The following is a 72,089-nucleotide window of genomic DNA, read 5'->3' on the forward strand; positions in this document are numbered from 1 at the left end:
ACTGTGCGTTCGCGCAGTGAGACGAGCTGGGGAGGGACGCGCGCGCGCGCTATGCGCGTGCGCGCCCATGAGCTTGGGCTGGGGGCACAAGGGAGGCACAGGGTTGGCACAACTCTCTGATATATGTACCAGAAGTTGCTGCAGGAGCTTCGGCGCGCGCGCGCACAGTGCGCGTCAGAGTGGTTGTGCCCCAGGCATGGTAGGGGCCTGGAGGGGGCTCAACTCTCTGTGAAATGGCCCAGAGAAGAGTGCAGGACGGAAGGGCGCGTACGCGGCTATGGGGCGCGCGCGCACTCTGTGCTTGCAGTGTAAGGACGCGTGCGCGCCAAGTGCGCGTACGCGGCGGATGTCTTGGGCCTGTGGCGTGGTGTTGGCCTGCGAGAGGCCTAACTCTCGGGAGCATGTACCAAGAGTGCAGCCGGGCAATCGGCGCGGACGCGCATAGCATGCTTGCGCGTCAAGTGGCAGACTTTTGCTCAGGGGCGCGGACGCGCCATATGCGCGTGCGCGCGAGATTCTTGTGCTTCAGGCATGGTCGTAGCATGGTGTGGGCATAACTCTCGGGTAAATGTATGGGGGCTATGTTTTGCGATCCACGCGTCCGCGCACGGTGCGCGTCTGCGTGGTTGACCTTCGGGTGCCTTAGGGGCGCGCACGCGCCAGGTGCGCGCACGCGCAGAGGGGGTTGTTTTTTCTTAATTATGCATATGTCTATACCACTTTTGACATTACAACCTCCTCCCCTTTCCACACAGCTGCCTAAGCACTATATCAGGGCATTTGACTTGGCACATCAGCAATGAATTTAACAAATGATGGAGAATTGACAATAAAATCTATCTGTCAAACATAAAGTCAAGTGTCTATGTACAAAGCTCAAAGGAAGATCTTACCATGGTGGGGTGTCTCCCACCTAGCACTTTTGTTTAACGTCCTTAAGTTGGACTTTCGGTATCTCATTGTGCTTGTTGAAGGGTTGCATCCCTCAAGAGGAACACTTCAATCTCCTTGGAGTTCTTTCTTTGCTCACCATGATACAATTTGAGACGGTGTCCGTTTACCTTGAAGATGTCCGGGCTTGTTGGGTGGCGCAAGTGGTAGACCCCATAAGGTTCTACCTTCTCCACTTGGTATGGTCCGTCCCACCTTGATCTTAGCTTTCCGGGTAGTAGTCTCAACCTTGAATTGTAGAGAAGCACTAAGTCACCGGGTTGGAACTCCTTTCTTCTAATGTGTTTGTCATGGATGGCTTTCAATTTTTCCTTGTAGAGCCTAGCATTGTCGTAAGCTTCTTGTCTCAAACATTCCAATTCCGCCAATTGAAGCTTTCTTTCTATGCCGGCCCCACCCATGTTCATATTACACTCCTTTACCGCCCAATACGCTTTGTGCTCAATCTCCACCGGTAAGTGGCATGCTTTACCATATACAAGCCGGAAGGGGCTCATGCCGATCGGTGTCTTGTAGGCCGTCCGATACGCCCAAAGTGCATCGGAGAGTTTGGTGCTCCAATCTTTCCTATTTGGCCTCACAACCCTTTCCAAAACATGCTTAATTTCCCGATTTGAGACTTCGGCTTGGCCGTTTGTTTGAGGGTGGTAGGCCGTGGCGACTTTGTGGATGATGCCATATTTCCTCATGAGGCCGTCTATTTTCTTGTTGCAAAAGTGTGACCCTTGGTCACTTATGATTGCTCTTGGGGCTCCAAAACGGCAAATGATATTATTCCTCACAAAAGAATACACCACATTAGCGTCATCCGTTCGGGTGGGGATTGCCTCCACCCATTTTGACACATAATCGACGGCTAACAAGATGTAAAGAAAGCCATTGGAGTTTGGAAATGGTCCCATGAAGTCGATTCCCCATACATCAAAGATTTCACAAAAAAGCATATTTTGTTGGGGGATTTCGTCCTTCTTGGAAATGTCTCCAAACCTCATGCATTGAGGGCAAGATTTGCAATAGAGAGAAGCATCCTTAAGAAGGGTTGGCCACCAAAATCCGCAATCAAGGACTTTTCTTGCCGTTCTTTGGGGTCCATAGTGGCCACCCCCTTCGGAAGCATGGCAAGCGTCCAAGATTGCTTGGAATTCGGTTTGGGGTATGCACCGTCGCACTATTTGGTCCGCTCCACATCTCCACAAGTAGGGATCATCCCAAATATAGTATTTGGATTCGCTTTTTAGCTTCTCCTTTTTGTGTTTGTCAAGATTAGGAGGGAAGGTGCGTGAAACCAAATAGTTTGCGATTGGGGCATACCAAGGAACCACTTCCGAGATTGCGTGCAAGGTATCTAAAGGAAAGGAATCATTGATAGGAGTGGTGTCGCCTTTTGTGTGTTCAAGGCGGCTTAAATGGTCCGCTACTAGGTTTTGGGAACCACTCCTATCTTTGATCTCCAAATCAAATTCTTGTAGCAAAAGTACCCAACGAATTAATCTCGGTTTTGATTCCTTCTTGGCCAACAAGTACTTTAGTGCCGCATGATCCGAGTACACTACTACCTTGGAACCAAGAAGATAAGCTCGGAACTTGTCCAAAGCAAAAACAATAGCTAGTAATTCCTTTTCGGTAGTAGTGTAGTTGGATTGGGCTCCATCTAATGTTTTGGAAGCATAAGCTATGACATAGGGGATCTTACCTTCGCGTTGTGCTAACGCGGCTCCAATCGCATAGTTCGAAGCGTCACACATGATTTCAAAAGGTTGAGTCCAATCGGGGCCTCGCACTATAGGAGCTTGTGTCAATGCTACTTTGAGTTTGTCATATGCTTCCATGCATTCCTTGCTTAGCTCAAATTCGACATCTTTTTGTAGTAATCGAGAAAGGGGTAGGGCTACCTTGCTAAAGTCCTTGATGAATCTCCGGTAAAATCCTGCATGTCCAAGAAAAGAACGGACTTCCCTCTCGGAATAGGGGTAAGGTAAACTAGATATGACATTTATTTTAGCCGGATCTACGGAGATGCCTTCCTTTGATACTATGTGTCCCAAAACAATTCCTTGTTTGACCATGAAATGACATTTTTCAAAATTTAAAACAAGGTTTGTTTTGGTGCATCTCTCCAAGACTTTTTCAAGGTTACCTAGACAATGCTCAAATGAATCACCATACACACTAAAATCATCCATGAAAACTTCCATTGATTGCTCTAGAAAATCCGCAAATAGGCTCATCATGCATCTTTGGAACGTTGCCGGTGCATTGCATAGGCCAAATGGCATACGCTTGTAAGCATACGTTCCGAAGGGGCAAGTGAATGTGGTTTTTTCTTGGTCTTCTAGAGCAATATGGATTTGGAAGTATCCGGAGTAGCCATCAAGAAAACAATAATATGATTTACCGGCTAATCGATCAAGCATTTGATCAATAAATGGTAGTGGAAAATGATCTTTCCTTGTGGCCGCATTCAATCTCCGGTAATCTATGCATACTCTCCAAGAATTTTGTACTCTTGTTGCTATGAGTTCACTACTTTCATTTTTGATTGTTGTCACTCCGGACTTTTTGGGCACTACTTGGACCGGGCTTACCCATTCGCTATCCGAGATAGGGTAGATGATGTCCGCTTCAAGTAGCTTAGTGACTTCTTTCTTTACTACCTCAAGGATGGTTGGATTGAGTCTCCTTTGAGGTTGCCGGACTGGTCTTGCTCCTTCTTCAAGGAATATGCGGTGTTCGCATACTTTGGGGCTTATTCCTACTAGGTCCGCCAAACTCCATCCGATTGCCTTTTTGTTTTTCCTCAATACATTTAGCAATTTCTCTTCTTGTTGAGGGGTTAGCTCTTGGGCAATTATCACGGGTAGCTCTTGGGCTTCATCAAGGTATGAGTACCTTAAGTGAGGTGGTAGTGGCTTCAATTCCATCTTCTTTTCACTCCTTGAGGCTTGAGTTTGTGTGGTGTTTAGTTCGCTTGGCTTTTCATTTGCTTCTTCAACCATACACTTCTCATCTAGCTTTGCTAGATGTACTTCGGCCACTATGTTATCAATCGGGTCACACCGAAACAAAGAATGGTTCTCCGGTGGATGCCTCATTGCTTCCTCTAGGCTAAAGCTTACAATTCTCCCATCTATTTCAAATGAGTAGTTCCCCGAGTAAGCATCAAGTTTAAATCTAGAAGTTCTCAAGAATGGTCTTCCAAGTAGGATAGATGACGCTCTCTCGGTTTCGCTTGATGGCATTTCAAGAACATAGAAGTCAATGGGGAATATCAACCCTTTTATATCCACCAATACATCTTCCGCAACGCCCGCTACGGTTATTATACTCTTATCCGCTAAGACAAATCTTGCCGTCGACCTTTTTAGTTGTGGCAAGTTCAATAACCGGTAGACGGATAGTGGCATGATGCTAACACATGCTCCAAGGTCACACATGCAATCTTTAAAATGGACTCCATTGATTGTGCAAGTAACCATACAAGGACCCGGATCATCACACTTCTCGGGTAGTGTTCCCATTAAAGCGGAAATAGAGCTTCCCAATGGAATGGTTTCCAATTCAAGAATTTTATCCTTATGTATGCATAGGTCTTTGAGGAATTTAGCATATCTAGGAACTTGATGGATAGCATCAAAGAGGGGGATGGTTACCTCAACTTTCTTGAATACTTCCACCATTTTGGGGTCAAGTTCTATGCGCTTTTTAGCTCTCTTTGCAAGTGTTGGGAATGGGAGTGGTTGAGCAACTTCCTCTTCCAAGGTTCTTTTGGCCTTGGGTGTCTCTCTTGTTGGTTGGGCCTCATCCTCAACTATGGCTTGTGGTGCCTCCTCTTCCACTTCTTCTATATTTATTCTCTCCTCTTCTTGAGCGGTTGTGATAGGGCTTGAATCCTTTACTTCCTTCCCTTTTAGTTGTGTACCGGATCTAAGGGTGATGGCGTTAATGCCTCCCTTTGGATTTGGTTGAGGTTGAGAAGGAATGGCACTTTGGATTGGGGGTTGAGGAGTGGAAGTTGATGGTGGATCCATGCGTGCAAGAAGGGCTTGTAGTGTAGAGGTGAGACCGGTGAGGCCGGAAGCAAGTGTGGTTTGTAATTCCTTTTGGCCTTGAATAATGGTCCGGAGTGTTTCGTCTTGGTTAGAGGGGTTGGTTGCATATGTGAGTTGAGGGGCTTGTGATTGGTTGGGTGGTGGTCTTTGATGTGGTGGTTGATATGTTTGGTAGTTTCTTTGTGGGTTTTGTTGATTGTATGGTTGATTTTGTGAGTTGTATGGTCGGTTTTGTGAAAAGTTTTGTGAATTGTTACCCCATCTTTGACCTCCTCCATTATTGTTATTGTTGTCCCTATTCCCTTGTTGATGGTTGTCTCTCCAATTTTGATTATTGTATCCACTTCCTTGGTTGTGGCTTCCTCCTCCTTGATAAGAGTACCCTTGGTTGGGATTACCACCTTGGTAGTATCCTTGGTTGGGGCGATCATAGAAGTTGTGGGTAGCCGCCAAGGTATTGTCTTCTTGAAGGCTTGGGCACTCATCCGTGTAGTGAGAATAGCAAGAGCAAATGCCACATACTCTTTGAGGGACCAATTGTTGGTTATGTTGTTGAGGTGGTGGATGGTGTTGTTGTTGGTATGCTTGGGTTTGTGGTTGTTGTTGGTTCAATTGGAGTTGCTTCAAGATGGATGTCATCTCATTCAAGGATTGAGTTAGAGCGGTGGTTTCACTACTAGTTGATACCTCATTCACGGCTCTTGGACGGTTGACTCTTCGCCTCATATGTTGATTGGATTCGGCCAAGTCAATAATAAGTTGCCATGCCTCTTCCGCGGTTTTGTATTTGGACAAAGAACCATTGCTAGAAGTGTCCAAGAGGGTTCTATCTTGCTCTCGCATCCCTTGACATATGTATCCAAGCAATACTTGAGTGTCAATCATGTGATTTGGACATGCATCTAGTAGTTTGCGAAACCGTTCCCAATACTCATAGAGTGGTTCCGTCTCACCTTGCACAATACAAGACATTTCCTTCCTTAACCTATCCATCTTTTCCGGAGGTAGGAATTTGTCCAAGAATCCCCTTCTAAGTAAGTCCCAATCGGAGGTAACTTCACTAGAGAGGGTATAGAACCATTCTTTAGCCTTGTCCTCAAGAGAGAAAGGGAAAGCAAACAACCATATGGCAACTTCATCGGACCCTTCCCGTCTAGTAGTTGAACATATGCGATGGAAGTCCTTGAGATGTCGAATAGGATCTTGTGCGGGAAGCCCATGAAACTTAGGTAGGAGGTTGATCAAAGCGGTCTTCAATTCAAAGTTAGCATTCAAGTTGGGATGAGTTACGTGAAGGGGTTGAAGGACATAATCCGGTGCACCCGCTTCCTTGATGGTAACTCTCCTCGGAGCATCCATGGTATTAGCACCTAAAACAAAAGAAAATTCGTTAGTGAGATTGATGGAAGTAGAATTAGTGCCTTCTTTGAGTGACGGTTCAATGTTCACTTCTAGTAAGGTGGTTGAGGTGGTGGAAACCTCTTCCCCTTTTCCAAACGTAAGCCGCCTCCGAGCTTGTCTAATATGAAGCAAAGTTCGTTCTATTTCCGGATCAAAAGGGGCTAAGCTCGGATTTGGTTGTGAACGCGTCATACGATGAAGGGAAAATGGAATTCATGGTGATGATGAGGAATTAGTCACTTGAAGTATTTACAAGGGAATGCAACTATGTACATCTATACATGCTTAATCTAAACAATAACATGGCACACTAAGCAATATCCCCGGCAACGGCGCCATTTTGACAAATGGACTTTTGTTGGTATAGAATTTGTTAAGTGATCAATCGTAGTATAGTCTAAACCAACACAAAATCCATCGCCAAACAAATCTACAATCTATAACCGAGAGTATTAATCTCCCGAGTCGTTCTCCCTTGGAATTGCCAAAGTGTGCATCTTATTGATTTAGTAAGCTTTGTTGAGTTCTTGAAGGTCTTAGCAAGTAATGAGAAACAACAATCAATTATCAAAAGGACTTGACTTAGGGTTGGCATTAGAAATCTTTATCATTATAGTTCACTCATTGTTGATAGCCGTTAGACTTTGCTCCGTTTAGTCATCCCCTAAATATAGAAGAAAGTCAAATGGAAACAATTGACTTGAGTCACAAGTTCTAGCTTCACCTTATGGGAATCTAGTTTTAGTGCACTTCAAGGCAATTGGCAAACTCTAACTTCGAATCAACCCTTGATATAACTATTCAATTCATTCCAATGACCAAACCCTATGCCAAGTATAAAAGTTCTACTCCATAGCTAGTATTGACATTTTATCAAACATGTGATGAGCAAAAAGGAAAGTCATAGTGAAATGAAAAGAAAAGTAGGATTAAGAAAATATTGCAACACAAGGAATTAGCAACAAGCATCAAAGAACAACAATGATGATTAAAACCTCAAACATTTAATGAAATCCAAAATTCATAGAGTTGAATCCTAGACCCAAGGAATGTCAACAATTACAACTACACTTGAAATTTGAAGAGAAAACCTATTACATGAACAAAGTGAAATGAAAGTTGCAATGGATCTCACCAAGAAATGAGTAAAAATCCAGAATTTTGATGAAGAAGAACCCTAGTGAGAACTTGAGAGAGGTTGATGAATCCTAGAGAGAAGTTGGAGTTTCTCTCTCTAACAATGTAACTAACTCCCAAAAAATCTCCCAAAACTAAAATGAACTAGGTCCCCTCAACCTTTGCCCCCTTGGTCCTCTTAAGTCTTTTCCCGCCAAAGCACTCCTTAAAAGTTGGGATCTCTAACCAACTCCACGCCTAAGTCACGTGACTTTAAAAAAATCTTTTTTCGAACATCGGCGCGCACGCGCAAGGTACGCGTACGCGTCCATGAGGATCTTGGCTTAGCCGCTACTCTAATCGGCTCGTGGTTTGGCTTGTGGCTTCGGCTTCGCATTGCTCTCATCCGCGCGGACGCGCCAGGTGCGCGCGCGCGCCCATACGGAAATTCCAAAGCTTCAATTCTCATGCTTCCTTTCTTTGCACCCTTCTTCCTTATCTTTTCCTGTTCATTCCCAGTCTATGTCCTGAAACCACTTAGCACACGAGTCACGGCATCGAATGGCATCAAGGAGAGTGTTCATACCCTGGGTCAACCTGTCCGACCCGGGATGTTTAGCGACAAGCCGACCGACCTCTTCAGGTCAGACTATCCGACCTCTTCTAGAGCTCGGCTAAATGCCCGACCTCTTCTCAAAGAGCTCGGCTAAATGCCCGACCTCTTCTCAAAGAGCTCGGCCAAATGCCCGACCTCTTCTCAAAGAGCTCGGCCAAATGCCCGACCTCTTCTCAAAGAGCTCGGCCAACTCGCCAAAGGAGCCCAAAGCAGGCCCAAAACGAAGGAACATAGCCCAATCTAAAGGCGGCTAAAGCCCAGAAAGATAAAGGCGGTTCCCTTGAAGATAAGATGACCTCACTTAAAGATAAGATAAGATAACTAACTTATCCTATCCACAGGAGGCCACATCTCACCATTATAAATACACTGGAGCACCCAGGTATAACTCATACTCTGATTCTACATAAAACCTGTTTAATACCCATGCTAACTTAAGCATCGGAGTGTCATTGCAGGTACAACCCCCAGCCGCTCAGCACACCAAGCTCAGGTCACGGAACCCCTACCTCGGGTCTTGCCAGACGACCGAGCTACACGTTTCAGGTAACCCTCGGAACATTGGCGCCGTTGCCGGGGAACCTGGAAGTCATCCCATCACCATGGCGGACAACCATGACAACGACCATGATTCAGATCTAGAGGATAGAACACCGCACAAAGACGCGGATACTACACCAAAAGATACTCTTCAACCCACCAAAGGCGAGAATTCGCCAAAAGAGGAGGCTATGGAGGCACTTCAAAGATCGCTTAAAGCAACTCAAAAAAAAGGTGGAACATCAACAAGAAGTTGAGAGGGACCTACGAAGGGAAGTTAGGTGATGCCACGAGTTAAAGGACAAGCTCCTAAAACTCGAAGCAGATCTCAAGGCCAAAACAACTCGATCCGGTCACGAAGACAGCCCCTACAAAGATCAAGACCCATTCACCAAAGATATCATGAAAGCTAAAATCCAAAAGGACTTCAAGGCTCCCGACATGATCCCGTACGGCGGCACATTGGATCCAAGCCATCATCTCAGTACCACGGGACAAGGATAAAGAGTCCAAGAAAAGAGAAGATCAATCGGAGAAGATCCCACCACCTCGCCCAATCAAAAGCAAAAAGGAGAAAGAGGTCGGGCGAGTTGAAGGTCCACCTCACACCAAAGAGGTCGGACGAGTTGAAGGTCCACCTCACACGGAAGAGGTCGGGCGAGTTAAGGTCCACCTCACACCAAAGAGGTCGGACAAGTTGAAGGTCCACCTCACACCGAAGAGGTCGGGCGAGTTGAAGGTCCACCTCACACCAAAGAGGTTGGACGAGTTGAAGGTCCACCTCACACGGAAGAGGTCGGGCGAGTTAAGGTCCACCTCACAACAAAGAGGTCGGACAAGTTGAAGGTCCACCTCACACTGAAGATGTCGGGCGAGTTTAAGCTCCACCTCACACCAAAGAGGTCGGACAAGTTAAGGTCCACCTCACAACAAAGAGGTCGGACAAGTTGAAGGTCCACCTCACACTGAAGATGTCGGGCGAGTTTAAGCTCCACCTCACACCAAAGAGGTCGGACAAGTTAAGGTCCACCTCACAACAAAGAGGTCGGACAAGTTGAAGGTCCACCTCACACTGAAGATGTCGGGCGAGTTTAAGCTCCACCTCACACCAAAGAGGTCGGACAAGTTGAAGGTCCACCTCACACCGAAGATGTCGGGCGAATTGAAGGTCCACCTCACACCAAAGAGGTCGGACAAGTTGAAGGTCCACCTCACCACCAAGAGGTCGGACGAGTTGAAGGTCCACCTCATACCAAAGAGGTCGAACGAGTTAAACATCTACCTCACACCAAAGAGGTCGGACGAGTTGAACGTCCACCTCACACCAAGGAGGTCGGACGAGTTGAAAAGGACAACGGAGTACGAACAAGCCTTCCGAGATTTCAAAATTCTTGGGGCAACCACCCATCCTTTCCAGACCACGGGAAAGTGAAGAACTCATTATACCTCGCAGTGGGAAGTCAGGCAATAGCCTCAGCACTAGTCAGAGAAGACGAAAGTGGGAAACAACCCGTCTACTTCATCAGCAAAGCTTTACAAGGGACCGAACTAACCTATCAACAAATAGAAAAAGTTCGCCTACACCCTCATACTCACCTCTCGACGACTCCACCCATACTTTCAAGCTCACACTATCAGAGTTCCAACCAACTAGCCAACCAAGGGGCAATAACAGAAGCCTCATCCGAGCTACATTACAAGACCACAACAAATCGGTCTCGAAGGCGGTATAAGGGATGTACTCAGGGTCAGCCACAGTAACACGCATTTAAACTATGAAATCCAGCTAATCAGACACGCTGTCCGGGATCTTAGTAGACATCTCAAAGACATAGGTCGACTATGGAATTACTACCAAACAACTCGGGCAAATAAGGAAACAACTCGGACAATAACAGTAAAACATAAAGTGACAGACGCGGCAGTAAAAGGGAAACCCCAGGACTCACACAAAAGTCCAAGGGCACCCTTTGGAGGCAACAACAGAGCAAAAACCCAAATACAAAAGTCAAAGCTTTACATCAAAAAGCATGCCAACTTCCACATTGCCCCACCAGAGGAGCTCATCAGTGTAATATCACCTTGGCCGTTCACAAAGAGGGGATTCGACCTCCTCGGACTATTTTTCCAAGGATCGGGACAAGTCAAGTTCCTCATTGTAGGGGTGGATTACTTCACAAAATGGATTGAGGCAGAGCCCCTAGCTAATGCCACTGCCCAAAGAAGTCAGAAATTCTTGTACAAGAACATTATTACAGGGTTTGGGGTTTCTTACTCCATCACCACAAACAATGACACTCAATTCACGGACACAGGTTTCAAGAAAAGAATGGCTAACTTGAAAATAAAGCACCAATTCACATCCGAAGAGCTCCCACAAGTCCTATGGGCATATCGGACAACTCCACACTTCACCACGGGGGAATCACCCTTCCGATTGATTTACGAAATGGAGGCAATGATCCCAGTAGAGATCGAAGAAGGATCCCCCAAGAATGATCTTCTACAATGAAGAGGTCAACTCCCAAATCCAAAGGAAAGAACTCAACCTACTTCCAAGAGTCCGAGAGAGAGCTCCGATCAAGGAAGAGGCGTTAAAACGTCGAATGGCCTCAAAGATACAATCAGAAGGTAGTACAGCGAAGCTTTGCCAACAACAACCTTATCCTAATCCGAAATGATATCGGAACAACTCGACCTGGAGAAGGAAAGCTAGCACCCAACTGGAAAGGACCAAGTTGTTTAGAAGAACTGGGGAAAGGTTGCTACAGACTGCCCGAACTTGAAGGGCAAGAGCTACCAAGGTCATGGCATGCCTGCAATCTAAAAAGGGCGCCAGGCCGAGATCCAAAAAGATTGCCCGACCTAGAAAGGTAAGTACTAACATGTACACACTCTTATCTTTATATTATTGTTTAAAAGATTGCAGATTCCCTAAAAAGTTTCCTACCAAGACGCCCGACTACGGCAGGTCGGCAAGGTGAAACACCAAAATCATCGCCCGATCACGACAAAATCTGCAAAGATGAACACAGAATAATGTAAAAAGTTATAAAAAGTAATCCCTGAAAGAGACCTGGCAAAGGTCCAAGAAAGAGGGTTACGAAATAACTTAGAAGAGATCGACATAAAGAAGTCGGTCTCCTACAACAGACAAGTTATAAAAGTAATCCCTGAAAGAGATCTGACAAAGGTCCAAGAAAGAGGATTACAAAAATAACTTGGAGAAGGGACTGACGTAAAGAAGTCATCCCATAAACAAAAAGTTATAAAAAGTAATCCCTGAAAGAGACCTGGCAAAGGTCCAAGAAAGAGGGTTACGAAATAACTTAGAAGAGATCGACATAAAGAAGTCGGTCTCCTACAACAGACAAGTTATAAAAGTAATCCCTGAAAGAGATCTGACAAAGGTCCAAGAAAGAGGATTACAAAAATAACTTGGAGAAGGGACTGACGTAAAGAAGTCGTCCCATAAACAAAAAGTTATAAAAAGTAATCCCTGAAAGAGACCTGGCAAAGGTCCAAGAAAGAGGGTTACGAAATAACTTAGAAGAGATCGACATAAAGAAGTCGGTCTCCTACAACAGACAAGTTATAAAAGTAATCCCTGAAAGAGATCTGACAAAGGTCCAAGAAAGAGGATTACAAAAATAACTTGGAGAAGGGACTGACGTAAAGAAGTCGTCCCATAAACAAAAAGTTATAAAAAGTAATCCCTGAAAGAGACCTGGCAAAGGTCCAAGAAAGAGGGTTACGAAATAACTTAGAAGAGATCGACATAAAGAAGTCGGTCTCCTACAACGGACAAGTTATAAAAGTAATCCCTGAAAGAGATCTGACAAAGGTCCAAGAAAGAGGATTACAAAAATAACTTGGAGAAGGGACTGACGTAAAGAAGTCGTCCCATAAACAAAAAGTTATAAAAAGTAATCCCTGAAAGAGACCTGACAGAGGTCCAATAAAGAGGATTACTAGAAATAACTTAGAAGCGACAACAAGAAAAAGTCGGACCAAACAAAAGCTACAGCTTGGACCGACAGGAAGAAGTCGGACCAACGAAAACCACAGCTTGGACCGACAAGAAGTCGGACCAACGAAAGCTACAGCTCGTCGACACGAGAAATTGGACCAACGAAAAGCGTGCGCTAAAAGGGACATAGCTTTGCCCAAAAAGCCACGGCTCCGTGACAAGGCTATCAAAATTGTTCAGACCAACTAAAAAGGTTCTACCAAAGAACACTAAAAAATCGTCGGACAAGTTAGCCCCAAGGACCACCTCAACCAAGCAGGAAGTGGACAAAACCGGCAGTGATCAAAAGAGGTCGGACAACAAAATACCGACACTCTACAAAGATCCACAAAGGGGACAAAGACATCTCGCAATGGCCAGAGGAATGCCAGGAATGCTTTGCTAAAAGGTACGAAGTCTTGAAAAAAGACACTACTTAAAAGGCAAAAGCACAAATCAAAACGGCGCTAAAAAGTCATCCAAACAGACTATAAAAGGTTTCCCATCAGGAACTATACCTAAAAAAGTTGTTGGATTATGACTAAAAAGCCCGAACAGTGAAGACAAACAAAGTCGGAAGAAGGCTGAAAAGACCTCTCAAACAAACTAAAAAAGGTAAATGCCAAACTCGCACAAGATAAAACTACTCAAGATCGACCAAAGTCAGGATGCTTGAGTACGACTTCCCCCAATGAGAGCACGATCTCACGGAAAGATCGAACTCAAGCAGGGGCAAAGTCGTACAGGTCGACGTCAGCTAAGAAGAGGCGCAAATACAATCTCAAAAAAGAACAAGCCAAAAGGTTAAGAAAAAACCTTAAGGCTCAAAAGTGCTTAGCTAAAAGGGATACAATTCCACTCAAAGAAGGCACAATCTCAAACAGGGCTACGTACGTCATCCGAGACTAAAAAGGTTCTATACAAAGAACACTAAAAAGTCATCAGACAAGTCACTAAGAGTCTGGATATCAAGCCGCAAGGATAACTTCACCAAAGCAAAGGGTTGTCAACACAAAAGCAAGGCGTGATCCAGAAGGCAAGGGTAGAAAACCCACACTACTACTCAAAAGAGGACGGACTGTGAAGTACCAAACCTCTAGAAAATCTGCAAAAGATTTCAAAGCAATGAAGAATCAAAGCCAGACAGATGCTCGAGCACGACTTCCAAAGAGATCGAAGCTCTGAAAAGCATGATCTCATGGAAAGATCGAACTCAAGCAGGGGCACTGTTCATACCCTGGGTCAACCTGTCCGACCCGGGATGTTTAGCGACAAGCCGACCGACCTCTTCAGGTCAGACTATCCGACCTCTTCTAGAGCTCGGCTAAATGCCCGACCTCTTCTCAAAGAGCTCGGCTAAATGCCCGACCTCTTCTCAAAGAGCTCGGCCAAATGCCCGACCTCTTCTCAAAGAGCTCGGCCAAATGCCCGACCTCTTCTCAAAGAGCTCGGCCAACTCGCCAAAGGAGCCCAAAGCAGGCCCAAAACGAAGGAACATAGCCCAATCTAAAGGCGGCTAAAGCCCAGAAAGATAAAGGCGGTTCCCTTGAAGATAAGATGACCTCACTTAAAGATAAGATAAGATAACTAACTTATCCTATCCACAGGAGGCCACATCTCACCATTATAAATACACTGGAGCACCCAGGTATAACTCATACTCTGATTCTACATAAAACCTGTTTAATACCCATGCTAACTTAAGCATCGGAGTGTCATTGCAGGTACAACCCCCAGCCGCTCAGCACACCAAGCTCGGGTCACGGAACCCCTACCTCGGGTCTTGCCAGACGACCGAGCTACACGTTTCAGGTAACCCTCGGAACAGAGAGATTAGAAATGTGTCTATTTTGGTGCGAAATAAGCATGTTTTCCTTTATGAGGCAAAACTAGGGAAAGAATGCAAATCCTTATACTTCATGCAGAAAATGTGTGAAATCATTGATAAACCCTTTGAAATTAGCACAAGACAAACCCTCAAAATGGGGTTTGTCACCTACTCGGAATACCACAGACAATGTGAGACTTTCCGGATTCCCAGGATCCTACTCGGAACACCACAGACAAGGTTGGACTTTCCGGATCCAGACAAATGCCGCCATCTATCTAGCTTATACCACGAAGATTCTGTTGGGGAATCTAAGAGATACACATTCAAGCCTTGTTGCATGTAGAACGGAAGTGGTTGTCAATCACGCGCGTTCATAAGTGAGAATAGTAATGAGGGTTATCTAACTCATTACATTCATCATGTTCTTGGGTACGAATGAATATCTTGGAATAAGAATAAGATAGAGAATTGAATAAAAGAAAATAGAACTTCATTAATCTTTGAGGTACAGCAGAGCTCCACACCCTTAATCTATGGTGTGCAGAAACTCCACCGTTGAAAATACATAAGCAAGAGGTCCAGGCATGGCCGAATGGCCAGCCCCCTAAACGTGATCAATGATCTCCTAAGATGAAGAATAAAACAAAACTGAGACCAAAGATGATTGATACATTAGTAAATCATCCTATTTATAATAAACTAGCTCCTAGGGTTTACATGAGTAAGTAATTGATGCATAAATCCACTTCCGGGGCCCACTTGGTGTGTGTTTGGGCTGAGCTTGATCAATCCACGTGTAGAGGCATTTCTTGGCGTCAAACTTCAGGTTATGACGTGTTTTGGGCGTTTGACTCCGGATCATGACGTTTTTCTGGCGTTTTACTCCAGACAGCAGCATGAACTTGGCGTTTAACGCCAAGTTACGTCATCAATCTTCGAATAAAGTATGGACTATTATATATTGCTGGAAAGCCCTGGATGTCTACTTTCCAACGCCGTTGAGAGCGTGCCAATTGGAGGTCTGTAGCTCCAGAAAATCCATTTCGAGTGCAGGGAGGTCAGAATCCAACAGCATCAGCAGTCCTTTTGTCAGCCTTCTTCAGAGTTTTGCTCAAATCCCTCAATTTCAGTCAGAATTTACCTGAAATCACAGAAAAACACACAAACTCATAGTAAAGTCCAGAAATGTGAATTTAACATAAAAACTAATGAAAACATCCCTAAAAGTAGCTTAAACTTACTAAAAACTATATAAAAACAATGCCAAAAAGCGTATAAATTATCCGCTCATCACAACACCAAACTTAAATTGTTGCTTGTCCCCAAGCAACTGAAAATCAAATAGGATAAAAAGAAGAGAATATACTATAAAGTCCAAAATATCAATGAATATTAATTTAATTGCATGAGCGGGACTTGTAGCTTTTTGCTTCTGAACAGTTTTGGCATCTCACTTTTTCCTTTGAAGTTTATGAATGATTGGCTTCTCTAGGAACTTAGAATTTCGGATAGTGTTATTGACTTTCCTAGTTAAGCATGTTGATTCTTGAACACAGCTACTTATGAGTCTTGGCTGTGGCCCTAAGCACTTTGTCTTCCAGTATTACCACCGGATACACAAATGCCACAGACACATAACTGGGTGAACCTTTTCAGATTGTGACTTAGCTTTGCTAAAGTCCCCAGTTAGTGGTGTCCAGAGCTCTTAAGCACACTCTTTTGCTTTGGATCACGACTTTAACCACTCAGTCTCAAGCTTTTCACTTGGACCTTCATGACACAAGCACATGGTTAGGGACAGCTTGGTTTAGCCGCTTAGGCCTGGATTTAATTTCCTTGGGCCCTCCTATCCATTGATGCTCAAAGCCTTGGATCCTTTTTACCCTTGCCTTTTGGTTTTAAGGGCTATTGGCTTTTTCTACTGCTCCTTCTTTTTTTTTTTTTTCGCCATTTTTTTCTTTTTTTTTTCGCAAGCTTTCTTTTTCACTGCTTTTTCTTGCTTCAAGAATCAATTTCATGATTTTTCAGATCCTCAATAACATTTCTCTTTGTTCATCATTCTTTCAAGAGCCAACAATTTTAACATTCATAAACAACAAGATCCAAAGACATATGCACTGTTCAAGCATTCATTCAGAGAACAAAGAGTATTGTCACCACATCAATATAATTAAACTAAATTCAAGGATAAATTCGAAATTCATGTACTTCTTGTTCTTTTGAATTAAAACATTTTTCTTTTAAGAGAGGTGAAGGACTAATGGATTTTATTTCATAGCTTTAAGGCATGGTTTACATACTAATGATCATGAAGTAGAGACACAAAAACATAAATAAACATAGCATTAAAAACCGAAAACAGAAAGAAATAAAGAACAAGGAATGAATCCACCTTAGTGGCGTCTTCTTCTTGAAGGACCAATGATGTTCTTCAACTCTTCTATGTCCCTTCCTTGCCTTTGTTGCTCCTCCCTCATTGCTCTTTGATCTTCTCTTATTTCTTGGAGAATGATGGAGTGCTCATGATGTTCCACCCTTAGTTGTTCAACATTATGGCTCAAATCCTCTAAGGAGGTGTTGAGTTGCTCCCAATAGTTGTTGGGAGGGAAGTGCATTCCTTGAGGCATTTGTTGATGATGCACTTCCTCATGTTCTTCTTGGAGGCCGTGAGGAGCTTCCCTTGTTTGCTCCATCTTTTTCTTGGTAATGGGCTTGTCTTCTTCAATGGAGACATCTCCATCTATGATAACTCCAGCTGAATAACATAGATGGCATATGAGGTGAGGGAATGCTAGCCGTGCCATGTATGAAGGCTTGTCAGCTATTTTGTAGAGTTCATTGGCTATGACTTCATGAACCTCTACTTCTTCACCAATCATGATGCTATGAACCATGATGGCCCGATCCACAGTATCTTCAGATCGGTTGCTTGTAGGGATGATGGATCTTTGAATGAACTCCAACCATCCTCTAGCTACAGGCTTGAGGTCCAGTCTTCTTAGTTGGACTGGCTTGCCTTTGGAATCTACTCTCCATTGGGCGCCTTCCACACAAATATCCATTAGGACTTGGTCCAACCTTTGGTTAAAGTTGACCCTTCTTGTGTAGGGGTGTTCATCACCTTGCATCATAGGCAAATGAAACGCCAACCTCACATTCTCCGGACTAAAATCCAAGTATTTCCCCCTAACCATGGTGATATAGTTTTTCGGACTTGGGTTCATACCTTGGTCATGGTTTCTAGTGATCCATGCATTGGCATAGAACTCTTGAACCATTAAAATTCCAACTTGTTGTATGGGGTTGGCTATGACTTCCCAACCTCTTCTTTGAATTTCAAGTCGGATTTCCGGATACTCATTCTTCTTGAGTTTGAAAGGGACCTCATGGATCACTTTCTTCTTTGCCACAACATCATAGAAGTGGTCTTGGTGGCTCTTGGAGATGAATCTCTCCTTCTCCCATGACTCGGAAGTGGAAGCTTTTGCCTTCCCTTTTCCTTTTCTTGAGGAGACTCCGGTCTTGGGTGCCATTGATGGTGAATGAAAAACAAAAAGCTTAGGCTTTTTTACCACACCAAACTTAAAAATTTGCTTGTCCCCAAGCAAAAAGAAAAGAAGAGTAGAAGAAGAAGAAGAAAATATGGTAGAGAGGGTTCGGCTATGTGGGAGAATGTGGGTTTGAGTTGTGTGGAAATGTAAAAGAAAAGAAGGGTATTTATAGGGAGAGGGGAGGGTATAGGTTCGGCCATATTGGGTGGGAAAGGGTGGGAAATTGAATTTGAAAGTAGTGGGGGTAGGTGGGGTGTATGGGGAAGAGGGGTTGATGTGAATGGTGAATGGGGAAGTTGGGAAGAGGAATTGAGGTGATTGGTGAAGGTTTTTGGGAAGTGTGACATTGAGAATGAGATTTGGATTAGGAGAGTGTGAATAGGATTAAAAGAAATGTGGTAGGTGGGGATCCTGTGGGGTCCACAGATCCTAAGGTGAGGATCCTGTGGGGTCCACAGATCCTGAGGTGAAAACAAATACCATTTCTTCACCATATAGGCATGTAACATGCCTTGATGCATCATTCTGGCGTTCAAACGCCCATTGATGCTAGTTCTGGGCGTTAAACGCCCATGTTATGCATGTTTCTGGCGTTGAACGCCAGTTTCATGCTTGTTTCTGGCGTTCAGCGCCAGATTGTCCTCTGTGTGCGCATCCTGGCGTTAAACGCCAGGTTGTTGCTTGTTTTGGGCGTTCAGCGCCAGAATGGTGCTCTGTTCTGGCGTTGAACGCCAGAAAGATGCTCCTTCTGGGCGTTGAACGCCAGCCCGTGCGTCCTTCAGGGTGAAAAATTTTTTTCTTCTGTTTTTGACTCTGTTTTTAATTTTTTTGATTTTTTTCGTGACTCCTCATGATCATGTACCTAATAAAACACAAAAATAACAAAGAAACAAAATAAAATAAAATTAGATGAATAAAATTGGGTTGCCTCCCAACAAGCGCTTCTTTAATGTCAATAGCTTGACAGTGGCTCTCATGGAGCCACAAGGTGATCAGGTCAATTTAAGTGTGGTATTCCCAACACCAAACTTAGAGTTTGGATATGGGGTTTGGACACCAAACTTAGAGTTTGGTTGTGGCCTCACAACACCAAACTTAGAGTTTGACTGTGTGGGCTCTTCTTGACTCTGAACTGAGAGAAGCTCTTCATGCTTGCTCTCTTTTGTCACAGAGGGATAGCCATGTGCTTGAAACACAAGATATTCTCCATTCAATTGAAGGACTAATTCACCTCTGTTGACATCTATCACAGCTCCTGCTGTGGCTAGGAAAGGTCTTCCTAGGATGATGCATTCATCATCTTCCTTCCTAGTGTCTAGGATTATGAAATCAGTAGGGATGTAAAGGCCTTCAACCTTTACTAGCACGTCCTCTACTAACCCATAAGCTTGTCTTATGGACTTATCTGCCAATTGTAATGAGAACAAGGCAGGTTGTACCTCAATGATCCCCATCTTCTCCATTACAGAGAGTGGCATAAGATTTATCCCTGACCCCAGGTCACATAAAGCTTTTTCAAAGCTCATGGTGCCAATGGTACAAGGTATTAAGAACTTGCCAGGATCTTGTTTCTTTTGAGGTAGAGTTTTCTGAATCCAAGTATCTAGTTCACTAATGAGCAAGGGAGGTTTACTTTCCCAAGTCTCATTACCAAACAGCTTGGCATTCAGCTTCATGATAGCTCCCAAATATAGAGCAGCTTGCTCTCCAGTCACATCTTCATCCTCTTCTGAGGATGAATAGTCTTCAGAGCTCATGAATGGCAGAAGGAGGTTTAATGGAATCTCTATGGTCTCTAGATGAGCCTCAGATTCCTTTGGATCCTTAATAGGAAACTCCTTCTTGCTTGAGGGACGTCCCAGGAGGTCTTCCTCACTAGGATTTTCGTCCTCCTCCTCCCTAGTGCATTCGGCCTCTTTGATTAAATCAATGGCCTTGCACTCTCCTTTTGGATTTTCTTCAGTATTGCTTGGGAGAGTACTGGGAGGGGTTTCAATAACTTTCTTACTCAGCTGGCCCACTTGTGCTTCCAGATTTCTGATGGAAGATCTGGTTTCATTCATGAAACTGAAAGTGGCCTTTGACAGATCAGAGACTATATTGGCTAAATTAGAATTATTTTGTTCAGAGTTCTCTGTCTGTTGCTGAGAAGATGATGGATATGGCTTACTATTGTTCAGCCTTGCACGTCCACCATTGTTAAAACCTTGTTGAGGTTTTTGTTGATCCTTCCAGGAGAAATTTGGATGATTTCTCCATGATGAGTTATAGGTGTTTCCATAAGGTTCACCTAAGTAATTAACCTCTGCCATGGCAGGGTTTTCAGGATCATAAGCTTCTTCAGAAGCTGCCTCTCTATTACTGTTGGATGCATGTTGCAATCCATTCAGATTCTGAGAGATCATGTTGACCTGTTGAGTCAACACTTTGTTCTGAGCCAATATGGCATTCAGAGCATCAATTTCAAGAACTCCTTTCTTCTGAGGTACCCCATTGTTCACGGAATTCCTCTCAGAAGTATACATGAACTGGTTGTTTGCAACCATGTCAATGAGTTCTTGAGCCTCTTCAGGCGTTTTCTTCAGGTGAATAGATCCACCTGCAGAATGGTCCAATGACATTTTCGAAAATTCAGAGAGACCATAATAGAATATATCTAATATGGTCCATTCTGAAAACATGTCAGATGGACATCTTTTAGTCAGCTGCTTGTATCTTTCCCAAGCTTCATAGAGGGATTCACCATCTTTTTGTTTGAAGGTTTGAACATCCACTCTCAGCTTGCTCAGCTTTTGAGGAGGAAAGAATTTGTCCAAGAATGCAGTGACAAGCTTATCCCATGAGTCCAGGCTATCCTTAGGTTGTGAATCCAACCATACTCTAGCTCTGTCTCTTACAGCAAAAGGGAAAAGCAAGAGTCTGTAGACTTCAGGATTAACTCCATTTGTCTTTACAGTGTCACAGATCTGCAAGAACTCAGTTAAAAACTGGTAAGGATCTTCAGATGGAAGTCCATAAAACTTGCAGTTTTGTTGCATTAAAGCAACTAGTTGAGGCTTAAGCTCAAAGTTATTGGCTCCAATGGCAGGAATGGAGATGCTTCTTCCATCAAACTTGGATGTTGGCTTAGTGAAGTCACCAAGCATTCTCCTTGCATCATTATTATTATTTTCGGCCATCACCTCTTGTGCTAGTGTTTCTGAAAGGTTGTTTCTGGATTGTTGTATTTTAGCTTCTCTTAATTTTCTCTTCAGAGTCCTTTCAGGTTCTGGATCAATTTCAACAAGAGTGCCTTTATCCCTGTTCCTGCTCATATGAAAGAGAAGAAAACAAGAAAAGAAGAGGAATCCTCTATGTCACAGTATAGAGATTCCTTTATGTTAGTAGAAAAAGAAAGGTGGTAGAAGAATGAAGAATGGGTTCGGATTTATGGATGAAGAGAGGTGAAGAGAAGTGTTAGTAATTAAATAATTAAATAGGATAAGAAAAGAGAAAAGAAAATTCGAAAATAATTTTTGAAAAGGGGTTAGTGATTTTCGAAAATTAGAGATAAAATGTAATTAAAATTAAAACATGAAACAATTAATTAATTAAAAAGAATTTTTGAAAAAGAGAGAGATATTTTCGAAAATAGGAAAGAGAAAAGTAGTTAGGTGGTTTTGAAAAAGATAAGAAACAAACAAAAAGTTAGTTAGTTGATTGAAAAAGATTTGAAATTAAATTTGAAAAAGATAAGGAGATAAGAAATTAGATAAGATATTTTGAAATCAAATTTTGAAAAATATAAAATTTTTGAAAAAAGATAGAATAAAAGTTAAAAAGATTTTTAAGAAAAAGATATTTTGAAAAAGATTTAATTTTTAAAATTACTTAACTAACAAGAAACTACAAGATAAGATTCTAGAACTTTAAAGATTGAACCTTTCTTAACAAGAAAGTAACAAACTTCAAATTTTTGAACCAATCACATTAATTGTTAGCTAATTTTCGAAAATTACATATAAAGATAAGAAAAAGATTTTGAAAATATTTTGAAAAATAATTTTTGAAATTTTCGAAAATTATATAAAAATGAAGTAGATATGATTTTTGAAAAAGATTTTGAAAAGTTAAGATTTTTAAAATTGAAATTTTGACTTGACTTGTAAGAAACAACTAATTTTAAAAATCTTTTGACCAAGTCAACCCAAAATTTCGAAATTGTGGAGAGAAATAAGGAAAGGATATTTTTTTTTTTTGATTTTTGAATTTTTAATTATGAAAGAGAAAAACAACAAACACATTTTATGCATGAAATTTTTGGATCAAAACAATGAATGCATGCAAGAATGCTATGAATGTCAAGATGAACACCAAGAACACTTTGAAGATCATGATGAACATCAAGAACATAATTTTGAAAAATTTTTGATGCAAAGGAAACATGCAAGACACCAAACTTAGAAATTTTTAATGCATGGAAAATATGAATGAAAAAATGCACATGAAAAACAAGAAAAGACACAAAACAAGAAATCATCAAGATCAAACAAGAAGACTTATCAAGAACAACTTGAAGATCATGAAGAACACTATGAATGCATGAGATTTTCGAAAAAATGCAAGAAAAAATTTTTAAAGCATGCAATTGACACCAAACTTAAAAATTAACACAAGACTCAAACAAGAAACACAAAATATTTTTGGATTTTATGATTTTCTAATTTTTTTTTTTGGATTTTTATTAATTATTTTCGAAAATAATGTGAAGAAAAACGAAAAATAAAAAGAAAAATTTTGAAAAAGATTTTTGAAAAGAAAATTACCTAATCTGAGCAACAAGATGAACCGTCAGTTGTCCATACTCGAACAATCCCCGGCAACGGCGCCAAAAACTTGGTGGACGAAATTGTGATTCAACATTCTTAAGTTGTCTGAATATATTATTCTATCTTTTGAGCTTTGGCATGTACCCTTAGGGCACTGTTTATTTTCTTCACAACTCCGTTCAACTAACCAGCAAGTGTACTGGGTCGTCCAAGTAATAACCTTACGTGAGTAAGGGTCGAATCCACAGAGATTGTTGGTATGAAGCAAGCTATGGTCACCTTGCAAATCTCAGTTAGGCAGATTAAAGGGTAATAGTGATAATTGGATTGTTAAATAAAAAGGAATAATAAAAAGGATAGAGATACTTATGTAGATTCATTGGTAGGAATTTCAGATAAGCGGAATGGAGATGCTGCAGAGCTCTCGGACGCCTGCTCTCCTATTCCTTCTACTCAATCCTTCTTACTCCTTTCCATGGCAAGCTTTGTATAGGGGTTCACTATCAGCTGTGGCTACTTTCATTCCTCTCGGGGAAATAACCTGTGCGGCTGTCACTCGCACAGCTAACCAGTCTGGAGGCATCACCCATGGTTGATAGCTACATCCCATCCTCGCAGTGAAAGCTAATGCACGCACTCTGTCACAGTACGGCCAATCACCGGTTGGTTCCCGCTCCTACTGGAATAGAATCCCTCTTTTGCGTTTGTCACTAACGCCCAGCAGGTTAAAGTTTGAAGCACGTCACAGTCATTCATGAACGGAATCCTACTCGGAATACCACAGACAAGGTGAGACTTTCCGGATTCCCAGGATCCTACTCGAAACACCATAGACAAGGTTGGACTTTCCGGATCCAGACAAATGCCGCCATCTATCTAGCTTATACCACGAAGATTCTGTTGGGGAATCTAAGAGATACACATTCAAGCCTTGTTGCATGTAGAACGGAAGTGGTTGTCAATCACGCGCGTTCATAAGTGAGAATAGTAATGAGGGTTATCTAACTCATTACATTCATCATGTTCTTGGGTACGAATGAATATCTTGGAATAAGAATAAGATAGAGAATTGAATAAAAGAAAATAGAACTTCATTAATCTTTGAGGTACAGCAGAGCTCCACACCCTTAATCTATGGTGTGCAGAAACTCCACCGTTGAAAATACATAAGCAAGAGGTCCAGGCATGGCCGAATGGCCAGCCCCCTAAACGTGATCAATGATCTCCTAAGATGAAGAATAAAACAAAACTGAGACCAAAGATGATTGATACATTAGTAAATCATCCTATTTATAATAAACTAGCTCCTAGGGTTTACATGAGTAAGTAATTGATGCATAAATCCACTTCCGGGGCCCACTTGGTGTGTGTTTGGGCTGAGCTTGATCAATCCACGTGTAGAGGCATTTCTTGGCGTCAAACTTCAGGTTATGACGTGTTTTGGGCGTTTGACTCCGGATCATGACGTTTTTCTGGCGTTTTACTCCAGACAGCAGCATGAACTTGGCGTTTAACGCCAAGTTACGTCATCAATATTCGAATAAAGTATGGACTATTATATATTGCTGGAAAGCCCTGGATGTCTACTTTCCAACGCCGTTGAGAGCGTGCCAATTGGAGGTCTGTAGCTCCAGAAAATCCATTTCGAGTGCAGGGAGGTCAGAATCCAACAGCATCAGCAGTCCTTTTGTCAGCCTTCTTCAGAGTTTTGCTCAAATCCCTCAATTTCAGTCAGAATTTACCTGAAATCACAGAAAAACACACAAACTCATAGTAAAGTCCAGAAATGTGAATTTAACATAAAAACTAATGAAAACATCCCTAAAAGTAGCTTAAACTTACTAAAAACTATATAAAAACAATGCCAAAAAGCGTATAAATTATCCGCTCATCACCGGGATCCCGGATAGACTGCCAATTTGTGGCTCATTAGTTCGGGATCAATACCTGGCATGTCGGTAGCTTTCCATGCAAAGAGATCAACATTATCTCGTAGGAACCGTATTAGTGATTCCTTTATGTCTCCTTTCAGGATCGTGCCAATATTAGTTGTTTTATCCGAGGTGTCTCCGATCTGGATTCTTTCTACTTCTCCTTCGGGTTGTGGTCGGAATTCTTCTCGCCTCTGAACTCCACCGAGCTCGATTGTGTGGAACTCTCCTCCTTCACCTCGGAGGTTTAGGCTTTCGTTATAACAGCGACGTGCCATTTTTTGATCTGCCTTTATCGTAGCTATCCCTTCCGCAGTTGGGAATTTCATACATAGATGTGGGGTTGAAACTATTGCGCCGAGTTGATTTAACGTTGTCCGACCTATTAAGGCATTGTAGGCTGAGCTTACGTCGACCACGATGTAGTCTATCTTGAGTGTTCTGGATTGGTTCCCCTTTCCGAAGGTTGTATGCAGCGATACGTATCCCAGCGGTTGAACTGGGGCATCTCCTAGTCCGAACAGGCTGTTCGGGTATGCTCTTAGCTTTTTTTCTTCTAGACCGAGTTTGTCGAAGGCAGGCTTGAATAAGATGTCGGCAGAGCTTCCCTGGTCAATTAATGTACAGTGAAGGTTGGCGTTTGCCAGTATGATCGTAATGACCATGGGGTCGTCGTGTCCCGAGATGATTTCGGATGCGTCTTCCTTGGTAAACGTGATTGCTGGGATGTCTGGGGCTTCCTTTTCTCCTTCGACGTGGTATACTTCTTTGAGGTGTCGCTTTCGGGATGATTTGGAGATTCCTCCTCCGGCAAATCCGCCGTGTATTACGTGAACGTGTCTTTCCGGTGTGCGAGGTGATCATTTAGATCGTCCAACATCCTCATCCCTTCTTCTTTTTCTTGGTTCGTCATCTCGATTGGCCAAAAACCGATCTAGATTTCCTTCTCTTACTAGTTTTTCTATGACGTTTTTCAAGTCGAAGCATTCGTTGGTGGAATGCCCTCGAAATCGGTGACACTCACAGTATTCATTCCGATTTCCTCCTCCTCTTTTGCCTTTAAGTGGCCGAGCTGGAGGGATTTTCTCTGTATGGCAGACTTCTTTGTAAACATCTACCAATGATACCCTAAGAGGAGTATAGTTATGATATTTTTTGATTTTCTCTCCGGAGCGATCTTCCTTTTTCTTGGATTCTTTATCTCGGTAGGCAGAACCGAACCTTGAGGTTTCGCCAAGTCGAGAGTTTTCCTCCATGTTGATGTATTTTTGTGCCCGTTCTTGTACTTCGTCTAAGGATGTAGGGTATCTCTTTGATATAGATTGGCTAAATGGTCCTTTTCGTAGGCCATTTATAAGGCCCATAATGGCAGCCTCTGTTGGTAGACTTTGTATGTCCATGCATGTTTTGTTGAATTTTTCCATGTAGTTGCGAAGGCTCTCCCGATCTCCTTGCTTGATCCCTAGTAGGCTAGGTGCGTGTTTGGCTTTGTCCTTTTGTATGGAGAATTGGGCCAGGAACTTCTTGGCCAGATCGTCGAAACTCGAGATGGATTTTGGAGGTAGGTTGTCAAACCATTTAATGGCTGTCTTGGTGAGAGTTGTTGGAAAGGCTTTGCAGCAAACTGCATCTGAGGCGTCTGTGAGGTACATTCTACTTCTGAAGTTGCTGAGATGATGGTTGGGGTCCGAAGTGCCGTCATATAGAGTCATATCCGGAAGCTTGAAGTCTTTTGGAGTTTTGGCCTTCATAATTTCTCTGGTGAATGGATCTTGATCTTTCTGAGAGCTATCTTCTGCGGATGATCGAGTAGCTTTAGTTTTAAGATCAGCTTCGAGTTTTACAAGCTTATCTTCTAGTTCTCTGCGCCGCCTTATCTCCCGACGTAGATCTTCTTCCCTTTCACGTCGATGTTGGGCTTCTTTCTCGAGTTGCTCCAATCGATTTTGAAGTGCTTCTATTACTCCTGGATTTGATGAATTTTTGTCTCCATTAGTTTCTGGAGTATCTTTGAGTATTGTGTCCGCGTTTTTATGCGGCGTTCTGTCTTCCAAACCTGAATCGTGGTCGTTGTCATGGTCATCTTCCATGTCAATGGGATGACTTCCAGGTTCCCCAGCAACGGCGCCAATGTTCCGAGGGTTACCTGAAACTGTAGGTCGATCTTGGATGAGATCGTCTGTGTTGGTCGGAACCGACGTGTCCGACAGGTGGGTATCGGCCGGAGCTGGTGTGTCCGACTTGTTGGACTTGGTGGTGGTGCTGATCCTTCGTCCCCGGAAGGTGGGGGTACCTGCAAGAGACTCCGATACTTAAGTTAGCAAGAGTATTAAGCAGGTATTAAGTAGAATCAGAGTATGAGTTATACCTGGGTGCTCCAGTGTATTTATAATGGTGAGATGTGGCCTCTTGTGGATAAGATAAGTTAGTTATCTTATCTTATCTTATCTTTATCTTTCAGTGAGGTCATCTTTAAGGGAACCGCCTTTATCTCTATGGGCTTGGGTTGCCCTTGGATTTGGGGCGCGTTCCTCTATTTGGACCCTTCGTTTGGGCTTTCCTGTGACTTGGCCGAGCTCTTTGAGGAGAGGTCGGGTTGTCCTGACCTGAAGAGGTTGGTCGCTTTGTCTGTCGAACTTCCCGGGTCGGACAGCTCGACCCAGGGTATGAACAACCTCGTTCTCCAATTCCCAAGTATGCTCTCCAACTCCTGCTCTTCTCCAAGCACCCTTAATCGATGAATCTCCCTTTCCTCGTAGCTTCTTCACACGGGTGTCACCGATTCTTACTGGTGTCACTTAGAATGTCAAGTCCTCTCTCAACTCGACCGACTCAGGCTCTAACACAAGAGCCGCATCCGACGTGTACTTACAGAGTCATGACATGTGGAATATGTCATGCAAGTTAGACAGAGGGGATGGCAAAGCTACTTGATACGCCACCGGTCCGAATTGCCTTAGAATCCCGAATGGTCATATACACCTCGGATTCAACTCTTTGGTCTTAGTCGCTCTTAATCGCTCTTAATGGCAAAACTACCTCTTTGGTCATATACATGCTCTTAGCATATCTTCCATTGTCTGAATAGTCCATTCTGACTGTCCATCCATTTGTGGATGATATGCAGTACTGAGACACAGCTTCGTACCGAAAGCTCTTCGGAAAGCTCCCCAAAACCTCGATATGAATCGGGGATTACGGTCCGATACTATACTCGACGGCACACCATGCAACCTTACTTTCTCCTTTATATTCAACCTCGCCAACTCCTCCATAGAACAGTTCACTCGGATAGATAGAAACGAGTGTGTTTGGTTAAGCGAACCATGATCACCCAAACCTCATCGAAATCCCAACCTAGTCCTCGGTAACCCGGTCACAAAAATCTATCGCGACTCCTTCCCACTTCCACTGCGGAATCTCAAGAGGCTTTATCATTCCTAACGGCTTCTGATGCTCTATCTTCGCCTTCTGACGCGTTAAACACTTAGATACCACTATAGCTACATCACCTTTTATCTCAGACCACCAGAACATCTTCCTCAAGTCATAATACATTTTCGTGCTTTCGGGATGAATGAAAAACCCACTATTGTGAGCTTCCGACAACAAATCTTGTCGCAAACTTCTAGCATCCGGTACACAAATTCTCCCTTTATATCTTCTTAACCCTTCATCATCCTTAGTGAATTCTTCACGCCTCTTCTCACCAACTGGTTGAAACAATTGCTGAAGCTTCTGCTCATCTTGCTGACCCCTTTTTATTTTTGATTTAAATGTGCTTGAGATCTGTAACTGGTTCAAACAAGCTCTTTCGGCAACTTCACCAATATCCAGCTTAAGATCCACGAACTTATCTACTAGCTCCTCTTCTTTAATCTTCATCTAAGCAATTGCCAAGGACTCCCGACTAAAAGCGTCTGCTACCACCTTCGCCTTCCCAGGGTGATAACTCAACTCGAAATCATAATCTTTAAGCAACTCCATCCACCTTCTCTGGCGCATATTAAGCTCTTTCTGATCAAAGATGTACTTGAGACTCTTATGATCAGAAAAAGACAACAAACCTCATTCCGTACAAGTAGGGCCTCCAAATCTTCAGTGCAAACACAAATGCCACTAATTCCAAGTCATGAGTTGGGTAGTTCACCTCATGCGGTCTCAGCTGACGCAATGCATAAGCCACCACATTCCGGTGTTGCATCAACACGCAGCCTAAACCCTTTAGAGAAGCATCACAGTATAATTCGAATGGTTTATACAGTTCCAACAAAAATAAAACAGGTGTTGAAGTTAACTTCAGCTTCAAAGTGTGAAAACTTTCTTCACATTTCGATGTTCATACAAATGGTACTTCCTTTCTTGTCAACTTAGCCATTGGTAGTGCAATTTTGGAAAATCCTTCAATGAATCTTCGGTAATATCCGGCTAAACCCAAGAAGCTTCTGACTTCTATCACCGTTGTCGGTCCTTTCCATTCTATCACCGTTTCCACCTTAGAAGGATCTACGGTTATTCCTCCTTTGCTCACCATGTGACCTAAGAACTTCACTTCCTCCTTCCAGAACTCACACGTCGACAACTTAGCGCACAACTTCCGCTGCATCACTCTGATTATCGTCATTAAGAATCCAAAAATTTTCCTTAAACCAAATACCGATTTTTGTAATATTTGTCAAAACATTTAAAACAACTTCAATCTAAATGAGTCCATTGTTAAAACCTTATCAAAAGAGTCAAAAATCGTTTATTTGTAAATCAAACATTTTAAAACATGACTTGCCTAAATTCATCGAAGCTTTTAAATCAAAACCTTTCCATTTGAATCCCTTTTGTTAAATTAAAATTTACAAACCAAAATCACAAGTGAACAAAATCTTAGGACTCACTCTTCCTTTTTAAATCGTATCATTTGATCAAAAGTTCCAATCTTTAGTTTCAAAACCAAATCATTCAAAACAGTTTATTCTAGACCAGATCACTATTGAGTTTTCTGATAGGAGTAAAAATAGTTTACTCGGAAGTTGCCTACTTCAAATCATGATTTTCTTAAATTAAAACTTTGCAAATTAAATCCGTTTCGATAAGAGAAATTGGAAACCATATTCACAATTGAACAAAATCAGAGAACTCACTGTTCGTTTAAACCATATCTCTTAAATCAAAAGTTCCAACTAACTTTCAAAACTGAATCATTTAAGCCAAGTTCCAAACCATATTAGAAAACATTCTAAACCTTAAAACCGAAAAAATCATAGTTAAAAACTACAAAGGCGTCAGTCGGTACTTCCATTGCCACTAGTGCTGAATCGCACTCATCACCCATGCAGGGAGCCGCCAAGACTTCTAGTCATACCTGTTAACCATTATGGCACGTCCACTCTGATCGTTCATCATCCCAAGTCCAAAATCCTCAGCTGCCGCCACTAGAATCCTTCTTCCCCTTGGTATACTCCCAACACAACTCTAAGCCCTAGTAACCCTAACGACGGTTTCGCAAAAGATAGAACCAAACTATCCTCAGGTCCAGGCAATATAATACTCAAGACATATGCTTACCCCTCGTCGGAGGATCCGATCCTGTCGCATCACGTGCATCCACGGTACACACACGGCCTGACTGTTGATTCTGATCCTTATCTCAGTTCCTCCCGCGGCGACAATCTCTAACCAAATGTCCTGGTGCGCCACACTTGTAACATAGCTTCTTACTTAACTGTAATGGCTTATTTGGATCATAGTTCCCACACTCCTGACATTTTATAGTAGGGGAGTAAGCTCTTGATCGCTTTCCTTCACCATATCTCTTGAAGTTTTGTCCCTTTGGTCCAAGGTAATCATTGCATTCCCTACTAGTATTCCCTCCATGAGTGTTCCTTGATGAGGCTACCGTCCTTGCATATTCTTCAACAACCCTCGCATTGTCCACCAATTCAGAGAATCTCCTCATCTCCAATGGAGCCACAGCACGTCTGATATCTTCCCTCAGCCTTACTTCATATTTGACGTATTTCCACCCCTCATAAGACCCAGAAGTACCCTGACTTATCCTTGAGAACCTACAGAGTTCCTCGAACTTGTTGGTGTATTCTGCTATAGTCATGGACCCTTGCTTCAGCTGTAAGAACTCTAACTCTCTGGCCTGATTTATTGACTCAAGAAAGTACTTCTTGTAGAAAGCTGCCTCGAATAACGCCCAGGTAATGTTTACGTTCTGTTGGTATAGCAGTCGGCACTCTCCTTGCCACCATTGCTGAGCTTCTCCCACTAGTTGATAAGTTGCATGTTCCACAAACTTGTCATACGGTACATGTTGAGTTAGCAATGCATGCTCCACAACTTGGAACCAGTTGTCTGCTTCAGTATGGTTTGCCGAACCATTGAAAACTGGTGGGTCAGCCTTCTGAAATGTAGCTAGAGTTCTCGGGACACCACTCAAGCTGTCCTCAGCACTTTTTCCCTTGTCGTTTTTACTTCTGGCCGGTTGGGTTAACCTCTGCACAACTTGCAGAATCACAACAGCATTCACTTCCATGGTGTTCGCCAGGTTTGCCATCGCCACCATGAACTCGGCATAGTTATCAGCCGGTGGCTCATTCCTACTCTCTCGTGAACGTGCTCGACCTCATCCGCGAGTGGCCATTAGGTTTTCTATCTACACCAAACAATCGATATCGAGGTGATCGGTCCCAATATCAAAAGCCTAGAGTTTCAATTATCCCAAACAGGCACTCACAAACATGCATGCTATGAAATATACAGTAGATAACCTAACAACATAAAAAAAGACACACAGAGTATGCAATGAAGTACAATCGGTCCATCCCTCAAGCTCACGAGGACAAACCACTCTGATACCACTAAATAGAACACCACAATTAGCCTAAGTTTTACCTCGCGTCGTAAAGCTAAGATTAATCAAGGATTACAACAGTTCTAAGCTCATACATATGATATATAGAAGAAATAATATTATCTAGAAGACCGATGAAGGATATAGTTCAAAAATAGGATTTAAAATCGCAAAAGGAACTAACGAGGCGTCTAACTTAAAGCACAAGGAACAAATGTGATATAAACAAAATAGTAGCATAATAGTGTAATATAATAAGAACGGCTTGCGGAGTTTAAGCCGGCTAGCCAAATATACAGATAAGAGGAAACTGAAGCTTGAAATGGCTTATACAAGTTTTGTTCTCTCTCAAATACAAACCTCTAGGCCAAAATAAAAATACAAAAGTGAGAGATATATATAAATAAACAAAATAACTCAAAGAGACTCAAAAGGTATCCGGATCCTCCGCTTCTGTTACCAACAATCAACTTATTGAGGTGGGTTGCAACCTGCATCTGAAAAACACAACAGAAATATGGTATAAGAACCGGATGTTCTCAGTATGGTAATAGTGCCCAGTGATGTAGGATATAAGACCCCGGGACGCCAAAGGCAATCCTAGACTCCATATCCATCACAAGAATTCAAGCTTAAAGCATTCTAAACCAAATAAGCATAATTATATAAATCTTTACTTAACTAAACAGGGTATTCTAGCTTAAGGGATTTTTATTCTACTTGCACACCGCTATCCCACAGCCTTTACCAACCTAACCTCCATGCAACCCCATCGCCACCGCTTTCGAAACCCCTCAATTCTAGTAGAAAACACAAATATATACAATACAAGTAAAACACAGATAGAAGCATATATAGAAATTAATTCAAATAGCAATTAGACATGTTATACAGATAGGAAAACAATATCAAGTCGGCAAAGCATACAAACAGATAGAAAATACACATGATGAATGCCTGCCCTACTAGCTGGGATATCACATTATTGGTTTAACTGCCAAACCGAAACATCTCCATGGAGATATTGCCCTTCGGATTCATGGTGTGCGAACCCCCGAGATATAGTGCTCGGATCACTAACCAGGATTTTGCGCCTGTACGCTCTGATGATCCGAAGGGATGCGAGCGAGATCTATTGCCACCGACCTCACATCTAAATGCAAGCAGGGTGAACTACTGCCCTTACGCCGCCGCCGTTACCTCGATAGGTGGGATCCAACCTCGGCCCCTGCCGGGCACACAACGTCTCATAATCTCAATGAAAAAATAGTGTAGTGGTTTTCAAAAACATTTTTAGTACAAGATGGATCCATCACTTCATTCAGAGTCCTCGACTCTTTTCAATCCACTGCTCATTCACATTTAAGTTCTGAACACAATAGTTCCTTAATCCTCATCTCATTCATCAACCATTCACCACATAATATTGGACCACTTTCGGTCGCCAGAAACCTAAGCCTCTGTTTTCTAGATTTTTCAAATAATAGCGGCTAAAACCCTTAAATCTTTTCCCATGTTTGAGTATCCAAAAATATGCCCAAAAGTCTTAAAAAGGTGTTATAGAAGCTTATAGAAGGTGAAATAGTTAAAAACAAAGCAAAATTTGAGAAACAGGGCGTGTGCGTCCGTACAAGAGTGTGCGTGCGCACGCCCAGGAAATTTTACAGGGGTGTGCGTATGCACAGGTGTCAAAACTTAAAAGGTTTGTTCACTCACACAACCTGTGCCAGCGCCCCCAACAAACTGGCCTCCCCAACGTGTGCGTGCACATACGTCTGTGCGTACGCATAGGTTGTAATTTCTTATTAGTATGCGCGCGCACAAGCTATGCCAGCATCACAAACAGATTTCCTACCTCTGTGTGTGTGGAGGCATAGGTCTGTGTGTGCGCACAGGTCACAATTTTCGCAGAGTGTGCATGCGCACATACCAGAAAACATAAAATTCTGTAACTTTGCAGAATCTCAAATTTTCAACACCAACTTCAAATGATCATAACTTCCTCTACAAAATCCCAATTTTCACAAAATTTATATCAATTTAAAGGTTTTTCAAAGATCTTTAATTCTAGATAAGTTTCATCAAATTTTGAAAACTGCATCACAAGATATGATCAGACAAATTTCACCAAAAATTAATTTTTATCAAAAATCACAATTTCCTCAATTCCTTTATAAAACACAACCAAAACCAAACCAACCAAATCCAAACTCCACTTTTCATCAAAATCAACCCTCTATATCATATTACACCAAACTTACTACATTTTTCCCTTCTTCTTTCCTCATTCACAACATCACATCAATATATTACATATACCCAACCTTATTAATAATTTTCAACTACATTACCAATTAATCAACATCAATATCACATTTATCAACACAATTCACTCCTCAACTTCACAATTCTTCATCCTCATCATATCCACATCAAGCATTACAATTAAACTCAACATTCATCAAATCATCAAAAATCATCATATACCATCATTCAACAACTTAACAACCATTCAAATACAAACCTATCCTATGGGTCACTAGCCTAAGTATCCATGAATATTATATACTACATAGAAGAAAATGAAACTGATGAGCGGATAATTTATACGCTTTTTGGCATTATTTTTAGTATGTTTTTAGTATGTTTTAATTAGTTTTTATTATATTTTTATTAGTTTTTAGTTAAAATTCACTTTTCTGGACTTTACTATGAGTTTGTGTGTTTTTCTGTGATTTCAGGTATTTTCTGGCTGAAATTGAGGGTCCTGAGCAAAAATCTGATTCAGAGGCTGAAAAGGACTGCAGATGCTGTTGGATTCTGACCTCTCTGCACTCGAAGTGGATTTTCTGGAGTTACAGAAGCCCAATTGGCGCGCTCTCAACGGCGTTGGAAAGTAGACATCCTGGGCTTTCCAGCAATGTATAATAGTCCATACTTTGCCCGAGATTTGATGGCCCAAACCGGTGTTTCAAATCAGCATCAGAATTCCTGGCGTTTAACGCCGGAACTGGCATAAGAATTGGAGTTAAACGCCCAAACTGGCATAAAAGCTGGCGTTTAACTCCAGAAAAAGTCTCTACACATAAAAGCTTCAATGCTCAGCCCAAGCACACACCAAGTGGACCCCGGAAGTGGATTTTTACGTCATTTACTCATTTCTGTATACCCTAGGTTACTAGTTCACTATTAATAGGATCTTTTGACATTGTATCTGTACCTCATGACACTTTACACGTTTCTTATTGTATCTTCTACGGTATGAGTCTCTAAACCCCATGGTTGGGGGTGAGGAGCTCTGCTGTGTCTTGATGGATTAATGCAATTACTACTGTTTTTCATTCAATCATGCTTGCTTCTATTCTAAGATATCACTTGTTCCTAAACCTGATGAATGTGAAGATCCGTGACACTCATCATCATTCTCACCTATGAACGTGTGCCTGACAACCACCTCCGTTCTACCTTAGATTGAGTAGATATCTCTTGGATCCCTTAACCGGAATCTTCGTGGTATAAGCTAGAATTGATGGCGGCATTCAAGAGAATCCGGAAGGTCTAAACCTTGTCTATGGTATTCTGAGTAGGATTCAATGATTGAATGATTGTGACGAGCTTCAAACTCCTGAAGGCTGGGCGTTAGTGACAGACGCAAAAGAATCACTGGATTCTATTCCAACCTGATTGAGAACCTACAGATGATTAGCCGTGCTGTGATAGAGCGCGTTGAATATTTTCACTGAGAGGATGGGAGGTAGCCATTGACAACGGTGAAACCCTACATACAGCTTGCCATGGAAGGAGCCTTGCGTGCTTGAAGAAGAAGACAGTAGGAAAGCAGAAGTTCAGAAGATAGAGCATCTCCAAAACCTCAACCTGTTCCCCATCACTGCAAAACAAGTACTTATTTCATGTTCCTTTACTTTTTACAATCAACCCTGATAATTATTGATATCCTGACTAAGAGTTACAAGATAACCATAGCTTACTTCAAGCCGACAATCTCCGTGGGATCGACCCTTACTCACGTAAGGTATTACTTGGACGACCCAGTGCACTTGCTGGTTAGTTGTGCGGGATTGCAAAAGTGTGATTGCAATTTCGTGCACCAAGTTTTTGGCGCCGTTGCCAGGGATTGTTTCGAGTTTGGACAACTGATGGTCTATCTTGTTGCTTAGATTAGGACTGTTTTATTTTTGTTGGTTTAGAGTCTTTTGTTTGAGTTTAGTTTCATATTTTAAGTTTGGTGTCAATTGCATGCTTTTATTTTCTTTTAATTTTTTTCAAATTTGTATATTCTTAGTTCTTTCTTGTTCTTTAAAAATTCTAAGTTTGGTGTCTTCTTTGTGTTTCTCCTTTAAAATTTTCGAAAATTTGTGTTTGATTTTCTAAAAATTTTAAGTTTGGTATCATTTTGTTGTTTTTCTCTTCCCTCATTAAGAAAAAAACAAATCTTTTTCAAAATAATTTTCAATCATATATTTTCAATTGCTAATTCCAAAATCTTTTTAATTAACTAATTGATTTAGTTTTTAATTTGCTTTGATCTTATTTTCTTTTAATTTTCGAAATTTGATTTTATTTTCCATTTGTTTTATTTTATTATTTTTGGTCAAAAAAAATAAAAAAATACTTTACTTGTGAATCCATATCATATTCCCTTTCTCCATCATGGACCTAAGTGGAATTGAACAGTCCAGAAGGACTCTGGGGTCATATGCTAACCCCCTTACAGCTGCATATGGGAGTAGCATCTGTATACCTCCCATTAAAGCAAGTAGCTTTGAGCTAAATCCTCAACTCATTATCATGGTGCAGCAAAATTGCCAATATTCTGGTCTTCCACAGGAAGAACCTACTGAGTTTCTGGCACAATTCTTACAAATTACTGACACAGTACGTGATAAAGAGGTGGATCAGGATGTCTACAGACTATTACTGTTTCCATTTGCTGTAAAAGATCAAGCTAAGAGGTGGTTGAATAACCAACCTACAGCAAGCATAAAGACATGGAAACAGTTATCAGACAAATTCCTGAATCAATTTTACCCTCCAACAAGGATGACATAGCTAAGGCTGGACATCCAAGGCTTTAAACAAGAGGATAATGAATCTCTTTATAATGCCTGGGAGAGGTATAGAGGTATGCTAAGAAAATGCCCCTCTGAAATGTTTTCAGAGTGGGTACAGTTAGACATCTTCTACTATGGGCTTACAAAAAAAGCTCAGATGTCTCTAGACCACTCAGCTGGTGGATCTATACATATGAGGAAGACGATTGAAGAGGCTCAAGAGCTTATAGATACTGTTGCTAGAAATCAATATTTGTACTCTAGCAATGAGTTCTCCACAAAAGAAGAAGTTATGGCAGTAGCCACTGATCCTAATCCTCAAGAACAGATGATTGAGCTTAATCAGCAATTACACCTGATGACAAAACAGTTAGCAGAATTTAAAGAGATGCTCCAAGAAACTAAAATTGCTAACAAGAACATAGAATCACAGTTGAATCAGGCAAAACAGCAGCTTTCTAAACAGATAACAGAAGAATGCCAAGCAGTTCAACTGAGGAGTGGGAAGACATTGAATAACACTGCTCAAAGTAGCAAAAAGCCAATAAAGGAACAATTGACAGAGGATAGCCAAACCACTATCCAAAATCCCTCTGAGGACAGTAAGAGCCCAGAGAGGAATACTCTTGGCGTTCAAACGCCAGAAAAGGGGGCAAAGCTAGCGTTAAACGCCCATTCCCTGCCCAGTTCTGGCGTTCAAACGCCAGAAAAGGGGGAAAAGTTGGCGTTAAATGCCCATTCTTCACCCAATCCTGGCGTTCAAACGCCAATGGGGAATCAGACACCTGAGAGTGCTGATAGTAACCCCTCTAAAAAGGCTTCTCCAACCACTTCTGTAAGGAATAAACCTACAGCAACTAAGGTTGAAGAATATAAAGCCAAGATGCCTTATCCTCAGAAACTCCGCCAAGCAGAGCAGGATAAGCAATTTGCCCGCTTTGTAGACTATCTAAGGACTCTTGAAATAAAGATTCCGTTTGCAGAGGCACTTGAGCAAATACCTTCTTATGCTAAGTTCATGAAAGAGATCTTAAGTCATAAGAAGGATTGAAGAGAAACTGAAAAAGTATTTCTCACTGAAGAATGCAGTGCAGTCATTCTGAAAAGCTTACCAGAAAAGCTTCAAGATCCAGGAAGCTTTATGATACCATGCACATTAGAAGGTGCTTGCACCAAGACAGCCCTGTGTGACCTTAGAGCAAGCATCAATCTAATACCTGCATCCACTATCAGAAAGCTTGGGTTGACTGAAGAAGTCAAACCAGCCCGGATATGCCTCCAACTTGCTGATGGCTCCATTAAATATCCATCAGGCATAATTGAGGACATGATTGTCAAGGTTGGGCCATTCGCCTTTCCAACTGACTTTGTAGTGCTGAAAATGGAGGAGCACAAGAGTGCAACTCTCATTCTAGGAAGACCTTTCCTAGCAACTGGACGAACTCTCATTGATGTACAAAAAGGGAAAGTAACCCTGAGAGTCAATGAGGATGAGTTCAAGTTGAATGCTGTAAAAGCTATGCAGCACCCAGACACACCAAATGACTGCATGGGTGCTGACATTATTAACTCTTTGGTGGAAGAGATCAATATGACTGAAAGTCTAGAATCAGAGCTAGAGGACATCTTCAAGGATGTTCAGCCTGATCAGGAAGAACCAGAGGAAACAAAAGAATTTTTGAAAATTCCTCAGGAGGAGGATAAGCCTTCCAAACCTGAACTCAAACCACTACCACCATCCCTGAAGTATGCATTTCTGGGAGAGGGTGACACTTTTCCAGTGATCATAAGCTCTGCTTTAAATCCACAGGAAGAAGAAGCACTGATTCAAGTGCTAAGGACACACAAGACAGCTCTTGGGTGGTCCATAAGTGATCTTAAGGGCATTAGCCCAGCAAGATGCATGCACAAGATCCTATTGGAGGATAATGCCAAACCAGTGGTCCAACCACAAAGGCGGCTAAATCCAGCCATGAAGGAGGTGGTGCAGAAAGAGGTCACTAAATTACTAGAGGCTGGGATTATTTATCCTATTTCTGATAGCCCCTGGGTGAGCCCTGTCCAAGTTGTCCCCAAGAAGGGAGGCGTGACAGTAGTTCATAATGAAAAAAATAAACTGGTTCCTACAAGAACAGTCACAGGATGGCGTATGTGTATTGACTACAGAAGGCTCAATACAGCCACCAGAAAGGATCATTTTCCTTTACCATTCATAGACCAAATGCTAGAAAGACTAGCTGGTCATGATTATTACTGCTTTTTGGATGGCTATTCAGGTTACAACCAAATTGCAGTAGATCCTCAAGACCAAGAGAAAACAGCATTTACTTGTCCTTCTGGCGTGTTTGCCTACAGGAGGATGCCTTTTGGTCTGTGTAATGCTCCTGCAACCTTTCAGAGATGCATGCTATCCATCTTCTCTAATATGGTGGAGAAATTCCTAGAAGTCTTCATGGATGACTTCTCAGTATATGGAGACTCATTCAGCTCCTGTCTTAACCACCTAGCACTTGTCCTGAAAAGGTGCCAAGAGACTAACCTGGTTTTAAACTGGGAGAAATGTCACTTTATGGTGACTGAAGGAATTATCCTTGGACACAAAATTTCAAGCAAGGGAATAGAGGTGGATAAGGCAAAGGTAGAGGTAATTGAAAAATTACCACCACCTGCCAATGTTAAGGCAATCAGAAGCTTTCTGGGGCATGCAGGATTCTACAGAAGGTTTATAAAGGATTTTTCGAAAATTGCAAAATCTCTGAGCAACCTGCTAGCTGCTGACACACCATTTGTGTTTGACACACAGTGTCTGCAGGCATTTGAGACCCTGAAAGCTAAGCTGGTCACAGCACCAGTCATTTCTGCACCAGACTGGACATTGCCATTCAAACTAATGTGTGATGCCAGTGACCATGCCATTGGTGCAGTGTTGGGACAGAGGCATAACAAGCTTCTGCATGTCATTTACTATGCCAGCCATGTTCTAAATGATGCACAGAAGAATTACACAACCACAGAAAAAGAGTTACTTGCAGTGGTCTATGCCATTGACAAGTTTAGATCCTATCTAGTAGGGTCAAAGGTGATTGTGTACACTGACCATGCTGCTCTTAAGTACTTACTCACAAAGCAGGATTCAAAACCCAGGCTCATAAGATGGGTGTTGCTTCTGCAAGAGTTTGATATAGAAATAAGAGACAGAAAAGGGACAGAGAACCAAGTAGCTGATCATCTGTCCCGAATAGAACCAGTAGCTGGGGCGTCCCTCCCTTCTACTGAGATCTCTGAGACTTTCCCAGATGAGCAACTCTTTGCCATTCAGGAAGCTCCATGGTTTGCAGATATTGCAAATTACAAAGCTGTGAGGTTCATACCCCAGGAGTACAGTAGGGTGCAAAGAAAGAAATTAATTTCAGATGCCAAGTACTACCTATGGGATGAGCCATATCTCTTTAAGAGATGTGCAGACGGAATTATCCGCAGATGTGTACCCAGAGAGGAAGCACAAAGGATCCTATGGCACTGCCATGGATCACAGTATGGGGGACATTTTGGAAGTGAGCGAACAGCCACTAAGGTCCTCCAATGTGGCTTCTACTGGCCTACTCTCTATAGAGATGCCCGAGAGTTTGTGCGTAACTGTGACAGCTGCCAAAGAGTTGGTAACTTACCTAACGGATACGCCATGCCTCAACAAGGGATCTTAGAGATTGAATTGTTTGATGTATGGGGGATTGACTTCATGGGTCTGTTCCCACCATCATACTCAAACACTTACATTCTGGTGGCAGTGGACTATATATCTAAGTGGATAGAAACAATTGCTACACCCACTAATGATACTAAGACCGTGCTGAAATTCCTCCAGAAATACATCTTCAGCAGATTTGGTGTTCCCAGAGTCCTAATCAGTGATGGGGGTACTCATTTCTGCAATAAACAGCTCTACTCTGCTATGGTCTGATATAGAATTAGCCACAAAGTGGCAACCCCGTATCATCCACAGACAAATGGGCAAGCTGAAGTCTCTAATAGAGAGCTAAAAAGAATCCTAGAACGGACTGTAATTGCCCGTAGAAAGGATTGGGCAAAGAGTTTGGATGATGCTCTGTGGGCATACAGAACAACATTCAAGACTCCAATAGGAACCTCTCCATACCAACTTGTGTATGGCAAGGCCTGTCATCTGCCCATGGAACTAGAACATAAAGCCTACTGGGCAACCAGATTCCTAAACCTGGATGCTAAGTTAGCTGGTGAAAAAAGATTGCTCCAGCTAAATGAGCTAGATGAATTTAGACTCAGTGCCTTTGAAAATGCAAAGATTTATAAGGAAAAGGCAAAGAAGTGGCATGACAAGAAGTTGTCATCCAGAGTCTTTGAGCCAGGACAAAAAGTTCTGCTCTTCAACTCTAGGCTCAAATTGTTCCCAGGAAAACTTAAATCCCGGTGGAGGGGTCCGTATGTGATTACAGGAGTGTCACCATATGGATATATTGAGCTTTAGGATACTGATTCTGACAAAAAGTTCATTGTTAATGGACAGAGGATCAAACATTATCTTGAAAGCAATTTTGAGCAAGAATGCTCAAAACTGAGGCTTGAATGATCCTCACTGAAGGTCCAGCTAAAGACAATAAAGAAGCGCTTGCTGGGAGGCAACCCAATCATTAGCAGGTTATCTGTTTTGTTTAATCAAAGTTTGATACATATTTTCAAAGGGCAAATATCAAAATTGAAGGAATTCACAGAGTTACAGAAGGATTCAGTACAAAAAGCAGAGAAAAAGAGCTTGCTGGCGAAAAAATGCCAGTAAAGGGTACTTTGGGCGTTAAACGCCAGAATGGGCACCATTCTGGGCGTTTAACGCTAGTAAAGGTGCCATTTTGGGCGTTAAACGCCAGAATGGGCACCATTCTGGGCGTTTAACGCCAGGTGTGCAGCATCCTGAGCGTTTAGCAAAATGATGAAGGGAATTCTGGCATTTAACGCCAGCCAGGGTACTTGGCTGGGCGTTAAACGCCCACAATGGCCAGCATTTGGGCGTTAAACACCAGAATGGATACCATTCTGGGCGTTTAACGCCAGAAAGGTGGGGGACGGAGATTTTGCTTTCTGATTAAAATTTTTCAAACTTTCCTGTTTTGATCCATAATTTTCTACATAAACACATTTCAAACCTTCATCATTCACCTTCAAATTTTCAAAAAAAAATTAAATTAAAATCATTCTTCAAATCTCTCTCAAATCCTTCCCAAATCTTCTTCAAAAACTCAAATATTTCTCAAGTTCTTTCCATATCTTCTCAAATCCCCTTCAAAATTTTCGAAATCTCTCCCCCTCCCTTATAAATACATGTTCCGCCATCCCTTTCTCCACACCATTCGAATTTGCTCTCCTCCTCTCTCCCCTCTTTTCTTTCTTTTTGCTTGAGGGCAAGCAAACCTCTAAGTTTGGTGTGCTTTTCCGTGATCACTAAGTCAAGATCCATCAAGATCATGGCTCCTAAAGGAAACCAAACCAACTCAAGAGGCAAGAAAGAGAATAATCCAAAGAGTCTTTGGAATCAAGAGAAGTTATTAACCAAAGAACATGAAGACCATTATCACAAAATAATGGGTCTGAGGTCAGTGATCCCGGAAGTCAAATTCGATCTAAAAGAAAATGAATATCCGGGGATCCATGAGCAAATTCGAAACAGAGGATGGGAAGTTCTAACCAATCCTGAGATAAAGGTTGGAAGAAATATGGTTCAGAAATTCTACTCAAATCTGTGGCTGACAGATAAGCAGAGAATGACTGGAACTGCTTTCCATACTTACAGAACCATGGTCAAAGGGAAAGTTATTTACTTCCATCTGGACAAAATAAGAGAGGTCTTCAAATTGCCTCAACTGCAAGATGATCCTGAATCCTTTAATAGGAGAATGGTGAGAGCAGATAAGGGGTTGGATCAAGTTCTAGAGGACATTTGCCTCCCTGGAACTAAGTGGATAACCAATTCAAAAGGTGTCCCAAACCAACTCAAGAGGGGAGACCTCAAACCAATTGCAAGAGGCTGGCTAGACTTTATTGGGCGTTCCATATTGCCCACTAGCAACCGTTCTGAGGTCACTATCAAGAGAGCAGTGATGATTCATTGCATTATGCTTGGAAAAGAAGTGGAGGTTCATCATCTGATTGCCTGTGAGATCTACACAATTGCAAATAAGAATTCCACTGAAGCCAAACTGGCTTACCCAAGCTTGATCTCCTTGCTCTGCAAAGAGGCTGGGGTGAAGATGGGAGTAGATGAATTCATACCCATTGAACATCCAATCACCAAGAAGTCAATGAAAGGACAAATGCAAGACAACTCTATCAAAAAGAGGGCGCAGGAGTTCCTCCCTAAATTTCCTGAAATTGACTACTGGGCCAGTCTAGAAGCATCTATCACCAAGTTGCAAGAAACTATGGAGCAACTTAAGGAAAAACAGCAGAATCAGAACTGCATGCTCTGCAAATTGCTGAAGGAACAAGAGAAGCAGGGGCGTGAACTTCAAGAGTTGAAACGCCAGAAGCTCTCCCCTCAAGTTGAGGGAGCATCCACTTCTCAAAATCAAGGTTGTTGAGTCCTAACTCTGTGATAACCTCTATCATTAGGAGCCTATTTAAATTTTTGTTTTCTATTACTATTAGTCTTATCTTATATCTATTTTTGAGTCTTGTTCTTAATTCATGATTAATAAAATTTAAAGTTCATGTCTTAAAGCTATGAATGTCCTATGAACCCATCACCTCTCTTAAATGAAAAATGCTTTAATCACAAAAGAACAAGAAGTACAGGATTTCGAATTCATCTTTGAAACTAGTTGAATTAGTTTGATGTGGTGACAATACTTTTTGTTTTCTGAATGAATGCTTGAACAGTGCATATGTCTTTTGAATTTGTTGTTTTAAGAATGTTAAAATTGTTGGCTCTTGAAAGAATGATGGAAAAGGAGAACTATTATTGAGGATCTGAAAAATCATCAAATTGATTCTTGAAGCAAGAAAAAGCAATGAATAAAAAAAAATGAAAAAAAAGAAAGAAAAGAAATAAAGTTGTGATCCAAGGCAAAAAGAGTGTGCTTAAGAACCCTGGACACCTCTAATTGGGGACTCTAGCAAAGCTGAGTCACAATCTGAAAAGGTTCACCCAATTATGTGTCTGTGGCATGTATGTATCCGGTGGTAATACTGGAAGACAGAGTGCTTTGGGCCACAGCCAAGACTCATAAAGTAGCTATGTTCAAGAATCATCATTCTTAACTAGGAGAATCAATAACACTATCTGAGTTCTGAGTTCCTATGGATGCCAATCATTCTAAACTTCAAAGGATAAAGTGAGATGCCAAAACTGTTCAAAAGCAAAAAGCTACTAGTCCCGCTCATCTAATTGGAGCTAAGTTTCTTTGATATTTTGGAGTCTATAGTATATTCTCTTCTTTTTATTCTATTTTGATTTTCAGTTGCTTGGGGACAAGCAACAATTTAAGTTTGGTGTTGTGATGAGCGGATAATTTATACGCTTTTTGGCATTGTTTTTAGTATGTTTTAATTAGTTTTTATTATATTTTTATTAGTTTTTAGTTAAAATTCACTTTTCTGGACTTTACTATGAGTTTGTGTGTTTTTCTGTGATTTCAGGTATTTTCTGGCTGAAATTGAGGGTCCTGAGCAAAAATCTGATTCAGAGGCTGAAAAGGACTGCAGATGCTATTGGATTCTGACCTCCCTGCACTCGAAGTGGAATTTTTGGAGTTACAGAAGCCCAATTGGCGCGCTCTCAACGGCGTTGGAAAGTAGACATCCTGGGCTTTCCAGCAATGTATAATAGTTTATACTTTGCTTGAGATTTGATGGCCCAAACTGGCATTGCAAATCAGCATCAGAATTCCTGGCGTTTAACGCCGGAACTGGCATAAGAATTGGAGTTAAACGCCCAAACTGGCATAAAAGCTGGCGTTTAACTCCAGAAAAAGTCTCTACACATAAAAGCTTCAATGCTCAGCCCAAGCACACACCAAGTGGACCCCGGAAGTGGATTTTTACGTCATTTACTCATTTCTGTATACCCTAGGTTACTAGTTCACTATTAATAGGATCTTTTGACATTGTATCTGTACCTCATGACACTTTACACGTTTCTTATTGTATCTTCTACGGCATGAGTCTCTAAACCCCATGGTTGGGGGTGAGGAGCTCTGCTGTGTCTTGATGGATTAATGCAATTACTACTATTTTTCATTCAATCATGCTTGCTTCTATTCTAAGATATCACTTGTTCCTAAACCTGATGAATGTGATGATCCGTGACACTCATCATCATTCTCACCTATGAACGTGTGCCTAACAACCACCTCCGTTCTACCTTAGATTGAGTAGATATCTCTTGGATCCCTTAACCGGAATCTTCGTGGTATAAGCTAGAATTGATGGCGGCATTCAAGAGAATCCGGAAGGTCTAAACCTTATCTGTGGTATTCTGAGTAGGATTCAATGATTGAATGACTGTGACGAGCTTCAAACTCCTGAAGGCTGGGCGTTAGTGACAGACGCAAAAGAATCACTGGATTCTATTCCAACCTGATTGAGAACCGACAGATGATTAGCCGTGCTGTGACAGAGCGCGTTGAATATTTTCACTGAGAGGATGGGAGGTAGCCATTGACAACGGTGAAACCCTACATACAGCTTGCCATGGAAGGAGCCTTGCGTGCTTGAAGAAGAAGACAGTAGGAAAGCAGAAGTTCAGAAGATAGAGCATCTCCAAAACCTCAACCTGTTCCCCATCACTGCAAAACAAGTACTTATTTCATGTTCCTTTGCTTTTTACAATCAACCCTGATAATTATTGATATCCTGACTAAGAGTTACAAGATAACTGATGTGCGGAAAACGATCTGACACAAAACTCACCGGCAAGTGTACCGGGTCGCATCAAGTAATAATAACTCACATGAGTGAGGTCGATCCCACAGGGATTGAAGGATTGAGCAATTTTAGTTTAGTGGTTGATTTAGTCAAGCGAATCAAGTATTGGTTGAGTGTTTTGTATCCAACAGTAAGTAAACAACAGGAAATGTAAAGGGAGAGGGATAAATTACAGAAATTAAAGAAGACTGAAAGTAAAAGAGCTGAATCTTAAAGAACAAGAAATTAAATGATTGAAACTTAAAGTGCAAGAAATGTAAACTGCAGTAACTTAAAGAGCAAGAAATATAAATTGCAATAATGAAAAGGGATTTGAGGATTGGGATTTCAGAATTTAAGCAATGGAAATTAAATTGCAGCAAGTAATAAAGCAGAAGATGAATTAGAAATACTTAAAATTCAAACAGATGATGGAATTGAATTGCAGCAGAGGTTCACAGAAGAACCAAAAGGAAAATGTGATCTCAGGACTCCAGAGACTAGATAGCAAAGTCTAGATCTCAATTGCCTTCCCAGATCCAAATTCTCAAAGCAATTAACAAGAAATTGAAGAAGAAACAGTAAAGGGAATGTAATTGAACTTAATTATTCAGAAAAGAAATTAAAGAGTTCTTGAGTGGAGATTGAGACAGAATTTCCTCAATTCTTAACACCCAAGACTCAAACAAGAAAAGTAAAAATGCTCAAGCAAGAACAAGGAAGAAGAGAGATCAATTCTCCTCCCCAATTCTCAGAAATCTCAGTGAAGTCTCTAAATTCAAAAATCAAAAGAAGGTTCAAAAGTCAAAAGTGAAAAGAAAGGTCCTAATTACATCAAACTATCTCCTATTTATACACTTTCTATTCTTGGATTTTGGAATTTGGATGGGCTTTTGATTTGGTGAAGAAATGAATTAAATTGGATTTTTAATCCAATTTTCAGCCCATGAAAAGTTGCTTCCTGGAGGCTGCCCTGCCCTTGTGGAGGGCAGGGCAGGAATTGATGCGTGCGGCCTTGGTGCGAGCGTGGTGTGCGAGTTGGTGCTGCAGGATGCTGCCCTGCCCTTGTGGAGGGCAGGGCAGAAATTTTTGTGCGCCAGATTTGTTGCCCGTGCGTGCGCTATGTTGCTGCCGAAGCTCCTTGGTGCGCCAGTCTTGTGCGCGTGTGTGCATCACCAAAATGCTGCCCTGCCCTTGTGGAGGGCAGGGCATTGTGCCAAGGCTGAAGCTTCGCATTCGAAACTTGGGTGACGCGCACGCTACCTCTTTTCCTTGATTTTCTTGGCACCAAAGTAAGGCTTAGTTCCTTGCTTCCTCATGGTGCCGTGTTCGATCCTTGTGGCAAGCATTGATGAGCTTCTCCCTTGAATTAATTCCTTTGATGAGCCCGATATTGCCCTTGAGGAGGGCAGGGCAGAATTTTTGCTCCCTTTGATCCATGGCACCAATTTGTGCTCCGCCCTTGAGGAGGGCAGGGCAGTGTTCCCTCTCAAAGTTTGCTTCCTTATGTTGCCCTCCTTGAGGGCAGTGTGCCCTTGTGGAGGGCAATGCTTGCTTCCTCCCTTCCATGCGCCACACTTTTTCTCTCTTGGGCCACGCTTTCTTTTTTCTTTCTTTCTTCACCTACAATAAACCAAAACAACCACTCAAAGTATCACTAAATTCACAAGGCTTATAAATCAATTAAAAATCAATTAAATTCAGCTTAAACCTCATGAGTTAACATTAATTTCATGGTGGTTGTTTGATTTAAAGAAGTTATGTATTTTCACTCCAAATCACTTACTTAGGATGCAAGAAAGTGCATAAAGACTAATAAAACAAGTGAAATTAGCTTGAAAATAGGTATATGATGACCTGTCATCAATAACCATAGCTTGCTTCAAGCCGACAATCTCCGTGGGATCGACCCTTACTCACGTAAGGTATTACTTGGACGACCCAGTGCACTTGCTGGTTAGTTGTGCAGGATTGCAAAAGTGTGATTGCAATTTCGTGCAGCAGAAACCATACCTTGGCTGATCCCTAATATGCACCAAAACCCCAAATCGAGTCCAAGACAAGCTCTCAAGCACAATCTATGCCACCAAGAATCTCCAACAAGCATCAACAAGCTCCAAACATCACCATAATCAAGCTATATATACATAAAGCATCATAAATCAACCTAGGGCTCATTATAATTGAAATTTCACAAGAGTTTCAATGCCTCTTACCTTGCCTAACAGTTTTGGAAGCCAAAACCAACATCAATCAAAGGCTTGAGTGTTCCTAAACACCCAAAAATCACAAAACCTCACTTAGCCAAAACCCTAAAAACTCAAAATTTTGAGGAGAAGAATAGAAAAGATTTCGTGGTAACTTCTCCAGTTTCTTGTATGGGTTTTGTAGAGCTCTTCACAAGGAACGTGTGGCTGTAAAGGGTGCGGCGATCAGAGCTCTGTAGCTCAAGATATGAGCTTGGGAAGAAGAAGATGAATAGTGTTAATCGAGTCTCTTCTCTCTTCTCTTCTCAACTGGATGCAGAGTGTTGAGGAGGGTGTTGTGCTGATAGGGTTCATTAAATGGACCTTATATATGTTGGGCTTGGGCCCAACTTGGGTCCGGTCCAACCTGTTAGTGTTTTTAGCCCGTTTGGCTCAACTCCAGGCCAAACCTTTAAAATTAACGCCCGGTTTTCCATTTCTAATATTTTTCTAAGGTTTTTGAGTGTTTCTACTTTCTAATTGATGAGCTCCTTCAAAAATTTGTGCGAATGACTTGTTTGTTGCCCTATTTAAAAGCTTTTTCTTTTCTTCCTTCTTGGTGGCCAAACTAAAAGAAAAGAAAAAGAAAGAAAATTAAGCCTATAACAAAGATATTAAAGTAAATAGAACATAGGCGGGGGCTAATGCCAAATAAGGGTATGGTTCTCTACTACATGGTAGCTACAACATGTGAGTGAGAAAACAATATAAGCAAAGGGCATATCAACTAATACTTGATGCAAGAGTAAAGTCAAAGCATGAAGAGCATGTTGAGCATCAAGTTCAAACAAGAAAGAATGCGTCATGAGAGACAATAGAAGTTCATGCCAATGCACAAAGGATGCAAGAATCATCAAAGGTTAAGCATTGACATAGAAATTTTATCACCCATCAATATCAAACAAGTCAAGAGCACCAAAAGAATGCAAGAAGATTCTCAACAATTAAGTATAAGAATTCAACACCATTATTAAAATGCGAAACTTAGAAAATAAAATGAGAACAAGGTAGAAAAACAAAACTAAAATGCAATGAATGAAAATAAGCAAATGCAATAAAAGAAAATGGAGGAAAAGAAAAAAATTGTTTTTTTTAGTATTTTATTTATTTATTTATTTATTTATTTATTATTATATTATTTTTTTATTATTAAAATATTTTTTATTTATATTAAAAGAAAAAAAATTTCCAAGAGAGGAAGAAGAAAAAAAATAGAAAGAAAGAAGAAGAAAAGAAGAAAGAAGGAGAAAGGAGGAAGGAGAAAAGCAGGGTGCAAATCCGCGCGCGCACAGCGCGCTCACGCACGGATGAAGCAGGGACAATCAGCGCGCGTGCGCACAGCGCGCTTACGCGCGGATGAGATTGTGATCCCAACACAATGCTAGCACAAAGCGCGCACAACTCTCTGGTTTTTGTACCAGGAGTTGCGGAAGTGCAATCCGCGCGCGCGCACAGCGTGCTAGCGCGCCGATGCCCGTTTTTTTTTTAAGAAGCATAAGAACACAATTTAACACTCTCCTAACCTATAAACATTCTAAAGCAACTAAAATGCAATTTTAACAAAAATCTTCAAGTTTTCGAAAAATTTTCAAAAAAACAAAACTTGTACTTCAAGTAACCTACTTTAACAACAATCTAGACTACTACAACAACCTATCAATCACAACAAAATGTATAAGAGTATAGAAAAGAAGAAAACTACCTATAATGACAACTCAAATCACTTATCAAGTATATATACAAGAGAATGGAAAGAGTTTACCATGGTGGGGTGTCTCTCACCTAGCACTTTTATTTATTGTCCTTAAGTTGGACTTTTGGGGAACTCCTTATGAAGGTGGCTTGTGCTTGAAGCTATCTTTGAACATCCACCAATGCTTGAATCTCCAATAAGCTCCCAAGATCACTATCTCCAAGCTTTGATGGAGTTCTTCACAAACCATGGGCTCCCAAAGTTGATCCTTTTCTTGTAATCCGGGATGCCACACCTTATTTTCACACCCGTCTTGAAGTTGATCATTATTAATCCATTCGGGTGGCAAGTAAGACGAATTCTCAATAAAATTACCAATAATCTTCCTAAACTCAAGCAATCTAGTTCTACACCAACTCTTGCTATGAAGCTTTGAACATGTAACCATAGTGAACCTAGAATGATTTTTTCCAACCACTAACCATCTCCTTTTTGCTCTTAAAGCCACAAATATGTCTAAGTTGACCATCCGTTTCAAGTAAACCATATTCAAGGGGAATAATAAAGCTTAAGTATAAGGAATTTACCCACTTGAATGAGAGAATGGATGGTGGTGGCTTGGGGAGAGGTATCTCCAATGTCCTTGCAAGCTCTACTCCCTTGTTTGCTTCCTTGTCGATCTCCACCTCTTCATAAACTTCTTCATTCTCAATCCTTTGTTCATCAACTTCATCTAACTCTTCTCCATCACTTAAATCATAAATGGGAGGATGAGATAAATCTACCTCCATATCACTTTCAAATTCATTGGGAGAAGGTTCTTCAAATTCAAAGGATTCTTCACCAAGAAGATTGGATGCATGATCTTCATCACCAAAGGAACTCAATTCTTGCTTCACTCCTTCCAAGTCTTCATTCAAAAGTTGCCTTGAAGGTTGTGCACTCTCCTCCTCAACATCAAATTCACTCTTCTTGGAAAGATTTTCTATGATTTTAGCTTCCCAAGGAGGTTCCACATCTCCTAAGTCTTCAACCACTTTCTCCTTTTCTTCAATAATCATAGGCTTCTCCAATTGCTCTAATACAAAGTAACATTCCTCCTTCTCCACCGGAGTTTCCAATCTCTCCTTCATGTTATGTTCTTTAATTAATTCTCCACATGTGACCATGGGAGTGCTTTGAGTGCTCAAATATTGGAAAACTAAAATGCTTACTACCTTGGTCAAGGTAGCCACAAATTCTATTGTCTTCCTTTGCATTTCTCCTTGCCCTTGAAGTATAAGGCTAAGAATTTCATCCATTGATGATTGGGATGGATAGGAGGGTTCAATGTCTTGGAGAATAGGTTCATAATAGGAAGATGGTTCTTCTTGGTAAGGATATGGTGGTGTGTATTGAGATGGTTTTTGGGAGTAGTAATCTTGGAATGGTGGTTCTATGTAGGGCTCATATGGCTCAAAAGGTGGTTGGTATGGTAGATATGGATTGGGATCATGTGAAGGTGTTTGGTGAAAAGAGGCTTGTGAGTGTGGTTGAGGTTCATGTTGAGGATATGATTCATAGGCATATGGTGGTGGTTCTTGAAAGTCACAAGGAGATTCACCATAGCCATTGGATTGATATGCATCATAGAATGGCTCTTTTTCATAGTGCATTGGTGGAGGTTGTTGCCAAGAGGATTGATCATATGCATATGGCTCCTCCCACCTTTGGTTATCCCATCCTTGATATATCTCTTCATTGTAATCTCCACTTCCTACAACATAGTTGTAATCACACTCATAGCCAAAGTGAGAATTCATGATGAAAAAAGAGAATACAAAAATCAAAAGCTAATAGAAAACAAGAGAAACAAAATTCTACAACTAGCAAATAAATCAAAAAGCAAGATATTCACACTATTCACATATGTACAATAACCAATAACATAACACCATTACAATTCCCCGGCAACGGCGCCATTTTGATGATTGGATTTTTGTTGGTTTAGAATTTCACAAATAAATTCTCGTTGCAAGTATAGTTCCTAAACCAAACAATAATCTTTTCATACAAAAAGTTATTTGTCACTAAAACAAACCCCTAAATTTATAAACCGAAGTATTGAAACCTCGGGTCGTTCTCCCTAGGAATTACAATAAAGTGTCTTGTTATTGGTTATGAGATATTTTGGGATTTTTGAGATTTTAGACAAGAAATATAAATGGCAAAGAAAATAAACTAACAAATAACAAAACTCTTGGCAAGATATGAGAACTAGAAATCCTATCCTAGTTATCCTCCTCAATCATGACCACAAATTGTTCATTGCTCCCACTTAGTTAACCTCTAACCATGGAGGAAAGTCAAGCGGATGAATCAATTTGATTCCTCAAGTCCTAATCAACTCCTAAAGGAGAGACTAGCATTAGAGGCATTCAAATCAATTAGCAACTTCTAATTATCAATCAACAAAGGAATTAGATAACTCAAGAGTCACTAATTACTGTACCTAGGCCAAGAGGAACAAAATCTATACTAAAATCCAACCAAGCATTTCATCAAACACTTGGAAGGTACAAAAGAAAAGCAAAGAAAATTGACAACAAGAATAGAATCTAACAATAATTATTGCAAGGAATTGACAACAACAATCAAAAGAAGCACAATTATTATGAATTACCTTGAATAGAATGGAAAGAAGAAAGAAGGAACAAGAGTAGATCTACAACAAAATATAGAAACAACATAAAGGAAATTACAAAAAAAATAGAAGAAGAATGAATGTAACAACAAGGAATTGAAAGGTAGAAGTAGAAGAAAGCATGAATCTAAATCTAGATCTAAGAACTAAACCTAATCCTACTTCTAGAGAGAAGTGAGAGCTTCTCTCTCTATAAACTAACTCTAACTACTAAACTAAGCTAAACTAAACTAATGATGACAAGTATGTTGATTCCCCTTCAATCCTTGGCTTAAATAGCATCAAAAATGAGTTGGATTGGGCTCACAAGGCTTGTGAATTCGCTAGCCACGAGTTTGCATGAAGTGAATCACGTGCACCAACGACGCGTATGCGTAATATGCGCGTACGCGCTCTTATACGCGATGCAACTATGACAAATCTTATATCGTTTCGAAGCCCCGGATGTTAGCTTTCCAACACAACTAAAACCGCATCATTTGGACCTCTGTAGCTCAAGTTATGGTCGATTAAGTGCAAAGAGGTCGACTTGACAGCTTTTGCGATTCCTTCATTTCTTCATGAGTTCTCCATTTCTACATGCTCTTTCTTCATTCCCTCAATCCAATCTTTGCCTCCTAAATCTGAAATCACTTAGCAAACATATCAAGGCATCTAATGGAGTCAAGGAGAATTAGATTTAGCTATTTTAAGTCCTAAAAAACATGTTTTCACTCTTAAGCGCAATTAAAGGAGAATGTACAAAACTATGCTATTTCATTGAATAAATGTGGGTAAAAGGTTATAAAATCCCCTAAATCAAGCACAAGATAAACCCTACAAATGAGGTTTATCAACACGCTCCCTCGGAATGTTTTTCTCTGAAAGGAGAAGGTGGTAGGGCACTTATCCCTCAGAATTATTCCTCCTGAAAATGCGATTTCTCTCTGATTGCAAGGTGGTAGGGCACTAACCCACATAATCATGCGACAACTAGAGAAAGGTGGTAGGTCACGCTCCCTTGGAATGTTTCTCTCTGAAAGGAGAAGGTGGTAGGGCATTTATTCCTCGGAATTATTCATCCTTATGCGCAATAGAGAGACTAATCCGGGAGTTGTTGACCGAATTTTCTGTCGAGTTTGGCACCATAACCGACATGTGATATCACAGCCAATAGGGCAGACATTCATCATATGAATCTTCTATATGCTTTCTTGCTTTGATTACTTGAGTATGCCTAATTGTATAACATGCCTACTTGCTTCTTGAATTACTTGTTGTATATGAAAACTATCTGTGCTTTCTTTGTTTGCATTATATGTGTTTGTCTGATGCTGAGGAGGTTAGGTAGGTGGTGGCGATGGGATCGCATGGAGGTTAGGATGGCGAAGGCTATGCCATACAGCGGTGTGATTAATAATAGATAGAATCCCCCTAAGTCTAGATAACCCTGGGTTATGGTTTAAGTCTCTTATTTATTTATTTCGTTTAAAGCTTGAATATTTCGTTTGCAATGTTTAGTTCTAGGATTGCCTTCGGCGTCCCGGGGCCTTACATCTTACATTATTGGGCACTATTACCATACTGAGAACCTCCAGTTCTCATTCCATACTGCGAACCTCCGGTTCTCATTCCATACTTTGTTGTTGTTTTTCAGATGCAGGTCGTAATTCACCTTGGTGAAATTGTGGATATGGTGACAGAGTGGAGTATGGTTCCTTCCTTATTTATTTCTGTTTTAATTCTGTTGCAGTATCCTCTCACCTATTGTATATTTATCTTTATGGCCTTAGAGGCTTACTTGAGAGATAAGTTGTATAAGCTGTTTTAATTTTCAAAATTTTGTAGGTCTGTATATAACTAGTCGGCTTAAACTCTGCAAGTTACGGCTAGTTCCCTATGAGTATTATATTATTATATTTGTATATGTTATTTTCTCTTGCACCTATACTCTGTGTCTTGTGTGTTAGCTTTGTGTGAATGTTTCGTGCTTTTATAAATCTGTCTTTGAGCTTAATCCTTCATCGGGCTTCTAGAATATATTATTTCCTTCTATTAAATATGTATAAGCCTTAGATATGTCGTAACCTCTGATTTAACCTTTGCTTTACAGCTAGAGGTAAAGCTTAGGGTAATTGGGGTGTTACAGAATCTGACTGTGACAATAATAAATCCATATTTGATGGTAAATTTTGACTTAAAATTCAGTGGATTTCATTATATAAACTCACATTTATATACTTGAATAGCATACATTTGTGATTTCTCTCTAAATTGCACCTAAGCGTGAAAACATGCTATTTTATGCTTAATTTGATCAATTTAATTCCACTTTCATTCCATTCGATGCCGTGATATATTTTGTTGAGTGATTTCAGGTCAATTAGGCAAGAATGACTTGGGAAAAGTGGAAGAAAAGCATGAAAAATGGGAGAACACAAGAAGAAACAAGGGAGATATACACATTGAAGTGTGCGTACGCACAAGGTGGAATTCAGCAAGTGTGCGTATGCACAAGTCCGGGAGCGTGACTTCATTATAAAGTCACATGGCTCACGATTTGGGAGGCCTTTTGGCGCAATTTTGGATGCCCCGAAGCTGAATGGAATCTCTTTCAAGGGGAAATATTCCAAGACAACATAGAATGAATTTCATTTTAGTTTTTTGCATGTTTTGAGTGAGATTTCTAGAGAGAGGCTCTCTCTTCTTTCTAGGATTTAAGGTTTTAGATTTAGGTTTCTTATTAGTTTAGGATTTGATTCTTGCTTTTATTTAGTTTCATTTACAATTCCTTGTTCTTGCTTCAAAGTTCTTGTAGTTTTCTTTTTTTGTTACTCTCTTTATTTTGATATTCTTTATGTTAATGCACCTTTGTTAATTTGGAGTTTCTTTAATGTAATTTTGATGTTTTATATTTCTTGATGTTTATTTGAGTAATTGCTATTATTTCTTTAGAATTGGTAGTTATAGATTTTTATCATTATTGTAATTTATTCTATTTTTCCTTTTATGCATGTTAGGTGTTTGATAAAATGCCTCTTTCAATTTTAGTGTAGAATTTTGTGCTCTTGGCTTGGGTTGAGTAATTGGAGACTCTTGAATTGTCAAATTCTTTTGTTGATTGGTGATTGAGGATTGCTAGTTGACTTGAACGCCACTAACGCTAATCTTTGATTAGGACTTGTGGACTAGAGTTAATTTTGCTCACTTGACTTTCTTTCAATTGTTAGAGGATAACTAAGTGAAAGAAAAACACAATTACCATCACAATTGAGGATGATAATGAGGATAGGAATTCCAATTCTCACTTCTTGCCAAGACCTTTCTTAGTTGTTAGCTTATTTTTTTGTTATTTACATTTCTCATCTCTTATTACAAAAACCTCAAAATATTTCATAACCAATAATATGCACACTTCTCTACAATTCCTTGAGAGATGACCCGAGGTTTAAATACTCTCGGCTTTTATTGGTTTGCATTGTGAGAAACAAATTAAACTTTGATTGAGGGTTGATTGTTGGTTTGAATCTGTTCATACCCTAGGTTGAGCTGTTCGACCCGGGATGTTTACGACAAGTCGACCGACCTCTTTAGGTCAGGACCATCTGACCTCTTCTTCAAGAGGTCGGCCAAATCACCAGGAAAAGCCCAAAAAGGGCCCAACAGAGGAACACGACCCAAAATCCTAAGGCAGCCCAAGCCTATAGAGATAAGGGCGGTACCCTTAAAAGATAAGATGACTTCACCTGAAGATAAGATAAGATAAGATAAGATAACTATCTTATCACCAGAAAGGTCACTCCTCATCATTATAAATACACTGGAGCACCCAGGTATAACTCATACTCTGATTCTACTAAAAACCTGCTTAATACCCTTGCTAACTTAAGCATCGGAGTCCCTTATAGGTACCACCACCCTCCGACAATGAAGGATCAGCGCGACCCTCCAGTCCAACAAGTTGGGCACGGCGGCTCTGGCCACACCACCAAGTTGGAGCTCAAAAGCTTACCATCTTCAGTGACTCACAAGTAGTCACCTCACAAATAACAGGGAACTATCAAGCCAATGATTCCACCATGAAAAAGTACTTGGACAAAACCAGGGAACAACTCAGACAACTCGGGGAATATGAGGTCCGCCACATACCTCGGGAACAAAATGCTCGAGCTGATGTACTCTCAAAACTAGCCACACCAAACCAGGGGGTAACAATAGAAGCCTCATCCAGGAAATGTTGCAGAACCCGTCAATCTTGGAAGAAGAAAAGGACCTAGCCATAACAAGTCTAGATCAAGGATGGATTACTCCCATAATTAACTACCTTAAAACAGAAACACTCCCTACAGATAAAAAAGAGGCAAAGAGGTTAAAACGGGAGGCACAATACTACACCATCATAAATAATACTCTATACAAGAGAGGAATTTCAACACCACTATTAAAATGTGTGTTGACTTCCAACACAAAGGAAGTTTTAGAAGAAGTACACAGTGGCATCTGTGGCAACCATCTCGGAGCACAGGCTTTTACCAAAAAAGTACTCCGGGCCGAATTCTATTGGCCGACTCTACAAAAAGAAGCAACATAATTCGTAAAGACATGTCCACCATGTCAGAAACATGCCAACTTTCACATCGCCCCACCAGAGGAGCTTATCAGCGTAACCTCACCCTGGCCATTCGTAAAATGGGGACTCGACCTTCTCGGTCCTTTCCCTCAAGGATCCGGACAAGTCAAATTCCTCATCGTGGGGGTAGACTATTTCACAAAATGGATTGACGCGGAACCCCTAGCTAACGCCACTGCTCAAAAAGAAGTCAAAATTCCTATATAGAAACATTGTCACAAGGTTTGGGGTTCCATACTCCATCACCACAGACAATGGCACTCAATTTACAGATGCAGGCTTCAGAAAATTGGTGGCCGATCTGAACATAAAACACCAATTCACATCCGTAGAACACCCCCAGGCCAACAGACAAGCAGAAGCTGCTAACAAAGTCATATTAGCCGGGTTAAAACGGAGATTACAGGATGCAAAGGGAGCCTGGGCTGAAGAGCTCCCGCAAGTGATGATTGGATTTTTGACGGTTTAGAATTTCACTAATGAAATCTCGTTGTAAAGTATAGTTTCTAAACCAAACAATAATCCTTTCATACAAAAAGTTGTTTGTCACTAGTACAAACCCCTAAAATTTATAAACCGAAGTATTGGACCTCGGGTCGTTCTCCCTAGTTATTACAATAAAGTGTCTTGTTATTGGTTGTGAGTTATTTTGGGGTTTTTGAGATTTTAGACAAGAAATATAAATGGCAAAGAAAATAAACTAACAACTAACAAAGCTCTTGGCAAGATATGAGAACTAGAAGTCCTATCCTAGTTATCCTCCTCAATTGTGATAACAAATTGTCCATTACTCCCACTTAATTAACCTCTAACCATGGAGAAAAGTTAAGTGAATGAATCAATTTGATTCCTCAAGTCCTAATCAACTCCTAAAGGAAAGACTAGCTTTAGAGGCATTCAAATCAATTAGCAACTTCTAACTATCAATCAATAAAGGAATAAGATAACTCAAGAGTCACTAATTACTCTACCTAGGCCAAGAGGAACAAAACCTACACTAAAATCCAACCAAGCATTTCATCAAACACTTGGAAGGCACAAAAGAAAAGCATAGTAAATTGACAACAAGAATGTAATCGAACAACAATTATTGAAAGGAATTAACAACAACAATTAAAAGAAACACAATTATTATGAATTATCTCAAATTGCATTATTGAAAGAAAACAAAGGAACAACAATCTATCCATAACAAGATGAAGAATTGCAAGAATTAAAGTACATAACCAGAGAGAGGAAGAGGAGAAGATTAAGACTTGATAAAGGAGAAGTGAATTAAAGCATGAATTAAACCTAGATCTAAGAAGAGAGATTAACCTAAACCTAATCCTAATTCTAGAGAGAAGTGAGAGCTTCTCTCTCTAAAACTACTCTAAACTAAAACTAATGATGATTAATGATAGATTGATGCCTTCCCCTTCTATCCTTGGTCCTTTTAGTGCATTTTGGCGCCAAAGTTGGTTCAGAAACTCCCCAAGATCGCCAGGCACGTGCTGCTTTAATGAAGTCATGTGCGGACTTCGACGCGTGCGCGCACAGTACGCGTGCGCGTCCCTGGCCGATTCTGCAATGTGCGCGCGAGCGCCTTGTGCGCGTGCGCGTGCTTGGCTGATTTCGCTTCTTTGACTTTTTATACTTCTCTCCACTTGTATGCTTCCTTCCTTGCTCCCTTTGATCCATGCCTAGCCTATTTCAATCCTGGAATTACTAGCAAACACATCAAGGCATCTTATAGAATCAAAGAGGAATTAGAATTCATCAAAATAAGGTTTAAAAGGCATGTTTTTACACTTAAGCACAAATACGGGAGAGAATACAAAACCATGCTAATTCATAGGTTAAATGCGAGAAAAGGTTATCAAAATACTCTAAATTCAATACAAGATAAACCCTAAAAATGGGGTTTATCAGCAAGTCCTATGGGCATATCGAACAACTCCACACTCCACCACAAAGGAATCACCTTTCCAATTAGCTTACGGAATGGAGGCAATGATCCCAGTGGAGGTTGAAGAAGGATCACCCAAATTGATCCACTACAGTGAAGAGGCCAACTTCCAACTTCAAAGGGAAGAACTCTACCTACTTCTAGAAATCCGAAAAAGAGCTCGGATCTGGGAAGAGGCAGTAAAACGTCGAATGGCTCAAGATACAATCAAAAGGTAGTGCCACGAGGTTTTACCGAGAGTGACCTCGTCCTAATCTGAAATGACATCAGAACAACTCGGCCTGGAGAAGGAAAGCTGGCAGCAAACTGGAAGGGACCCTACCGAGTCATAGAAGTACTCGAAAGAGGCTACTACAAGCTATCTAAACTCGAAGGGTGAGAGCTCCCAAGATCATGGCACGCCTACAACTTAAGAAGGTACTACAGTTAGGAGATAGTAAAGGATCTTAGGATGAGGTGCACTCTTTTTCCTTAAAAAGGTTTTTTAACGAGGCACCAAGCCAAGATCCATGAAATACCTAACTTAGAGGGGTAAAACTCTCACATGTATATATTTGCATATTTTCTTTTCGAATAAAGTTTTTTCAAATTTTCTACAAATCCTTTATCAAGACGCATTAATCTGAAAATGCAAAATTTCATCGCCTGATTATAAAGCTACAAAAATGAAAACTAAATTCACTGTCCGATCACGATAAAGACCAACAAAGATGAAAACTAAATTCATTAAAGGTCGACCAAGCGAGGATCAAACCCAATTTCTATAAAATTGGCAAAGATGAAAAGCGACAAAATAGATTAAATGCAAGAAGTTGTCGAAAGTGACCCATAGGAAAGGACCTGACGAGGTCTTAATAAAAATGGGTTGCTAAAAAATAACTTAAAAGACAGACCGATATGAAGAAGTCAGACCAGTCGACCACAAATAACCAAATTTATAAAAAGTAAATCCCTGGAAAGAGGCCTGGCCAGCCCTAAAAAAAGAGGATTACTAGAAATAACTTAAGAGGGACCGACATGATGAAGCCGACCCAAACTAAAAAAGTTATAAAAAGTAATCCATAAAAGAGACGTGACCCAGGTCCAAAGAAAATGGATTACTAAAAATAACTTAAGAGGGACCGACATGATGAAGTTGGCCCAAACTAAAAAAGTTATAAAAAGTAATCCATAAAAGATACCTGACCTAGGCCCAAAGAAAATGGATTACTAAAAATAACTTAAGAGGGACCGACATGATGAAGTCGGCCCAAACTAAAAAAGTTATAAAAAGTAATCCATAAAAGAGACCTGACCCAGGTCCAAAGAAAATGGATTACTAGAAATAACTTAAGAGGGACCAACATGATGAAGTCGGTCCAAACTAAAAAATAACTTCAAAAAAAGAAGTCGGACAACAGAAGGCAGGCGCTACACGGAACCCAAGTCGGACCAAGAAAGCTATGACCTCAAGAAAATCAAACTACCAACACCACATCAATAAATACAAAAAAGATTAGCTACACAAAGCTAGACAGAAAACAAAAACTCTAAGAGGATCAAAAGAGATTAGACAACAAAGCCCCAACACTTTCAAGATCCCCTAAAGCTTTCAAAGAAAGATGTAGACTAGCATATCACAAAAAGAAACAAAGTCATCATCATAATAAAAGCTCAAAAGGCCACCCGAAGTCGACCCCAAGAGGCTTGAAAAACTACCTTTGTTTTTTCTAAGTAAAGTTGCTAAAAAAAGCAACTAAAGTATCCAGAAGTTCAAACAAAAAACTACAAAATAAGAGAATTCAAAAACCCACAGGCTGGGCTATACACAAATACATCAGAAATCATCAAAGAGGATCCAGAGATTTCCCAGTAGCAACATCCCGGGGTGAAGGAGGACGGGTCTGAAGAGGCACTGCATCTGCCATCCCATTATCCCGGTTCAGGATCTGAACATCAGGATCAGACTTAGGCTGAGCGACCTCAGCTGCCTGAGTTGATGAGGGCGGTGCAACGGAGGCTTTGGTAGCAGAAACAGGAGGAGGGTCGACTTCATCATCATCAGGGTCATCTGAGAGAATCTTACCATCTTTTACGATGTTGTCCAAGCTGAAAAGAGTAAGGTCAAGATCGGGCATAAGAACTCGAACTTCATCCCTTAGATTCTCATAAGTAGCATTTACGCTGCCCACAAGATTACCCTGGAGCTCGGCATAATCAGCTCGGACAGACTCCAATTTCTTCCTAAGACCTATCATCTCCCTGTAAGTCGTAACATAGCTATCCTTATGCTTCAAAGCCATATCTTCAGAAAACTTGGCAGAAACCGCCAAGGCAACAGCCCGAGCCTTTTCCCCCTTCAACTCTTTCTCCAACTTGGCCACTTTCACCTCGAGCTCATCCTTCAAGTCCTTAATCCGATCAAATTCCGACTTGGCCTCCTCCATAAAGGCCTTTGTAACATGGATAGGAAGATCTTGAGCGGTCCTGTATAAAGCTGCTCCTATGTGTGCCAGTTTAATGCCACTCTGAGTGATAAAATTCAAATTATGAAGAATGGATATATCATCAATAGGCATGACACCATAAGGAGTAATTTGTTGATCAACAAATCTGACAGCATCAAAATTAGGAGCATTTAGACTAAAAAGCTCGACAGTCCGGCATCTTTTTGGAGGAGGAACGTTAGTAGGAGAAGAAGTAGTAGTAGAGGTCTGGGGAGCATCAACTAAATAGATCTGAGGTGTTGGGATCACCCTCCTCGGTCCAATAGAACTCGAGATCGGCCTCTTAGGAGGAACTTGAGAAGATCCCTCCCCTGCAGCCTTGGCCGAAATATTCTGCATAGCGGTAGCCTTCTTCGCTTTCTTAAAAGCTTTCATGGAGTCATTATCCTTGGCCATCTCTGAAAAACAAAATCAAACCATTGAAACAGGTTACAAGCTGGAAATAAAAGCAAAAAAAAAAAACAAAGTAAAACAAGACAAAAAGAAGTCAGTCACTACCCAGTTCGGCTCGGACAAGAGAAGGGTCTCCCAAAAATCTCTTTGTGTCAAGATGGAGAGGTTCCCCCCAAATATCCTCCAACACAGTTACAAAGGCCTGCTCGACCTCATCAACCATCTCCCATGAGTATCGAGACACTACAACATTCTTTTGCCAACACAAATGGAAGGCAGGTTCACCATTCGCCTCTAAGAAAAAGGTCGAGCTCCCTCAACAGCTCGAACCTTGAAAAAATAGTTCTTAAAGTCCCTAAAGGACTCATCATACATGGAAAAAACTTTGTGCCCTTGGGCAGACCTGAAAGAAACCCAAGAAGCTTTCTTTTTGGTAGTCCTAGGCTTGGTCAGAACAAAGAGATATAGAAAGAGAGTTTGAGAAGGTGTGACATCTAACTCTTGGCAAAGTACTTGAAAGATCTTGATAAAACCCCAGGAGTTTGGATGGAGCTTGGATGGAGCTACATTACAAGACCACAACAAGTCGGTCCCAAAGGAGGTTAAAGGGAAAGTAATGTTGAGATGGCTGAAAAAATAGTCATAGGCATAGAAGAAGGGACGTTCTCCCTGGGTCAGAGAAGGAAAGCAAACCCTTTCATCAGAGTCAGGCGCTACCAGTTCATAGTTTTTCTCCTGATCCCTACGACTACAGATCCGATGATGTTTTCTAAGTTTAACAATGTACTCAGAATTAACTACGAAAACACACATCAGGACAAGGGAGTCCTGCCAGTCGAACATACCCTCAGGAGCCTTGGAAGACGTCTCGACAATATTTTTGCGAGAAGACATGGTCAACTAGTCCTAAAGCAAAAGAAAAAGATAAAGGAATTACTAAATAAACAACTCGAAAAACATCTCGGACAAATATAGGTACAACCCAGGCTAAAGCATACAAAATAGCAAAAGCAGGCTAAAGCATACAAAATAGCAAAAGGAAACCCCAGGACTCACACCAAGGTCCAGGGGCATCCTTTGGAGGCAGTAACAGAGTAGGATTCCAAGAAAAATCTACAACCTACAAAACAAAGAAGCAGCTCTCCTCTGACGGCAATATCCCACCAAAACGCAAAATAATCCACCAGAATCATTACCTTTTACAGGAAATTAAACATCAAAGCATGCAAAGGGACAATCATCAAAAGCGAATCATCAAAAGCGCAACCTTTCCCCAAAATCAAACAAAATACATTACTTCAAAGGAAGAAATCAAGAAGACACAAACAGAAGCAGTGACAACATGCAAAACCCTAAAAGCATCAAACTACCAGGGAATCAACCTAGGAGCATACATATGTCAAAGAACACCAGAAAGCACGACAAACGCAAAAAAGATCCAAGCTTTTTCAATAAACACAAAGCCGGGCAAGATCAAAACCTTGCAAGTGCAAAATAGTACGGAAGAAATGAAGAAGCAGAAAGAAAGAACCAACCTGAAAGAGGAAGCGACGAGAGAGGGGCGAAAATCTAGAAGTTTCCTTGCAAATGAAGGAAGCTCCAGTAACCACCAATGATGCCACGAAGAGAAGCGCGAAAAAGGCTCAGGCAAAGACAGAAAAACGAAGAAAGGTGGAGCTACGGGGAGCAGAAGAGAAATTGCAATAAGCAAAGAGGAAGGAAATAGAAGTAAAAGGTTTTTTGAAAATATTTCAAAGTGAAGAAAAGGAAATGGCAAAGGGAGGAGTTAATGGGTTTTTTAAAACCCTCGCACGTTCCCAAGAAAATGTAAAACGCGCGCTACAAGAGGAAACATCACACATTTAAAAGCTACTTAAAGGAAGTTCCACAAATAGACCTAGCAAAAAAATGCTCGAGTCCGACTTCCCTAAAAGAAATTGAAAAACTCGACTTCAAAAGAAAGACCGAGCTCGAGCAGGGGTACTGTTCATACCCTAGGTCGAGCTGTTCGACCCGGGATGTTTACGACAAGTTGACCGACCTCTTCAGGTCAGGACCATCCGACCTCTTCTTCAAGAGGTCGGCCAAATCACCAGGAAAAGCCCAAAAAGAGCCCAACAGAGGAACACGACCCAAAATCCTAAGGCTGCCCAAGCCTATAGAGATAAGGGCAGTACCCTTAAAAGATAAGATGACTTCATTTGAAGATAAGATAAGATAAGATAAGATAACTATCTTATCTCCAGCAAGGTCACTCCTCATCATTATAAATACACTGGAGCACCCAGGTATAACTCATACTCTGATTTTACTAAAAACCTGCTTAATACCCTTGCTAACTTAAGCATCAGAGTCCCTTGTAGGTACCACCACCCTTCGACGACGAAGGATCAGTGCGACCCTCCAGTCCAACAAGTTGGGCAAGGCGGCTCTGGCCACCACCACCAAGTCAGACACACAGCGCCGACCAGTACAGGAGATCTCATCCGAAATCGACCTACAGTTTCAGGTAACCCTCGGAATAGGATCTATACTTCGACGAGATTATATTTTTGGGAAAATTCCGAACCGACTATTTTCCTCCATCAAATTTTTGGCACCGCTTCCGGGGAATTACAAATGTACGCTTGTTATTGGTTATTGTATATATGTCAATATTGTGAATAGCTTGATTTTAGTTTGTTTGCTAGTTTTTGCTAGTTTTAGGAGTTTGTTTTCATTATTTCTTATTAGTGTTTGTTTTTATTTTATATTCTAACTCTTAATTCTCACACATTTGGCTATGAGTTTGGTTCTAACTATGTTGCAAGAAATGGAAATTTCAATAAGGATATGCATCAAATATTGGACAATCAAAGGTGGGAGGAGCCTCAAGCTTTTGGACAACCTTCATGGCAACAACCTCCTCCGGTATACTATGAGCTTGAGCCATTCTATGATGCATACCAATCCAATGGTTATGGTGAACCACCTTGTGGTTATTGATAAACCCCAATTTTTTGGTTTATCTTGTATTGAATTTAGGGGATTTTATCAACTTTTTCCACATTTATTCACTAAAATAGCATGGTTTTGTAAATTCTCCTTTATTTGTGCTTAAGTGTGAAAACACGCTTTTTAGGTCTTAAAATAGCTAAATTTAATTCCCCTTTCTTCCATTCAATGCCTTGATATGTTTGTTAAGTGATTTCAGGTTTAGAAGACAAAGATTGGATTGAGAGAATGAATAAAAAGCATGTAAAAATGGAGAACTCATGAAGAAATGAAGGAATTGCTAATCTGTCAATCCTGACCTCTTCGCACTTAATCGATCATAAATTGAGCTACAGAGGTCCAAATGAGGCAATTTTAGTTGCGTAGTAAAAATAACATTCAGGGCTTCAAAATGATATAAAATTTGTCATGGTTGACTTGCATTTAGATGACGCGCATGTGTAGCCCATGCGTGCGCGTCACAGGATCAACGTGACCCACTAAAGGCAAATCGTGGCCAGCAATTCTGAAGCATTTTGGGTCCAATCCAACCCATTTCTAATGCTATTGTATCCAAGGATTGAAGGGGGATAAATCAAGTAGTCATAGTTTGAGTTTTCACCATGCTTTAGGTAGAATTCTAGAGAGAGAAGCTCTCTCTTCTCTCTAGAAATTAGGTTAGGTTTAGATTAGGATTTTCTTAGATCTAATTTTAATTTCTTGTTTTCATCTTTTCTTCCTTACAATTTCTTATTCCTATACCTTTGTTCTTCTCAATTCTCTTGTTAATTTTCCTTTTTATACCTCTTTTATGTTTATGCACTCTTGTTACTTTGATTTCCTTTTAATGCAATTTATGTTTTATGTTATTTTATTGTTTAATTGATTTACTATTGTTATTTCTTTGCCTTGAGTAGTTGTAGATTTACATTTCTTGTCATTTTACCATGCTTTCCTTTTATGCCTTCCAAGTGTTTGATAAAATTCTTGGTAGGATGTTAGAGTAGATTTTTCTCCTCTTGGCTTGGGTTGAATAATTGGATACTCTCGAGTTATCAAACTCTCTTGTTGATTGATAATTGGAAGTTGCTAATTGACTTGAATGCCATTAAAGCTAGTCTTTCCTTAGGATTTGACTAGGAATTGTGGACTTAAGTTGATTATATCCACTTGACTTTCCTTCATAGTTAGAGGTTAACTGATGAGCGGATAATTTATACGCTTTTTGGCATTGTTTTTAGGTAGTTTTTAGTAGGATCTAGCTACTTTTAGGGATGTTTTCATTAGTTTTTATGCTAAATTCACATTTCTGGACTTTACTATGAGTTTGTGTGTTTTTCTGTGATTTCAGATATTTTTTGGCTGAAATTGAGGGACCTGAGCAAAACTCTGATAAGAAGGTTGACAAAGGACAGCTAATGCTGTTGGATTCTAACCTTTCTATACTCGAAATAGATTTTCTGGAGCTACAGAACTCTAAATGGTACGCTCTCAACGGTGTTGAAAAGTAGACATCCAGAGCTTTCCAGAAATATATAATAGTCCATACTTTATTCGAAAATAGATGACACAAACTGGCGTTCAACGCCAGTTTCATGCTGCATTCTGGAGTCAAATGCCAGAAACACGTCACGAACCAGAGTTGAACACCAGAAACACGTTAAACTTGGCGTTCAACTCCAAAAGAAGCCTCTGCACGTGTAAAGCTCAAGCTCAGCCCAAGCACACACCAAGTGGGCCCGGGAAGTGAAAGCATCAATTACTTACTTTTGTAAATCCTAGTAGCTAGTCTAGTATAAATAGGACAATTTACTATTGTATTAGACATATTTGGTCTCAGTTTTATTCTATTGCTCATCTTAGGAGACTAGTGATCACGTTTTGGGGGCTGGCCATTCGGCCATGCCTGGACCTCTATCACTTATGTATTTTCAACGGTGGAGTTTCTACACACCATAGATTAAGGGTGTGGAGCTCTGCTGTACCTCGAGTTTCAATGCAATTACTACTATTTTCTATTCAATTCAGTTTATTCCTATTCTAAGGTATTCGTTGCACTTCACCATGATGAATGTGATGATCCGTGACACTCATCATCATTCTCACCTATGAACGCGTGACTGACAACCACATCTGTTCTACCTTAGATCGGGCGTACATCTCTTAGAATCCTGATGCACGACGCATGGTTGCCCTTGCCTGACAACCGAGCCTTCCATTCTGTGAGATCAGAGTCTTCGTGGTATAAGCTAGAATTGATGGCGGCATTCATGAGAATCCGGAAAGTCTAAACCTTGTCTGTGGTATTCCGAGTAGGATTCAGGGATTGAATAACTGTGACGAGCTTCAAACTCGTGATTGTTGGGCCTGATAACAAATGCAAAAGAATCAATGGATTCTATTCCGACATGATCGAGAACCGACAGCTGATTAGCCGTGCTGTGACAGAGCATTTGGACAATTTTCACTGAGAGGATAGGATGTAGCCATTGACAACGGTGATGCCCTACATATAGCTTGCTATAGAAAGGAGTAGGAAGGATTGGATGAAGGTAGTAGGAAAGCAGAGATTCAAAAGGAGCACAGCATCTTCATACGCATATCTGAAATTTCCACCAATGATTTACATAAGTACTTCTATCTTTCTTTTCTGTTTATTTATTATTATTATTCGAAAACTACATAATCATTTATTATCCGCCTAACTGAGATTTACAAGATGACCATAGCATGCTTCATACTAACAATCTCCGTGGGATCAACCCTTACTCACGTAAGGTTTATTACTTGGACGACCCAGTGCACTTGCTGGTTAGTTGTGCGAGGTTATGAAGAAAGTGCTGAGTTATAAACGCGCATACCAAGTTGAATGCCATTGTTGATGATCACAATTTCGTGCCAACCAAGTTTTTGGTGCCGTTGCCGGGGATTGTTCGAGTTTGGACAACTGACGGTTCATCTTGTTGCTCAGATTAGGTAATTTTCTTTTTGTTTTGTTTTCAAAAAAATTTTTCAAAAAAAAAATATCCCTATTTTCGAAAAAAAATTTAAATCAATCATTCTATGGCTTTAGAATTTTTAAGAATGGATTCTAGAGTTTTATGAAGCATGTTGAATCCTAGCTGGCTGTAAAGCCATATCCAAATCCTTTTGGAATGAGACTTCAACTAATCACCTCAATACATGTAATGCCATCCTAAAGCTGGCTGGCTATTAAGCCATGTCCAACCCTTGGATTGGAGCTTTAGGCTAACATTGAAAGATTCCCGGAATTCTTCTTAAAATTTTTTGAATTTCTTATTCCTATATATTTTTCGAAAATAATAAAAGAAAATACAAAAAATTCATAAAATCATAAAAAAACTAAAAATATTTTGTGATTATTGTTTAAGTCTTGTGTCATGTTTTAAGTTTGGTGTCAATTGCATATTCATCTTGTTCTTGCATTTTTCGAAAATTCATGCATTCATAGTGTTCTTCATGATCTTCAAGTTGTTCTTGGTAAGTCTTCTTGTTTGATCTTTAAATTTTCTTGTTTTGTGATGTATGATGTTTTTCATGTGCATTTTTGCATTCATAGTGTCTAAACATGAAAGATTTCCAAGTTTGGTGTCTTGCATATTTTCTTTGCATCAAAAATTTTTCAAAAATATGTTCTTGATGTTCATCATGATCTTCAAAGTGTTCTTGGTGTTCATCTTGACATTCATAGTGTTCTTGCATGCATCATGTGCTTTGATCCAAAATTTTCATGTTTTTGGTCATAATTGTGTTTTTCTCACTCATCATTAAAAATTAATATACATTTTCCTTTTTTCTCTCAAAATTTCGAAAATTTGAGTTAACTTAGTCAAAAAAAATTTTAAAATTAGTTATTTCTTGTAAGTCAAGTCAAATTTTCAATTTTTAAAAACCTTATCTTTTCAAAACTTTTTCAAAAAATAAAATATTTTTCATTTTTCTTACTATTTTTCGAAAATTTTAATTTAATATTTCAAATTCTTTTTCTTATTTTATTCCAAATTTTTGAAACTTAACTAACAAGTAATGTGATTGATTCAAAAATTTGAAGTTTGTTACTTTATTGTTAAGAAAGGTTTAATTTTTAAATTCTAGAATCATATCTTTTAGTTTCTTGTTAGTCAAGTAATTAATTTTAATTTTAAAAATTAAATCTTTTCCAACCATATCTTTTTAATCATATCTTTTAATCATATCTTTTTCAAAATTTTATCTTTTTCAAAAATTTGATTTCAAAATATCTTCTTATCTTCTTATCTTTTCAAATTTTATTTTCAAATCTTTTTCAATTAACTAATTGACTTTTTGTTTGTTTCTTATCTTTTTCAAAACCACCTAACTACTTTTCCCTCTCTAATTTTTGAAAATTTCTCCTTCTTTTTCAAAATTCTTTTAATTAATTAATTGTTTTAAATTTTAATTTTAATTTTATTTCACCTTTAATTTTCGAAAATCATTAACTCCTTTTCAAAAATTATTTTCGAAAATTTCTTCATCTAAAATCTCTGCTCCTATCCTCACCCTTGCGTTTGGATTATTCATTCTTCTTCACTCTTATTCCCTTTCTTCTTCTACTAACATAAAGAAATCTTTATACTGTGACATAGAGGATTCCTCTTCCTTTTCTGTTCTCTTCTTTCTCATATGAGCAGGAACAAGAAAAAAGGCATTCTTGTTGAAGCTGATCCTGAACCTGAAAGGACTCTGAAGAGAAAACTAAGAGAAGCTAAATTACAACAATCCAGAGACAACCTTACTGAAATTTTCGAACAAGAAAAGGATATGGCAGCCGAACCCAACAACAATAATGCAAGGAGGATGCTTGGTGATTATACTACACCTACTTCCAAGTTTGATGGAAGAAGCATCTCAATTCATGCCATTGGAGCAAACAATTTTGAGCTGAAACCTCTACTAGTTGCTCTAATGCAACAGAACTGCAAGTTTCATAGACTTCCATCAGAAGATTCCTACCAGTTTTTAACTGAGTTCTTGCAGATATGTGAGACTGTTAAGACTAATGGAGTAGATCCTGAAGTCTACAGGCTCATGCTTTTCCCTTTTGCTATAAGAGACAGAGCTAGAACATGGTTGGACTCACAACCTAAGGATAGCCTGGACTATTGGGATAAACTGGTCACGACCTTCTTGGTTAAATTCTTTCCTCCTCAAAAGCTGAACAAGCTTAGAGTGGATGTTCAAACCTTCAAGCAAAAATATGGTGAATCCCTCTATGAAGCTTGGGAAAGATACAAGCAGATGACCAAAAAGTGTCCTTCTGACATGTTTTCAGAATGGACCATGATAGATATATTCTATTATGGTCTGTCTGAGTTCTCTAAGATGTCACTGGATCATTCTACAGGTGGATCCATTCACCTAAAGAAAACGCCTGCAGAAGCTGAGGAACTTATTGAAATGGTTGTAAATAACCAATTCATGTACACTTTTGAGAGGAATTCCGTGAATAATGGGACGCCTCAGAGGAAGGGAGTTCTTGAAATTGATGCTCTGAATGCCATATTGGCTTAGAACAAAATGTTGACTCTGCAAGTCAACATGATTTCTCAAAGTCTGAATGGATGGCAAAATGCATCCAACAGTACTAAAGAGGCATCTTTTGAAGAAGAAGCTTATGATCCTGAGTACCCTGCAATGGCAGAGGTAAATTACATGGGTGAACCTTATGGAAACACTTATAATTCATCATGGAGAAATCATCCAAATTTCTCATGAAAGGATCAATAAAAGCCTCAACAAGGCTTTAATAATGGTGGAAGAAATAGGTTTAGCAATGGCAAGCCTTTTCCATCATCTTCTCAGCAACAGACAGAGAATTCTGAGCAGAGCACCTCTAACTTAGCAAATATAGTCTCTGATCTGTTTAAGGCCACTTTAAACTTCATGAGTGAAACAAGGTCCTCCATTAGAAATTTGGAGGAACAAGTGGGCCAGCTGAGTAAGAAAGTCACTGAAACTCCTCCTAGTACTCTCCCAAGCAATACAGAAGAGAATCCAAAGAGAGAGTGCAAGGCCATTGATATAGTCAATATGGCCGAATGCAAGGAGGAAAGGGAGGACGTGAATCCCAATGAGGAGGACCTCATTGGACGTCTCCCAACCAAGAAGGAGTTCCCTATTGAGGACCCAAAGGAATCTGAGGCTCATATAGAGACCATAGAGATTCCATTAAACCTCCTTCTGCCATTCATAAGCTCTTAAAACTATTCTTTCTCTGAAGAGGATGAAGATGTAACTGAAGAGCAAGTTGCTCAATATCTAGGAGCTATCATGAAGCTGAATGCCAAGTTGTTTGGTAATGAGACTTGGGAAGGTGAACCTCCCTTGCTCATTGGTGAACAAGATACATGGGTTCAGCAAACTTTACCTCAAAAGAAACAAGATCCTGGTAAATTCTTAATACCCTATACCATAGGTACCATGACCTTTGAAAAGGCTCTGTGTGACCTAGGGTCAGGCATAAATCTTATGCCACTCTCTGTAATGGAGAAGCTGGGGATCATTGAGGTGCAGCCTACCATATTCTCATTACAAATGGCAGACAAGTCAGTAAGACAAGCTTATGGATTGGTAGAGGACGTGTTGGTAAAGGTTGAAGGCCTTTACATCCCTGCTGATTTCATAATCTTAGACACTAGGAAGGAGAAGGATGAATGCATCATCCTTGGAAGACCTTTCCTAGCCACAGCAGGAGCTGTGATAGATGTTAACAGAGGAGAATTAGTCCTTCAATTGAATGGGGACTACCTTGTATTTAAGACCCAAGGGTATTCTTCTTTAACAATGGAGACGAAGCATAAAAAGCTTCTCTCAGTACAGAGTCAAACAAAGCCCCCACAATCAAACTCTAACTTTGGTGTTGGGAGGCCACAGCCATACTCTAAGTTTGGTGTTGAATCCCCACATTCAAACTCTAAGTTTGGTGTTGGAAGTCTGCAACATTGACTTGATCACCTTTGAGGCTCCATGAGAGCCTACTGTCAAGCTAGTGACATTAAAGGAGCGCTTATTGGGAAGCAACCCAATTTTTATTTATCTTATTTTATTTTTCTTTTATTGTTCTTTTATGTTTTATTAGGTTCATGATCATGTGGAGTCACAAAATAAATATTAAAATTAAAAATAGGATCAAAAATAGCAGAAGAAAAAACACACCCTGGAGGAAGGGCTTACTGGCATTTAAACGCCAGTAAGGAGCATCCGGCTGGCGTTCAACGCCAGAACAAAGCATGAATCTGGTGTTGAACGCCAAAAACATGCAGCAATCTGGCGTTTAAACGCTAGGATTGCACACTGAGGAAAGCTAGTGTTCAACGCCAGAAACATGCTGCAGATGGGTGTTGAACGCCCAGAATAA

General features: G+C 40.6%; 2 protein-coding genes across 2 annotated transcripts; both read right to left on the minus strand.

The window, feature by feature from the left end:
• Window positions 1–28,160: 28,160 nt before the first annotated feature.
• On the minus strand, window positions 28,161–28,688 carry LOC130966432 (uncharacterized). The gene has a single exon (XM_057891235.1). The coding sequence runs from the start codon at window positions 28,686–28,688 to the stop codon at window positions 28,161–28,163; it is 528 nt and encodes a 175-aa protein (XP_057747218.1).
• A 1,756-nt stretch (window positions 28,689–30,444) lies between these two features.
• On the minus strand, window positions 30,445–31,359 carry LOC130966433 (uncharacterized). Its single transcript, XM_057891236.1, has one exon. It carries the CDS (start codon window positions 31,357–31,359, stop codon window positions 30,445–30,447), a length of 915 nt encoding a protein of 304 aa, XP_057747219.1.
• Window positions 31,360–72,089: the final 40,730 nt, after the last annotated feature.

This window comes from Arachis stenosperma, chromosome 3 (assembly GCF_014773155.1).
Source record: "Arachis stenosperma cultivar V10309 chromosome 3, arast.V10309.gnm1.PFL2, whole genome shotgun sequence".
Classification (NCBI taxonomy): domain Eukaryota; kingdom Viridiplantae; phylum Streptophyta; class Magnoliopsida; order Fabales; family Fabaceae; genus Arachis; species Arachis stenosperma.

Excerpts from the sequence above, each read along its gene's own strand:
- LOC130966432 (XM_057891235.1), bottom strand. The coding sequence starts at position 28,688 with ATGAAGATTAAAGAAGAGGAGCTAGTAGATAAGTTCGTGGATCTTAAG.
- LOC130966433 (XM_057891236.1), bottom strand. The coding sequence starts at position 31,359 with ATGGCAAACCTGGCGAACACCATGGAAGTGAATGCTGTTGTGATTCTG.